Source organism: Vicugna pacos, unplaced genomic scaffold (genome assembly GCF_048564905.1).
Source record: "Vicugna pacos unplaced genomic scaffold, VicPac4 scaffold_115, whole genome shotgun sequence".
Taxonomy (NCBI): domain Eukaryota; kingdom Metazoa; phylum Chordata; class Mammalia; order Artiodactyla; family Camelidae; genus Vicugna; species Vicugna pacos.
The window spans coordinates 575864-647952 of NW_027328795.1; the positions used below are offsets into that span (position 1 = coordinate 575864).

At 42.2% G+C, this 72089-nt stretch overlaps 1 protein-coding gene across 1 annotated transcript; it reads left to right on the top strand.

Moving 5' to 3' along the window:
* Positions 1 to 6757: 6757 nt before the first annotated feature.
* On the top strand, positions 6758 to 37638 carry LOC140694973 (uncharacterized). The gene is made up of 10 exons (XM_072957969.1): positions 6758 to 7136; positions 7611 to 7891; positions 8417 to 8495; positions 29446 to 29472; positions 31283 to 31341; positions 31560 to 31691; positions 32228 to 32351; positions 36924 to 36983; positions 37082 to 37239; positions 37518 to 37638. The coding sequence occupies exons 1-6, from the start codon at positions 6944 to 6946 to the stop codon at positions 31632 to 31634; spliced, it is 714 nt and encodes a 237-aa protein (XP_072814070.1). The 5' UTR covers positions 6758 to 6943; the 3' UTR covers positions 31635 to 31691; positions 32228 to 32351; positions 36924 to 36983; positions 37082 to 37239; positions 37518 to 37638.
* Positions 37639 to 72089: the final 34451 nt, after the last annotated feature.

The following is a 72089-nucleotide window of genomic DNA, read 5'->3' on the forward strand; positions in this document are numbered from 1 at the left end:
ATGGATTCATGCAGTATCTACTCTATGTTGTCTGACTTCTTTCATTCAGTGTAATTATTTTGAGAATCATCTGTGTTGCTGTATTAATAGCTTGTTTGTCTTATAGTAGAGTATTGTTTAGTGCTGAGTTTTTACTGAAGAGTTTATTGTGAGCAGTGTTTGTATAGACCATCATTTCTTTCTGCATTTACTTCTTGATGGATGCATGGGTTATTTACAAGTTGTGCTATTATAAATAAAATAGCAGTGAATATTTGGTTACAAGTCTTTGTATGGACATATGTTTTTCCTTTCTAAAGCACCAGATGAGGAATGTCTGGATTATATGGTACACAGGTGTTTACCTTTTTAAAAGAATCTGTTAAAGACTTTTCCAAAATGGTTGTACTATTGTAAATTCCTCGTGGTGTGTATCAGTTCTGGTTGCTCTACTTCCTTGCCAGCACCTTGTAACGTCAGTCTTTCTAACTGTATTCATTCTAGTATGTATGTGAACTAGTATCTCACTGTGGTTTTTAAAAGTATTTCTCTAATGACTAATGACACCTTTAATCAGCATCTTTTCATATGCTTATTATCCATCTGGATATCTTTACTGAAGTGTGTTTTCTGGCCTCATTCATTCAGGTGTTTGAATTATTATTGAATTTTGAGACCTCTTTATTGTGGATCAGATACAAAGAGAGACCTTTATCAGATATATGATCTGCAAATAGCTTCTGTCTATGGCTTGTCTTTTCATTTGCTTAGCAGTGTTTAGAAGAGCATTGAAGAGTCTTCATGTTCATAAAGTTCACTCTATCAGTTTCTTTTTAAAATAGATGATACTTTTGGTGTCATAGCAAAGAAAAATTTGCCAAACCCAAGGCCATAAACCTTAAGCCTATGCTTGTTCTCCTAGCTGTTTTATAGTTTTAGATTTCCTATTAAGATCTATGATCCATTTTGAGGTAAATTTTGTATATTTTGTGAGGTGTGGATCAAAGTTCATTTTTTTTTTTTGTGTATCACGATCTAATTGTTCCAGCACTACATGCTGAAAAGATCCTTTCTCCACAGCATCCTTTTTGAGAATCAATTGTCTGTATAAGTCTTGGTTTAGTTCTAAACATTCTATTGTGTTCCATTATTCTATTTTCCTGTTTTACACCAACACGATAATTTCTGATTACTGTAGCTTTATAAAAAAAAGTTTGAAAATCAGATAGTGCAAGTCTTCCAACTTTGTTTTTCTTGTTCAAAGTTGTTTTGGATTTTTGGGATCCTTTGAATTTTTATATGAATTATAGAATAAGTTTTTAAATTCCTTACATCCTGTTCTGCCAAAATTCCACCCATGTCTTTGGCCGTCTCCAAAGCCACATTTTCTGAAGAAGTCTCTCTAGATCCCAGGTGAAAGGAATTTCTCTTTCGTCTGTGCTCAAATCACATTTGATATTATTTGATTACATTTAATCATATTTGCCTGTATGTACTTGTCTGATCTTTCCAGCCATTTAGTAAATCTCAAAAGATTAGGAATCTTGACTTGGTTCCCTCTGTGTGCTGAGAAACTAGTTCTATGCTTTGCAGGAGTGAGCCCTGCAGTAAGAGGTATCTGCAGCACACATCTAGCTCATTGCTTGAATATTGTCAAGGAATTCTGCAGATTTAGAATTGTTTATTAATTGTTGTCTCCAAGACGGCTCAGTCTTTTTTATTTCTATTGCTACTGCTGCAGTTTCAAAGAACAATGGGCTAGTTATTTTCCAAATATCAAATCATACTCTAATTGTGTTGTCACGCAAATTATGTGCTGCTGTGTCTTAACAACCTGCTTAGTGTTCACAGGCTCCTTCACTCACGGAAAATTTGGGAGAATGTCATATCCTTAGAGATAGCAATGCTGTCTTTGGCGACCTGAGCAGCAGTATCTGAATTCACTCCTGCTGTTTTTCCAGTGTCCCCTCTAGACCTCCTCCAGCCCTCCATGGGGGGCCCTGCAGTTCTGCCCTAGAAAAGCCTGTTGCTTCTCAGGAAGACTTCCCTATGAAACATAACCATGTCCTTCTTGTGGGGACATTCAGTCCAGAGACCTGAAAGCAGGGGAAAATATTTAGCCTGCTTTTGGTAGAACCTAAATTCTTCCATACTTGTTAGAAGCAATTTCAATGAGGAAACTGTTTTGGCATCTAACAAATCAGCATAAATGACTGATGAGGAAGATCAGCTTCCCCATCCCACTCAGTCGTCATGTTGATGTGACACACACATTGGCAAACATTTTCTCCTGTGAGCAACATAAAGTTCAAGACGTTATGAATGGCTTTTTGTTTTTATTTCTTAGTCTTTCCACATTCACTGTGTCTCGTGAGATTATATGAATCCTGCTTATTTTCAGCCCAGCAATAAACTTTTTAAAAGGATCACGTGTTTAAAAGGCTAGTGGACAATTTTTTAGAAGACAGAAATCCTTAGATTTTGGTCCCAGAGTTGAATCTTGGTTAGTGGTGAATGAAAATTCCCGTTAAAATTTTAAATTCAGTGATATAAAGTCTTAAAAATAGTTAAATATTAGTCAATTTCATTAAACACTATAAGAGTTATTTACCTTTAAGCCTGTTTCTGGGGCAATTTTGCAATGATTCCCTCCCTTTATCGATTCCCTCTTTATCAGAATCCTTGAGAGGCCCCTGTCATCATTGTCAGTATCATCATCATCATCATGGAACTGATTCTTCTGGAAGATTCTAGGAAAATAAAGAGATGGACGGGATTATGTGTAGGTCAGTGTGTGCATATACAATAAGAACAGCTGTCAGACATTAGATGCAAGATACCCATTTCATTTAGGGGAGAATGTGGTCATGAAATCCTGATGTGGTGAATGAAGGAAGCGGTGGGAACAGGATAGTCAATGGAAAGGAGGAGGAAGTGAGTGAATTGGAGAGCATAGATCCTTGGTTAGTTGATCAGCACATTGGTGAGAATGAGGGGAGTGTGATGGCAGAATCATGTCCCTCCCCGGCCACAGGGTAGCCACCTGTGACATGTTACTGTACATGGCAAAAGGGATGACAGATATTTTAGGATTAAAAATCTTAGAGGATTTCTGTCTCCTAAATTGTCTATTAGTTAGCCTTTAAACCCATGATACATTATTATAGATTAGTGCAGGGGCACAAATAAAAAGGATTCATATAATCTCACCAGACAAACTGAATGTAGAAAGGATAAGGAAGAAAAACAAAAAGTCACTTATAAGTGCCTTGAACCATAAATTGCTCATGAGGAAATGTTACACAAGGTGAATGTCACAGCCACATACATACTGCCTGAGTGGGATGGGACAAGGGGATCCTGAGATGAGACAATAGGGTGAGTAGTCTGGATTGTCCAGGTGGGCTGAATGTAATCACAGGGGTCCTTAAAATGGAGGATATTTCCCAGCTGAGTTTAAAATCAGAGGGAGGTGTAGCGATGGAGCAATGTTCAGAAAGGCTGCTGACCATGAAAATGGAGGAAGTTGAGGGGCACAAGCTAAGGAAGGTGGGTGACCTCTGTAAACTGGAAAAAAAAAGGAAACATTCTCTTCTAGACCCTCTAGAAGGAAGGAACCCTGCTGGTATCTTGAATTTATCCCAATGAGAACTGTGTTGGATCTCTGACATCCCATAAGCTAATAAGTCTGTGCTGGTTTAAGCTATTAAGCTTATGGGAATTTGTTACAGTGGTAATAGGAAAATAACATAGTGAGTGGTAGTGTAAGGGATTAAAGGTCTAGGATGGGGTGTGGAGAGAATTCTGACATTTACACCTAAAAAACAACCAGGTGAAGTGGGAAGGTGTTTTAAGGAAGACCTACCTGGCAGGGCTGTCAAGCAGACTGGAGTGAGCGAATCCTTGGAGTTAGAGGAATCAATTAAACCTCACAAGGAAAATAAGAAATAAAATGTAGCAGGGCTTCAGTGTTAGTAGATGTAGGAATGGAAATGGGCAGAGAGATATAAACATTATTTTGAAATTAGCTACAGGTTTGATGACTGCATGTTTGGGAGAGTTAGCCGATGTGTGGACTGAATGCATCCCCTCAAAATCCATATGTCGAAACCTCATCTCCCAGGGTGATGATATAGGGATGCGGGGCCTTTGGGAGGTGATTAGTAGGATAAAATGAGGTCATGAGAGTAGAGCCCTCATGAATGGTATTAGTGTTCTTATACAGGGCCCCAAAGTGCTTGCTTCTCTCTCCTCTCTGGGCCATGAAGATAGTGGGAAGACAGCCATCTTCGAGCTGGCAATCCTCTCCCAGATACATTGACCTTGAAAGCCTCAGCCTCCAAACCATAAGGAATATGCTGGTTGTTTAAGCCACCCGACACACGGTAATTTGTTACAGAATCCCAGACTGACGAAGACAGTGGAGAATGCCACTGTGTTTTGCACTGATTGCCTGGAGAATGCTGAAACCCAGGGAAGTGGGCAGCACAGACGTTTACTCATTTAATCCTGCCAACACTGTAGGGGATAGAGTCTACATTTTCCTCGCTATTTAAAAGGTAAGGAAAAAGAGGCACAAATAATAACAATGACAACGACAACAACAACAACAACAGCAACAATAATTTGTCCAAGATTCACACAGAACTCCCTGGAGGGAGAGTGAGAATTAATACTTATGCAGGCTGGCCCCAGAGCCCCTGCTCATAACTACTAAGTCAGATCACCTTGCTTATTTAATCAGTTTTTTTCAACTGTGATATGAGTGTACTGTGTCCAGTAACTTATAATTTCAAAATACCTCACTGTAAGGGAAACATTAGTCGCAGGCATTACAACCCACAGAAAGCTAGACATACAAAAATAACTTGTTAAGGCAAGATAACCAATAATGTTTTTAAATATTATACCTGCTGACCCTTTGCAATAAAGTGTTTATTTATAATTCTGTCTGGCTACAGAAAAACATCATAATCCTGCATGTGGCTGGTGGCTCCCGTGTTGGACAGCACGGGTCTAGAGAATTTAAATGACTTGCCCAGCCTTGCCCAGGAAGCTCGTGGTGGGATCAGAGCTATAGTCTGGGACTGTTCCTTCCTATCCAAGTCCCTCATGGAAGTTTAGAAGCTTCTCCTTTGGTGCCCAGCTGTCTATCCGTACTTATGACATCTTGTCAGGTGCCCCGGCCTGCTTCTGAACATCAGCCAGAACCCACTTCTGCTCTTTTTTGGCCAGGTAATACCTTCTAGCAACTTCCATTGCCTTCTTGGCATCAGTTTTTACATGGAAGGGTAGTGGCTAGAGAAGGAAATGTGTCCACATGACAGGTTTTTCATAAATAAAGTAGGAGTGGTCAAGAGAAGAAAACCTCAGGAATACGAGTGGAAGCAGGTCATTTAATATACCAAATGCGTACTTTCAATGTATGTTTGTGTTTCCGAGTCCACGCTTGTTCTACTCGTGCATTATAGGCCAACACATCAGGAGACAAGGATTTGGGGCAAGAAATAGCGGCTTTAATTTGTAAAGCCAGTGGAGAAGATGGTAGACCAATGTCCTGGAGAACCATCATCCCAAGTCAGAATTCAGGCTCTTCTTATATTAAAAAGGGGAAGCGGGAATGCTTGGTTGATGCAAACTTGGTGTATGAATTCTTTGTTTTTAGAATCCTTTGTTCTTGCAGCTCTTCACCTGGGTCAGATCCGTGTAAACCTCCAACAAGCAAATGTTATTTTCTATTCTGTATCTTGTTATCTTTATACGAATGGAAAAGTGATAATATCCTTCAAAGTCAGAGCCTTGAGAATAGGGTCTCCTGTATATTTCAGGATCTAGGCAACATTGTTTCACAAAAGGTGCAGAAACAGCAAGACTAAGCCTAGGAAACAGGGCACAGGTTTAAAGTCAAAGGAACAGATCTTATATGGAGTCAGATTTGTTCTTTCCTATTTCAGTAGTGCCATGGAGAAGGCACTGTGGGCAGCTTTCTGTAGGGTCCTGGAGGCTTTCTCTCTCAGCCTCTGTGCGCCTCTATTGAAAACCCGTCATCGCTATCTGGCCTGCTGGAAAACCAGTCCGCCTGTTTTGCCCTGAAGTTGTGTTCTGTTTATAACTCATCTCTACTCCTTGGAAAACAACTCAATAAAAACTCAGTTGGTTTCCCACCAGCCCTGAGCAGGGGTGAGGGATAGCATGTTATTATTTTATAAAAAAAATATATAAAAAAGTTTTAAAACAGCACTGGGCACATAGGAGAGAGACAATCAATGCTTCCTGGCTTAAATCGAAAATGATGACTCAGTGAGTCTATGGCTGCTGTATTTGCTGAACTAGTTACTCCTTTGCTCCATTACACATTTATTTTAACTGAAAAAGAAATATATGCATATGGTTAAAAAAATTCAAACAGAGCAAAAAATACTCAAGTGAAAGAAGTTTTCCCTCATCCTCTGTTCTTACACGCCTCCCTGGAGATGCCAATGTTTACAATCCTTTGTGTGCTTTTCCAGATATGCTATGCAAGTTCCCACCAATGTATGTAAATTCCTTTAAAGTTTTACTTATTTTTAACTTTAAGGGATTTAAATCCTCAAGTGGCTTCTGCCACAGTAATAGAAAAGAAGAAATCTGACTCCATATTAGACCTGTTCCTTTGACTTTAACCCTGTGCTCTGTCTCCTAGGCTTCTTCTTGCTTGTAAAACAATGTTGCCTAGAGCCTAAAATATACAGGAGAGCCTATTCTGAAGGCTCTGACCTTTAAGGGTATTTAACACTTTTCCAATCATATAAAGATAACACGTTGCAGAATAGAAAATAACGTTTGTTTTGTTGGAGGTTTACAGGGATCTGACCCAGGGAGATAGCTGCAAGAACAAAGGATTCTAACAAGAAGGAATTCCTACACCAAGAAGTTTGCAAAAACCAAGCACATAGGAAAGCAGCCTGAATTCTGACTTGGGGAGATGGTTTTCCAGGACATTAGTTTGCCATCTAGGTCTACAGAAACTTGCTATTCCATGCCCCAACACTTGGTCTCCCAACTTACTGGCCTGTCCTGCACTGAGGAGAATGAATTTGGACTCAATAACACTTCTACCTACCTAGCAAGTTGGACACTGGGACTGAGGGCAGCTCTCCCACACACAGGGGCCTACGGTGAGCCCTTGATTATTCCCCGAGGTTGGGGTGTGGTTTACCCAGGAGGGATGGGGACTCTACACCAACACTCAGGCAGTCTGCTCCTTCTGGGGCTCTGACATTTTACCTCCCGCTCCCTGCCAGCCCAACATTTGGGACAGTGGAGCTAAGGCAGAGATCGTGCCTGCCTGTTTCCCAGCGTGTAAAAGGGGAATATGTACTCTTCCCAAGGTAGTTCTGAGAAACAACACCTGCGGGTGCTTGGTTCCCTGAGCAACAGTAAACCTAGCTCCTTGTGGGGGCAACGGGTATGATACCCGTAGGGTTTCTGCAGAGACCTTAGCTGGAGGGCTGGGCCAGGGACGTAAAATATGAGCTGTGGGCAATGACGGGTAAGAGAAGGGTGTATAGGCAGGACTGCTGCCTCCTTCGGGGTGCCACAAGAGGTAAAACGCTTTCTCCCCATCTCTGTTACTCCCCTCCCAATTCCAGATAACTGCCTTCCCTCTGCTCCTCCTGTCCATGTGTCTCCCTCCACTTTTCCCCGCCTCCCCTCCTCCTCCCCTATTCTCCCTCCCTCGGTTCCCCTTCTCTCTCAGGACCCAGAGCGGATCGCTGGCCCTCCTGCGCATGCGCAGTTGCTGCCAGCTGGACCGCGGGTTGGAAGCTCCAGCTCCGAGCCGGGGATCGGCCCCAATGGCTTCTCAGCTCTGTCGCCCTGTAGGCCTTTGGCTACTGCCTGGGGCCGGGGCCTCTGGCTGTGGAAGTGCAAGGTGAGGGGATATCGGGAAAGGGGTGAGGCGGCTGCGGGAGGGCGGTCGGCGTGTCACAGCCCCCCAGGGCGCCAGTCAGCGTGTGTTCAGCTGGATTGCTCGGGCCAGACCCCTCTGCCCGCGCCACCTGCCCCGGCGCCCCGGCCACAGCTGTCCAGGGCCAGGTGTGCCCCTGCGCCTCTTGGCCCAGCCGGGCTCCCCTCAGTCCGCGGCTGGCGTCCGCTTCCCCTCTCCCGCCCGCGAGTCCTCCCCTCCCGGGCTTCCTCTCCTAGGCCGCCGACCCGTCCCCACCACTGGGCGGGCTGTGTCCCGGGCGGGCGGGGTCTGCACACCCGGACGGGGCGGGCGGCTTGGGCTGAGGCTGGGGCTGGCCTCCGAGCGGGGCTGCAGCCCGCGTCCCCCACCCCGCTCTCCCTGCCCCGCGACCCCCGGGCTGCCTTCCTCTCCCTTTCCCGATCCCTGAGGTCCAGATTAGCGGCGTGGGCGCTGCTCCCCAGGCTGAGAGCCCGCGGCTGTAACTCCCAGCTTCTCCTGGTGGAGTCGGGAAAAGGGAGCGGCAGTGCTGAGGGAGCTTCTGTCTCCTTGATCAGGATTTCTGCCCCAGGTAAGTACCTTGAACACTTTCAGGTGTTATGATGGCGGTGCTTGTTGATGTCACATGTTTTTATACTGAGAGGGATTACAGTGGTGAAAGCAGGGCTTGGTTCAGTTAAAAATGAGCTGAAGGCATGAGGCTGTCTCATCCTCCATCATTCACTCTCCCAGGGTGAAACGTGAGACCGTCGATCTTAAAAAGATACTTATAGTCCCTAACTAGTGCAGCCCAGCTATTGTGTGTTAACAGGAACAGCACAACCTGAGGCGTTGGAGACCCAGGGACATTGCACTCCTAAAGAGCTCCTGGCAAAATCTGGTTTGTTTTGTTTTTTTTGTTTGTTTGTTTTACTTAAATTGTGGGACAGACTAGTAGTATAGAGGGAAAAATAATTGGCAAGAAGGATTTTTTCATATAACAGCTTTATTGTGATATTGTTCACACACCATGAAGTCCACCCTCTTGAATGTTACAATTCAGCAGCTTTTAGCATATTCACATTTGTGCAACCATTATTATTCCAGAACGTTTTCATCACATCAGAAAGACCAGTTGAAATGCATGACCTATCCACCCCTTCCCAGTGGTGGTTCTAAAGAAGTTTCTTGGCTGTTCCTGACCATAAATTAACTTGTTACATTCCATGAAATATCTGGGAGGAATTCTAATCAGAATTGCAATGAATCTGTCTATCAAAGCAGGAAGAATTAATGTCTTTATGGCATAAACTTCTTCTACACATGAATATATCTGGGACCCTATCTTTTCATCTGTCCAGAGCCAGGCCTATGGGAAATCCTCATTAATTCTTGGGTTTGTGAATGATGAGATTCAATACATCATTAGATGCAACTGTAGCCTTTCACTGAAGAGAAAAGTAACCTCGTAGAAGCCAAGTGATTCTCTGATGGTTAGAATGAGTGACCGCCAGTGCTGGAGTATTCGAGTGGACTTGGTGCTTGCAGAGTTCTCCACCACCTACAGCTAAGGGGATTACCGTGTTCTTTTACTTTTTTTTTTATGGCGTTGCTTTTATTTTTACTTATTATATAAAATTATTTTTTATTGAAGTGTTGTAAATTTACCATGTTAGCTTCAGATGTACAGCAGAGATTCAGTTATAAGCTTATGCATATGTATATAAATGTTTTTCAGATTGTTTTTACTACAACTCATTACAAGAAATTGAAAATAGTACCCTGTGCTATATAGTAGGTCCTTGTCATTTATTTTATATTTATTAATGTGTATCTGTTAATCCTCCCTTTCCTGCCTGCTAACAACAGTTTGCTTTCTATGTCCATGAGTCTATTTCTAGCAGCACCGTTTTTGCTAGCAATATATGCTGGTTGGCTCTTTTCTGTTTCAGTAGTTCCATCTTATGTGTGGGCGTTTTTCTTCTGGTGGGCCTGTGTGTGGTTTGCACACGTGATAATAGAGATCTGTATTTGGGAGAACTCCAGGCCTCGTGTAGTCCCTCGTATGGAGCGCCCACTGAACTGATGCTTGAACTTGGGAAAAAACAGTAAATGTTGGAATTTCCACTATGGTTGAGACTTCCAGGTTTCTATAACCTCTTTAGCCCACCTAAATTTTGGCTGCACCCAATACTGGATAATTTGGTGGAACTTCATGGTATGGTGGTGTAGAGACAGGGCCTTGTATGCTTCTTCTCTTTCCTTTTTCTAACAATCATTTTCCTGGGCCTTCCAGGTACTCCCCCAGAAGGGCCCAGGGCTGGCTTGGTGCTGCACTGAGGCAATATTTGTTAATAAGTCCCTTTCCTCATCTCTTCTGAGCCTCCATTTCCTTCTCTGCACAATGAGGGCTTAGACTAGATAAGTGCTTTTCAGTTTCTTTTAAAGCCGTGTTTCCTTTGAGAAACAGAAAATTCAAATCTCTCCTCCCATCACAACCCTTTAGATTTTGACACGTCCTCCAAGGAGTCACATAGCTCTTTGTGGTAAATTGATGTGATTGTGATTCCACGTGGCACAGAAAAGACTCTTCAGAGATTTATTGCAGGGAGAGGGCAGGAAAGGGGCAGTATGTCACACTTTCTTGTGTGAGCACTGGAGCAAAGGCTTGGGTTTAAATACAGTGTCTGATGTGGCAACTCTCTAATCTTGCACAATGTGATAAACCTCTATCCCTAGTTTCTTAATGTGTCAAGTTGGGGTGGTAATGTTTTAAGGCTTTTGTGAAACATTATACACATAAGCCATTTGTGTCTCGGTAGATACAAGACCTGCTAGAGAGTCGGAATTTCTTTAAAAATACATATATATTGTCCACATCACTCTGTCTGTGTGTATTTTGAAGTTCCTGGAGGGTGAGGGTTGAGTGTAATGTCCATCGTGGGACAGGTGGCCCATGGGTCTGTGTGCCTCAGATTGCCCCCTCCTCCTCAGTCCTCTTCCTCTCAGTCCAGGATGAAGTTCCCTAGTAGATTTACACACAGGTCTTGTGGAAATGGCTTTTCATTTTATTGTTTCACCAAGGAGGGTTGCCATCATGATCTCTGTGGTCAGGTTTTGGTGACCTGAAGGCTATGCAATTGGGGATTTCTATTTTATAAAAAGAAAAAAAATTACAAATACAAAATTAGACCTAGGTTGGTGGCAGGGGCTTTTGAAAGTGGGGACCATTAGCTTTTTTAGCTTCAGGTGCAGTGGCCTCTGGCCATGAGGACACATCCTCATGCTCTGAATTTGGAGGGACCAGTGGGTTCAGTGGGAATATTTACTGAGTGCATCTCATGGGCTGCGCATTCTCTTATTTGTACTGTGTGTTCCTTATTTGAGACGGTGAGCTGATTTAAACTCAATAGCCTCTTTAAAATAATAGACTTTTTATTTTTAGATGTAATGTAGATTCCCATGTAGTTGTAAGAGATAATATGGAGAGGGCCTATGGACTCTTTGCCCAATTTTCTTTAATAGTTCCATCTTGCAAAGTTGGGGTACTATTCATTCGTGACTCACTAACCCTTTTAGGTTTGTGTTATTGCCCTCATTTCTATTTATGAATAAACTGGTGTTGAGAGAAGCACACAGGTCTGCCCAGGTCACCCACGTGGTTAGTGAAGATTTGGGTGGAACGTGGGCTTGGCATTTCCAAGCAGTACCATTATGATGGTCTGTGGCAGGGAGCAGCATTCACTTTGCTTGTTTATTCATTCATTCAACAAACATTTATTGAATAAACTCTGTGGGTCAGATGCTTTCATAGGGTTATCTGATTCTTCAGCAGTATGGAGAATCAGGTAATGTTTTCTTTTTCTTTTTTTTTTTAATATGAGAAAAATATCTCTGAGAGGTTATAATCTCCCCAAAGGAAAAATAGCTCATAAATGAGGGATAGTACATTTGTACAGTTCCTTCTTCTTATGCAGGTGGTACCCTAGGCATTTTACATTTGCAAACTTCCATAATCCAGATATATTCTTGTAAGGCAAGAAGTTTTTTTTTAATTGAAGTATAGTCAAGTTTACAATGTTGTGTCAATTGCAAGGTGGTTTTTTTTGAATTTTGAATGGAGAAAATATTTTTTGAGGGGGTTAATTAAGTTTATTTATTTGTTTCATTTTTCTAAAATGAGGTACTGAGGATTGAGCCTAGGTCCTTGAACATGCTAAGCACGTGCTCTACCACTGAACTGTACCCTCCTCCCCAAAGCAAGTTTTCTTACCCATTATTCTGCACCTTAGGAGTTCAAATAAATTGGCGTTGAAATCCAGATATTTTGATCCTACTATGGTTCTTTTCATTATATCCTGCTGAGGGGTGGGGAAGCAGTTCCTTTATTCATTCATTTATTCAGCAGTTTTGAGCACCGACTTTGCATCAGGGCCTGCCTAGGTGCTTGGAAACAGAAAACAAGAAATGATCCTTTTCTGCAGGGGATGGAAGCCTAGACCAAAAGCTGGGTAATGTGATCTGAGCTTCAGTAGCCATGTGCAGATGCTGAGGACAAAATTATCCCCGATTTGCTTGGACTTCCCTTGCCTTCTGGCTGGTGCACACCAGGTCGCCGCATCCCAGTGAGGCCCGCAGCCCACAGCACAGTATGTACATAGACTTACCCTCCCTTCTCGGCAGGGCCTGCAACATGAACGCCCCTGACTACGTGCAGTGCGCTGAGGACCACCAGACTCTCCCGATTGTGGTCCAACCCGTGGGGATCATCTTAGAGAATTTCTTTTGCATCTATAATGGAATCTCCTTGGTGAGCCAGATCAGACCGTGCGGCTCCCAGTGGGCACTCTGTATCTACTATAGGTATCTCTATGCGCCCGAGAATGGATGGAGTGACTTCCAGACCCACCGCAATGTCATGGGCCTTGTCACCATTACTGACTGCCTCTTGGCCAAGACCTTCTAGAAGCTCCACGCACAGAGGAGCTGTATGGCACCACGCTCTACGACTCTCAGCTCTTTGTCTTTGTGCTGTATGGGGAGGTGGCCGAGCAGCCGCACACCGATGTGGCCTTCAATCTACGAGGACTGCGGGTGGTGGAGAAGAGGATCGACGACTTCACTGAGTCACTCTTCATCTTGCCCAAGTCCAAGTGGCTGGATGGGGACCCCGAAAATTCTGGGGAGAAGACCCCCCTCCTCTACATCCTATTTGAGAAGGAGGACTTCGTGGGACTGGACACAGACAGCAGGCAAGTCAACCTGAAGGCCGGGCCACCCTGGCTGTGTGACAGATTGCTTCCCTACATCCAGAATGGGATCATCAAGGAGGAGGGCTTTCTTGTAGCCAAGGCGGGAAGGAGGTGTAGCCCGCCGGTTTTCAGACGTTTAAAACTAAATCCGCCTTTGTTTCAGAGAGATCCTTTTAGGGTTAGTGTGGACACTTACTCCCCCTTTTCAGCCAGGACACTTGGGGGGACCCCTGGAGTTGCTGTCCAATAGAGTAGCCACAGCTACTGATGTTAGTAGTGCTGGGGAGGAGGCCGGTCTGAGCTGAGATGTGCTGTAAGTCAAATGCACATCAGACGCTGAAACTTGTCTAGTAAAAAGAATATAAACTATCTTGTTACTTTCTATATTGATTACACGACAAAATGATAGTATTTTACATACAGTAGAATAAGTAAGGTCTGTTCTTAAAATCAGTTACTTGGTTTTTTTTTTTGTTACATTTTAAACGTGGCAACTGGGAAACGTTATTTACATGACTCTCATTTCATTCCTGTTGGACAGCCTGTCCTGGGACAGTTTCATCCCTTTGCTTATAAATGAGACTCTGAATCCCGAGACGCAGAACGAGGTGCTGGTTGAGCTCAGGGTGGAGCCGATGTCTCCTGCCTCCCAGGCCCAGCACCAGCACGGCTCAGGCCCTCTCCCCTGCCTGACAGCCACCATGCCAAGTTAGGACATCAGAAACACTGCCAGGGGCTTCCGAATTAGCTCCTTACGCAGGGAAAGGCTTGTCACGGTGTATGGGACACAGCAGGGAAAAATTCGTCCTCACTTTGTCCCTGTGATTAGGTCAAAGGCCCCACTCTGCCTTGGAAGTGCAGACGATCTCTTCTGGGCTGCCTAACCCCTCACCCTCTACTATGTTTCCCTGTGTATCTTTCAAGCTGTCCCTCGGGCAGAAGAGGGTGAGACGTCTTTGCCGAGAGGTGGTCCCCCTTTACTGGGGAGAGTGAGGTGAGCTGTGTCCCCCTGGCCTACGGCCTCGGGCCTTGAGTCTGGAGAGCGCTCATGGCGGTCCCACAGGTGACGGTCGGAGGACATGGCACGTGCTGCCGGGCCCGCTGTGCAGGAGGGGCTCTGTGATTCTCTGTGATTCTAAGGTCAGATTCTACTTTCTTGTTGTTGGTAAGATGGAGGAGAAGATGCCAGAGAATTGATAAAAAGAAAATCCACACCAGTCCTGTGAATGACAGACACAGGGGATCCGTGTCCCACCTGCGTGTGGTGCCTGGCGGGCTCTGGAATAATTTTCACTTCCTCCCCGGACATTCCTCTATGGCTTAAGGAAGGGGAGAGGCATGTCGTGGCCATGATCTGTACTTGTCCTCACAGGGCCCTGTGATCTACATGCCCACACTACACTTCTGCTCCTTGGAGATGAGGTGTCAGGTTTAGGAAACTGGGCACTGCTGAGGGCATAGCTGCCAGAACCGTGCTACACCAAGGCTGGCTCCGTTCACCTCACCTGTCACCTCCTGTTGAGTCCTAAGGCGTCATTCAAGGTAGGTGCATCGGTGCAATGAAAGCAGGGACCTCCTTCACCCCCTGGACAGACTGGTGGGTGATCAGTGGAAGCCTGGAGCCCTGCCCCAGCCCCACGCCAGTGCCTCCTATTTTGTCATAGGAGGCACTGATGACATTTTTGCTCAGCAACTGCTTGGCTCTGATTCTGCAGAGCCAACAGAGAATGCCAGCTTGTTTTTGCCTTTTGAAGTCTGCCCTTGGGATTTGGCAGAGTAGCTGGATGTGTGCTTAGCCCATAGTGGTTGACACTGTCACCATTGTTTACCCAGAACCTCGTGTACCAGGCATGGCTGCCGGCATCAAAATACAGCAGCACATTAAACCTCCCTCCTGGTGGGTCTGTCTGTTCTGGTACCATAAGGGCTCAGCCAGCATCTGAACGTCAGTGAGATAACGTGGCCAGTGAGCTCGGGTCAAGCACGTTCTCCTCCAGTGACTTTTACTCCATTGTTGCTTTTACTATTCCACAGTCATTAATTTTTTAAACAATGCTTTGGTTCAGGAGCAGAACCTAATTCTCCCCTGTTCCTCTTGGTGGGAGTGAGTAAAGTTGTCCAGCTTGAAATGCGACCACATTTTGTAGCTCAAAAGCTGTCTACACGCATCTAGGTGAAGTTTTGGTTTGGGGCGCTGACCACGTTGGGGTCCCCCGGCAGCATCGCTCCCCTCAGGCCCCTGCCTTCCCTGGATCAGGAGGTGAGGGTGGGTCTCACCGTCCCTGCGTCCCTGTCCTCATCACACTGACGTAATTTCTTGTAAATGCTGTCAAAGTCATTTTTGTTCTCGTGTGTTTCTAATTTTGGCTGTTCCTCTATTCCTTTTTCTATTTTCCTTTTTCCCTTATACCACCCCGTGAGCATGTTGTTGGGTCTGAAAATGTGGGCTGTGCACACCCTGCATTGGAATAGCCAGATCGCCCTCTGTGCCGTCTCCATCGCTATAAAAAGCAAAAACTTAACAGTTGCCATGATTCGTATATTATCCTAGTCATCTTATTTTCTACTTTTTTGGAATTTTTGCTATGTTAGCACATCACCCACTGGAGTTTGATATCTGTTAAAGTCCTTGCTTTGAGGAACCTGTTAGTTCGTCCTTATATTTGGTAACAAATGCTCTCTTACTAATTTTGTTTATTTGTTTTGAAGAAGTGAGATGCGAATTGATTTAGGCAGCTGCTGAGGGATTTTTTTCATGGAGTATTTAAACTTGGAAAGTCAAATTCTGCAGCACCTTGCTTGATTCTGGCTTTTACACAAACGTGCTCGGCACATGGTTCCTGGCTGTCGCTGTGTGACGTGCGTGACGGCGCTTTCTGGCCGGCGGTCACTGGTGAGGAAGTGGCCGGCTCGGGGGTGAGCAGCTGCAGGGGACGCTGTTGGAGGAAGCAGTCACCGGTTTTTTGTTTTTTGGTTTTTTTTTTTTGCATTCACCTTCCCAGTGCCATTTACTTTACTTTGCATTCATAGAGGGGCAGGAGCGGGCCTAAAACCATGCCACTCTTTTGTTCCCTTTATGAGGCTGGTTTTTCTAAGTATCAGGAAAACATTGCCTTGTCCTAAGTAACTGGTTCACTTGGATCTGGTGGACACAGGGACCGCTAAAGGGGACCGTAGCTTCCTCTCTGCTTCAGCCAGTGGGCATTCAGAGCCAGGTCTGTGGTTTGCCTCAGCAGCCGTGCAGGCCTCCCTGCACCGGCCTTTACTTTTACCCCTTTTTGGCAGTAAATAGCTGACTCTGTGTCTGTTGCAGCTGATGTCCACCACTGACGGCCGTGTGGTTATTTTGCGGTAGTGAGTCTCCAACACCCCTGTCAGCTGTGAAGGGACCTTGCATTCTCACCCCGACCCTGGTTCATCTCACCCAGGGAAAGGGCTTGGCCACCACCGTCATGCTGGACATGAGGCCTTGTTTCTCCTTTCATGCTCTGGTCCAAATGTGGACACTTCATCCTTCACTGACTTGGTCTCGCTTGAGACAGTCCAGACTTTCTGAAAGAGTCCATCACATTCTGGGGGGGAACAGAACAGAAGTAAGAGTCGCAAGTAGGAGTCTAGGCTGTCTGGGTTGGCAAATGCAGGCTGAGATCTGTGATGGCCGGTCTGTGCCCTGGAAACTGGCCTTTCCCGTGGCTCCCGAGAGAAAAGGGGTCGGAGCGAGAACAGACTTGCCTGGGTTCCTACCATCCTCATCTGCTCACTGACAGGAGTGTCAGCTAACTAGGAGCTCCCCCAGACCTCGGGCCCTTCAAACCTCAGATCACGGGAGATCCTTGAGTCCCTTCTTCTGGTCCTTCTTTGTGAGAATCCAGTGCCTTCTGAGGTGACTGGCAGCAGGAGATGCCTCCCCCTCCAGGGAACTCCCTTCGGAGGACTGTGACTCAGTGCACCTTGCTGTGAGCTTGTGGGTTTCCATCGTGCTCCCTGCAGAACCAGACTTGAGACTGGCTTAGCGACAGAAATAACAAGACTGATTCCAGGGCAGGGCCAGGTGGAGGGAACAGTGGAAATTGAATGTGACCTCAAACAACTAGGTGGGTGCTGGGGCTGTTACTAAAATGGGGAGCCTGGGAGGTACCTGCCAGGAATCGAAGTCTAGAGTAAATGGTGGACATAAGGCCTTTTTTTTTGACATATGGCATTTTTAAGATGCCATTTGTCATCCAAGTTAGGACTTCCAAGAGGCACTCGTGTCTATGAGCCTGGGGCTCAGGTGAAGGAGCCGGACTAGAGATACACATTGGGATTCGTCATTCTTAGCTGGTGTTCACAGCCGTGCAAGTGGATCAGCTCATCTCAAGAGGTGCAGACTGTGTCTGAGGGGGGGCAGGGCTGTGCCTGGTTTGGAGGAAAGCCCGGACCATGCAGCTTTGGTGTGTCAGTCAGCGGCGTTTGTGATTTTCAGAGCAATGGCATTTATCCTTAAGGTTCTGGGGGGTGGGCAGGGCCACACAGGAAGAAATCTGAAGAGAGGGTTTTGGCCACGTGTGCGCGTCTTGGGACGATCCAGAGGCTGCAGGGTCCAGAAGGGGAAACTCCTCAGAAGCTGGAGTCGGAGTGGGGAGTTGGGAGAATGTAGTCACACTCTCCTGTGATGAAGGGAGGGAGGCCTAGGGAGTCCGCACCCTAGCGGACTCTCTTTCCCACGAACAAAAGGCAATCAGACAGAAGATTTGAGGTAAGAAGGGATGGGCGTTGGGAGAGGAGCCAACCTGGAGAACGGTGGTTGAACAATTCTTGAATAGTCTCCCTGAAACATAGAGTTAAAAAAACCCAGACTCTTAAGAATATTGATAGTGACTGGGGAGGAGGCAGTTGTTTTTCTGACCTCCTAAGGGTAAGGTATGTATCCGGGGATATACAGAAGAATCGGGCAGTCTGTTCCTGGGGCTTCACCCTTACCAGGGGGAACAGTGCAAGTTTAAAGGGGGAGAAGGGCAGCGGAGGGAAACTAGCCAGGCCCCGTGTCACGTACCAGTCGGCCGCCCTACTTGCGTGTTGCATTCACATCCATGCCTCCCAAGTGGGCGGTGGCAGCCCCGTTTTGAAGATTGGGAAGCCTCCTCAGAGGTTTAAGGAATTGGTTCATTTAGCAGCTAGTAAATGCTGTAGCAGGATTCCAGCAGGGCCTTGTCAGACTTCAAGGGCATGTTCTCTCTACTAATTCCGGTTGTACCTGAAATGGTGAAGTGAGTCAGTTTCGGAGCCTTTCAGAGAAAGTACGCTTTAAGTGCCTCAGGACTGTTGCACAAAGCTCAGTGTTCTTTCATGGTTCGGAACCACCGCAGTGCTTTTTGCCCCACAGATATAAGGTCTTACTCCTTTGACGATGGCGTGGTTGTAAATGACATACAGGTGCAAAACCACACTTAGCAGCTTCTGAAGGGAAACTCTCCTGTTCTCCCTTGATCGGCTTTCTTCCACGGGATGTAACTGTGCTGCAGCTAAGGCCTGAGCTTTCCGTATGGAGTGAGGGTTTGATATCCAAATTTAGCATAAAACAGTCAGATGGAGAAAATCGAAGATGACAATATATTTTGGGGTTTCATTAGACAAGACATACTATCTGTTAATGGCTCATAAAGCTAATGAAATTGAGTACAGAACATTGCATTTCTTACTTTCTACTGAGAGCTGTCTTCCAACATAAGGTTCTCTGCTTTGGAACTTCAGCTCAGCCACTAGGGCGCCTGTCATTGTGTTGGTGTGATTGCATTTACACAGTGCATGTAATCTGGGCTTCCTTAGCCCCAAACACTCCAGTGCAGAATCATAGGCTGTAGCCATCACTTAGTTATACAAATACTTCTAAAACTATATGATACCAAAAAAAATAAATAAATAAATAAAAATAAAGAGAGAGAGGGAGATTGCCTTTATCAAAGTTCCTTTGGATTTTAACTGCAAAGTGTTGTTGAGCAGCTCTGGTTTCCTTTGGATATGAATATATACATTTCTTTGCATGTAACTTGGATTTCAGGCTTGAACACCAAGCTCTTGTTTTCCATGAGCCACAAAAATCATAGCCAAATGACACACATATGAAACAGTTTATTCTTTTTATCTGAGACAGAATCCTTGAATTTGGGACTTGAGCTGCGACTTTCCTGTTTGCTCTTCCCACCCCTCTTGTCACCTCACTCCTTTTTCCCACGTGGCCTCCAAGAGGTCATGGTCTCATAGGAGCAGGTGGACAAATACCAGTTGGTCGCCAAGCAGTGCTGCTGTAGATGGAGCCCAGCCAAGAGCTAAAGGACATCATCAGGGAGGACTTCCTGGAAGAAATTGGCTCTACATTCAGTTCTGGGGACAGAGTAAGAGTCAGCCAGGGGAAGGAATCAAGAGGGTGACTCAGGTGGCAGGAGCAGCCCGGGTAGAGGCCTGGAGGCTTGTGGGGTGGGGACTCGGGGAGACTGCCCTGTGTGGTCCAGGGTGGTGGGAGACCCTGCTTTGAAGGACACTGGAGAGGGCCTAGGGGTGGAGGGCTTTGGAGGAGCTTGGTTTTTACTAGAACTGACACAGAAGAGGCAGTGAAGGGTGTCAGCAGGAAGTGACCCTTAGGAGAGCAGCTCTGCCTGTCCTTTTGAGTCCCACCCCTTCATTCTTTTATTCACAACACACGCAATTCTGAGTGTCTAGGGGAGAGGGGGTGGACCCACAGTAGTAAGCAAAATGTACTTGCTTCTTGAGAGCTTAGCAGTGTCAGAAGTTGACTTAGATTAAAATGTTTTATTAACACAGCAGGGAACCTAATCCAAAGTGCGGAGGTTGGAGGGAAGGAAGACTTCCTTGACAAACAGTTAAAATGAGCCTGGAGGCTAGTGGGAAGTAGCAGCAGGTCACGGGGCCCCTGAGGTCACTGGGGACCTGGTACTGAGGTGAGGATGGACAAGCAGGGTCGGGGGTGGGGCTAGAACTCTACCAGGGAGCCTCTGATGGGTTTGAAGTGGGGGAGATGTAATCAAATTTGTGCTTTGGGAAGGCTGCCTTGGCTGTGTGTGTGTGTGTGTGTGTGTGTGTAGCGGGGAAGAGGGGGAGGGTGTCACCAACTGGGAGGGTCATTAGAAGACCATTCACAGGCTCGGAGGCCACCAGTGGGAGAGGGGCGTCGGGACTGCTTGGGGACCGCAGGGGCAGAGTGGATGCCGGGTTTCCTTGTGTGGAGGGCTTGTTAGCGGGGTCGCTCTAGCGACACCTTGTGGCTGGAAGTAAACAGATGGAGGCCGCCAGGTGGACTTACCTCTTCTCTCCTTCCCTGCCTTGTGTGATGATCTTAGCTCTGCCACCATATGGAACAGAAGAGCTAAGTTCCAGAGTAGCCCAGGACTTTGCTGGGCTCGTTCAAGTGAGAGCAGATAGGATTTAGGCTTGTGTTGAGATCTGTAAGTTAACTTAGCTAGAAACGTCCTGTCTTTTGGATTTTCATAGGGGTAGTAATTCTTGATAAAGATTGCTTTCTTGGTGAGAGGAAATTTAATACAACTGATGTCTTTCTCAAAAAATATCTTATCTTTTAAGAAATTTAATATTCAAAATAATAGGAATATTTTAAAATGATAAACTAAGGCTTTCGTGTAGTTTCTTTGGTTTCTGAGTTGATGTGTAGGTAGACCCTTTGCATTACATAATAGCACATCTTTGACAGTATTTAAAGAGCTGTGAGTGAGCGCCCCCAATTTGAAAGCATCATTAAAGCTTGCTCTGAAATAGTGAAGTCATATAGGTCTTGTTTGCAGAAGCCAGATATTTGGTTTATAATCTGCAGCATAGCTCCCTTTATAAAATAATAATAGATTCAAAATTAACAAAGTGGAAAATAATTGATTTTTTTTAAAAAATGAAACATAAACTTTCTTGTGCTATTGTTGCAACTGGAAATTTTGAAAAGAAAAATCCTATTGTAATATCATCTAAGTGAAATACATATATGTCTGTCACATTTGAATAGTAACTGCACAGTGGTTTTTGAAGTCAGGATCATTCCAGCTCAGATACTGGCAGTGATGGTTGCTGGTTTTCAATGGAAGAGCCTAAATTTGCTTTCTTAGCTTTATTCTTTTCTTTTCTTATATTTTCTTTTCTTTCCTTTTCTTCTCTTTTCTTTTCTTTTCTCTCTCTCTTTTCTTTTTTTTTTTTTTTTGGGTAGTGCGAGGGTTGAGTAGTGCTGTGCCAGCATGATTTGGGGCAATTTGTGGGCAGATGTCGTGCAGCAGCAGTGAGATATTTCCATGCATTTTACTTTCCGGACATCACCAGGGAACATGTGTGGTTTGTGCCTGCAGGATGGGATGCTGCAGGACTCCCTGGTCCATCAATGTTATGCCTTGGAGCTGCTCCGGTCAGTGAATGATTTTCTGTGGCTTGGAGCTAATGTGGTCTGATGCAGATGATCAGATGTGTAACTAAAGTACTGTTACTTGAAATAAGAGAAAAGCTAGCAAAAATGTCTCTAAAATACAGGATGAGGGAGGAGAATTGGCTGAGCTGCTTGCAGTGGGGAATATTCTCAGGTGACTCCCTCACTGTGTCTCCTGTCACTATCCCCCACAGCCCTGCATGGCAGTCCTACTGAAGCAACCATGCACTTTCTCAGAAACGCGCTGAATTTCCTTGTGCCTCTGATTGTTCACTTTTTTTTTTGAAAGCACATCTTGCCCTTTGCTTAAATGCCATCCCTGCTAGCCACCACTTACACTCATTCTTCTGGACCTCGTCCATATATAGCTGCTGAATGAAAGAACAAAATGTAGTATCTCCATTTAGTGGAATATTATTCAGACATAAGAGTGAATAAAAAAGAAAAAATAAATAAAGGGGAATATGAAAAAAGCCATCTGCTCTGGGTAGTCCACCCTGACTGCTCAACCCGGCCTTTTCCCTTTGAAACCCCACCCCTTATACCCCACTCTACTATTTTTGATAGTATTTACCACCTTCTAATAAAGTTTAACATTTTCAAAAAAAGAGAGACATGCTGATACCACTTCAACATGGGAAAGCCTTGATAACAGCACGTTAACTGAAAGGAACCAGACACAAACGGCCACATATTGTTGATTTCAGTGATCTTAGAAATGCCCAGAATTGGCTCATGCAGTGGCAGAGAGCAGATGATGGTTGCAAGGGGCTGGGTGGAGGGGGGTTGTGGAGTGACTGCTAGTGACAGGGGTGTTCTATTGGGGTGATGAAGTGTTCTGGAAATAGATGGTGGTGAGGGCTGCACAACCGTGAGTGTGCAGAAGACTGCTGAGCGCTGTCTCTGGGAGTGCTTGTTGTTGGGGCGGCTTTATTTTGTTCTCATCCTGTAATGTGAAGGGTCATCTTGTGCTGAGACCATTTAACTCCTGTGAGTGGTAAGGCTAAGAGACTTTGCAGAATCATGTTTCTTTTTTCCCCCTTGCTGAGTGTAGGCAAAAATGGTTTAAGCCTGAGAAAGTGCTCCATATGCAGAAATGTCTTTCAGTTTTGGCTGGTGTAAAAATCTTGTGAGCTTTTTAATCATTTAGGACAGTCTGTAGGGGGAAACAGCCTGTGAAGCCTGGGTGAGACTTGGAAGAGCCGCGCTACCCTCCCAGACACGGGTGGGGATTTCACCCCCATTCAGGCAGTGAAGGGCCAAGACCCGTGAGAGGAGTTGACAGTCATGAATATTTATGTGTATCCGCTGCTTCATCTTGGATATTAATTTCTAGCTGAGTCATTTTGTGGCGGCAGCCTCATCCTACATCAGGAATTTATAGTATCTGCTCTTTGAGGTGAAGAGCTGACAGACTTGATTATTTAACAGTCTATCTTGTATTGATATCTCAGATTCCTTTGTCAATCGCAAAACAGCAGAAATACAGACGTCCTTTAATGCCGATGTGACCTGGAGCAGGTTTAGTTTCTGTACCTCAGTGACCTTATCTGCGTGTGGGGAAGATGATAACAGTGCTTCCCTCAGAGGGGCTGGTGAGAGGAGACTGAGAAGCACAAATGGAAGACTTACACGAGATGCTCATGAATGACAAAATTTAGTGCTCTCAGCCTGGTGAGGCCTCAGGGGCAGAGATGTCAGAACAGAGCAGTCCTAGCCGGAGTTCGATCCGCATTGGCAGGTTTTATGATCACTATCACCACTGTGGGTTATCAGGTAGTTTTAAGACTTGGTAATATGAATTCATGAATAATGTTAAAGACTAGACAACTCAGATCCGGTTTACATAGTTCTCAAGATTTCCTGTGAGAAATGGATATTTTTTCCCCATCTTAAATCTGAGTGGATTCTCTAAAAAAATTCTGTAGTCCTCCATCTTTTTCCTTTAATTCTCCTTTTTTTTAAATAAAAGTTTTTAAATGGAGTTACTGGGGACTGAACTGAGGGCCTCATGCGTGCTGAGCACATACTCTCTCAACTGAGGTATACTCTCCCCCATAATTTTTTTAAACTTTACTTTCTTAGTATTCAGAGGTTAGAGGCCTCTAATTCTTTTTTTGGAGACTTGTCCATAAACCGGTAAATCTAAAATTAATGGACAAAATTTGGTTTATTAAAAAAATCATTAGAACTTTTATCAATCCATTCAAAAGGAAATGCTTATTGAGTTAAAATGTTTCTCCTTTATGGTGATTTCTAATTTTTGGTCTAGCTTAACTTATTAAAAGTAATCCTCATCATCATAATGACCAAGCTTGCTGTGAGTGGACACCTACCAAAGGCTAAACTGTTTTTCTCATGTTTTACTTCAAAGCAGGTGTTTGACGGTAGGTATCAATGTCTCCTTTTTGCAGCTGAGGGATTGAGAGGTGGGCAGCTTGTCCCAAATCAAACGCAGCTGGCGGTGCCTAGCTCGGTGCTGGAACCCAGGCTGCACAGGATGCATTCTCAATTTCTCCTCTGATCAGCCTCCCGTTGAGTGGTTTCCCGAACTCCTGTGAGTCCATAAATGACCGATTTTGGCGATCTCAGCCTGATGAGGCCTTCAAAGGAGAGACACCAGTGAGAATGTGAGACAGAGTGGCATAAATTAAAATTGTACATTTTCACAAATGTTGCATTCTCAGGTAATGACTTAAATAGTTTATGTTTTCTTTATATTAGTGCTATGTAAGCACTAAAAACAAAACATTAAAAATGATTATAGTGCAAAATAGGAGTGGGCTTTGAAAGTCCAATCATTGCTAATGATGTTGCTTGTTTTTCTCTAGTGGTGCTTATTGACAGAATAATTTACAATGACTGAATTTGTTTTATGTATGTAGTCTTAGTATGGAGGAAAAGTTTGTCAGTGCATATTGAAAGTAAAATCTTTACTCTTTTCTTTCCTGATGATAAATATGTACGTTGTTTCCATGGCTTAAGTATATTTCCTCATTTGTGAAATTTGAGTGATGCCGTTTACCATGTCTGACTGTGAGAGGTAGACGCCTTGTATACAAAGCATCCAAGAGCTGCTTAGTAAAAATGTGCTGTCACAATGACAGATAGTTTAGAAGGATCAACTGTGAATACTAAAGAGGGTGGCTTGTTTCTGATGCATATTCAATATGGATATATATGAATATGGCTTAAAGTAACAAGGATTCAGGGTTTTGTGTGTGTGTGTGCGTGCAGTATGAAGTTTTAATGAAATCTGTATCATTCTATTGAGACAGGGACTAGTTAAATTGACTTAAGCAGACGACCTTGAAGATTATTTACACAGAATGTGTATTGTTACAACTCAGTGTTCATGCTGCCGTGTAACTATACACTCAGACATTTAAATTCATAGGACTCTGACCAGAAGCATTAAGTTTAGAAAAATCCACATTGATCATTTTCAGGGAATAAGCTTCTCTCTTTTGTGATTAAAGAAAATTTTGATTTATTTTTCTGCACTCTTAATAGGTTTTAAAATATCAAAACATTGATTTGACATGTCAGCTTTTTTAATAGAAAAAAGCTCATGCTGTTTTAATATGTAAATAAATGTTTTTGTATTTCAATACACTTCTATGATTTCCTGGCTCTTTGAGAAGTATTTTGCAAGATACTTAGATTACCTCCTGTTGGAAAAATACAGACATGACTTTTATGAATATAGGCCTAGTACAGGTCTGTTGGTTTTTGCTACAGTGCAAGACATGAGGACTAGGAGAGCAGTATGTGCTACATAAGCTTTTAGTTATCTGATTCTTGTTTCTGATCCACAGGCAATTTTTGTGTTGCACCTTTCCAGGCAACCAGGAAGGCCTTTTAAGCCATAGGTGGCGCTGTTACACCTTCTTACAGTCTTAACTTTCCTGTTTGTAAAGGAAGTCTTAAACAACGTTTTTTTTTTTTTTTTTGATTCCTTTGCTTAGTGCTTCAGGGTAGCACAATGTCCATTATGTCTGACTACCTGGAACTATTATTCTGCTTATGTCTTAGTTTTATTCTATCATCTCGCTGTGAACATTTCAGACTTCCTGTGCAAACAGTTGCAACATCAGACTTTTCTTGCAGTGTTAGAAACCAGTGAGCCGGGATTTTATAAAAGAGCTAGAAGCGGCCTCTGGAGCACCTTAAAGCTGAAAAGTGTACTGAGTTCCCTAAGTATTATCCCCACCGCTGTGTGTCAATGGGTGGTAGGAGATTTGGTACATATACAAAGGGGTGTGGTGTTTTGACTTGGGTTTGCGTGCACGCGCTGCCACTGAGCTACGTGATCCTGAGTCAGTTCTTTCTGAGTTTTTCCCTCGTCTGTGAGATGGGGACACTCATTTCTGCTTTGTAGAATTGTGAGAATTAGAAATTATGTAAAGTGTTTAGCACAGTGTGTATGACAAGAGGGCTCATAATCTTAACTGCTGTTTGGTGTGAAGCCATCATTTGATAGTCTTTGGCAATTACTGAGAAACAGGAAAATAAGAAAAGCTGGTTTTATGATGAAAGATATTTGAGGAGGTTCCATAGTTCCTATACACATAATTTAGCATCAGCAGAGTCAGGACAGTTAGACAGTCGCCCTGAACCAATGTTAAGCCACAGAATTTTTGTTACTTCATATATGTTGGGGCTTAAGGGGACCCAATACTTATACACATGTTGTGTCCAGCAGCCAACTGAGAGATGACAAAGAAGAACAGGCAGGCGATAAATGTCTCCTTTATTACTGATGAAGCCACGTTCTCCATGAAATTCAGGGCTGTGGGAGAGTGAGTGTCATGACACTATGTCCCAGAATTAGAGACTTACGCAGTCCCAGGTAACTCTGGTCCACAGCGAGCATTCCCTTGAGAGATTCTGACCCATAATGCACAGGACTGTCTTGCCATGGAACTGAGCATCCCGGCTGCTTCCTAAGGGTGGCCAACACTGGAGGGGAAGGAAAGCTTTCATATGCCCTGCTTGTCTCCCCGGACTCACACCTCAATCTGTTAGTGTGAGGAGGGCTAGCCGTGGGCCAGTGGTCAGGGGTGTGAAGGGAGAAGCAGTCTCCCATGGACCAGAGGAGTGGGGAGGAGGGAATCCCCCCTCAGATTAAACAGGTGGTGGCTTGAAACAGAAGGGTGCTCCTCAAGAGTTTATAAGAGGGGAAATAAGGATTTCCTTTGGGACTCAGAATAGTCATGAAACACAGAAGATGATTAGATGGGAGACTTGTAAATCACTTTCTTATTAAATTGAAATTTGTTGGGCACCAAAAATGTGCTACATTCTTTTCTGAGAGTTTTACAGAAATGAATCCTCCAATTTTCACAACAAGTGAGTAAGAAAGATTTGATTGTTATCCCAGGTTTACAGTGTGGAAATTGAGTCACACAGAGGGTAAGTAATTTGGCCAAGGTAACAGAGCTAGTGGCAGAGCTGGGATTTAAATCCTGGCTATCTGGTTTCCAGGCTCCCAGGGATGGGCTTTGGGTGTTTACAGGTATCTGCATCCCTGGATCTCTGTACCTCTGCATCAGTTAGACCAGAAAGGACAGGGAAAGTGGAGTTATACAGGTACTCACAGTCGTGTTTCAGCCACTGTCCATGGAGTGTGCCCCGTGATTGGCATTAATTGTTTTCCAGGCAGTAGATCTGTTCTTATAACAGAAATTTAGTCCATTGAGTTAATCTAGAAACCCTTCCTGCTCTGCTTCTGTCCACGCTTGCCATGTGACTGCCTGCCCGAGATTGGGCCGTGGAGGAGAATCTGTACTCATGGTTGAACTCTGATATTTCAATCTGGTTTGTAGTTTCACATCTCCTGTTACATTAATAAATTAAATTTCTGGTTTTTTTGCATCAGTGTGTCATAAGTTTGCTTAATGTGAAACCAGTCCATGGGAGCCGAGGGGTGCTGACGGTATAATTTCTGAGCATGTGGCATTTCTACCCGTGCAGAAATGGCTGGAGGATGTCCACCTTCCTCACTGATTTCTCCCAGCAGCAGGGTCCTCTCCCACTCCCGGATGTGAGGATGGGATCTCTCTGAGTAGGCCATTCAGAGGCCGAGTCCACCAATCAGATGAAGTACCTGGAAGTGGGTTTAATAGAAGAAAAGGGCTTCCAGGTAGTCCGATGGGCTGTTTGAGTCCGTTTGGTGAAAAGATGTCCACTGTCTGTGGTTGAGCTGCTTCTTTGCCGTTTAAAAGTCTGTATTACATGAAGGGATTTTAAAAAGCAGAAAGGTGTGATTTCAGGTGGTACATCCGCACCGGTGAGTAGTGCTGGATGACCGCCTGTGTGAGGAATAGACAGAGTCTTACAAACTTCATAAAACAGCTTTTAAAGCTCTTCCATCTGAGTGCACTTCGTATGGGGTCCAGTTCATGACTGGTCGCGCTGAGAGGGCACGTAACTGATGATGGCAGAAAGGACACGGAGGCATCAAAAAGGTCCCAGACATGTTCTGTGTTTAGAGGATGGGGCACAGAGTAACATATTTGAGCTGGTTTTTCATTGAACACTTTTGAGTATTTTCTAGGACTCCCCAATCCCCCATGGTTCCATGCAGCTGGGTGTCCCCTCAGTGCAGCTCTGTCAGCGCTTGCCCTGGGCTGACGCGGTGTCACGGGGAGCAGGACGGTCAGTGTCCCCGGCTCCTCCGAGCTCCGTCTCCTCATCCGCAGAGCCGGGTTTCTCATCCGTGTCTACTTAGTAGGATTGCTGAGAATCACACGTGATGGTTGTCAGGTGTGATTTGTGGTTGTCTCTGTGATTGGCGTATAGTCAATATTTGATAGAAACACTTGTTTTTTATTATAATTGTGGCTCCTAGATTGCAGTGGTTTTTAGTCTGCATTTATTTTTTTATATAAATTTATTCTTATTTTTAAGTAAGCACTTGTATTTATTTATTTTCATGAAGGTACAGGGGATTGAAGCCAGGAACATGTGCGTGCACAACAGGTGCTCTACAATGGAGTAATACCCACCCTCCTTGTCTGCACTTAAAAATAAATATTTCAATACACAAAATATTTCTTAAACACCATCATGGGTCCTATTTTCTGCATAGACAATTGAAAACATATGCCATCTCAATAAGAATAAATGTCATAGGGACATACCTTTCTAAATCTGTTTACGTGTTTTAAAACGATCATAGCTAGTGAAAAACACGAGTCTTGGATCCACTACTTCTTAGGGTCTGCTTTGCCATCATGGGGAATTACATTCTACAGAGAAGGCTAATTGGATCTCATTGATATTTGGATGATTTTGCAATGTTCAAGGCTTTCAAAAGCTGACCGTTTTGTATTTTAAACTAACTACAAAGTTATCTTCTAGAAGTTGTAAGTCCTTAGCTTGTGAAGTGCCCAGTAATTCAGTTTGTATATGTCTGTGTCTCTGTGAACGTGTATGTGTGTGATTTCAGGAATGTAGCAATAAGTTCCATATAGCCTTCTGAAATCTTTCTCCTCCAGTTCAAGGTGTAGGTATATATTTACACAAATAAATTGATACTCTTTTGTGATTTGGCATATTGGTGGGAATAAGAGGTTCTCATAATTGTTTCAGAAGGGTTGGGGAGCATGAGCTTAGAAAATGGGAGGAGATAGAGGCAGGGAGGTTCTTTAAACTTTGTGCAAGATGAGAAACAGTAGCTTTTCTTTTTTCTTCTAAAGCAAACTGGCACTGAATTGTAACATACTAATACTCAGAATTGCTTTTCTGATCAGAGACAAGTGCCTCAGATTTTTCAAGGCAACATGAATGATGAAATGTGTTTTAGCAGTTATCTTTAAAAGTAGTTTTATTTTTCAAGTATAAGTCTATAGACTGTTCTTTTTTTCCAGCTGTACAAGAATTTCTCATTGATCCAGGTACGTGATCAATGTGTTTAGTTTCTTTGGGTTATTTATTTTTTTTAAGTGCTTGAGTCATTCTGGTGTGAATGAATGTTTAAAATTTCTGGATTTTGATCTTTAAAACTTGCTGATTTATCAGAACTGCAAAAAACCTGATGTTTGTTCCTTGTTTGGTGGGGCAACCTATTGATTTATGTTGTCTGTTATAGAGGGAAATTCTTCCTCTAGCCTGTAGATAATTAAGTGAATGGTTTGCAGTGTGCCTTAAAAATTATTTGAATGCATTGAGCATGTTTGTCCAGTGAATTTTGGATTGAGTCATAATAATGACTTTGCTTTGATTCTGTGGCTTTTGTCCTCTCCACAAGAATTTGAATTCTCTGTTGCATTTTGTATTCGTGTTCTTAACAGGGGAAGGAATTTTGCATTTTTTACAGAGGTGGGTTTTCCTATCCCCTCTGAATTCCTTCTGTAATTGATATAGCGAAAATCTGTTATTGCAGTGCTTAATTATTTCATAAAAATTTTTTTGGCTTAATCAGAAACAATGACCAAGAATGATAATAAAAAATACGAAAACCTTCCTTCCTTTGAAGAATAGAAATGAGGTGGTCAGGCTCACGCATGCTTTGTACCTGACACACTTACTCTCATGTCATTGTGTATCATGAGTCGGAGATGGAGTTGCTTCAGGTTTATAGATTTTTGTTTTAACATTTGTGTTGAATTCATTCTCTAGGCATGATGATTCCTGTTGCCTTTGTGGAAAGTGTAGATGAAGGGAAACAAATGCTTTGTTTTGTTTTCAGGAGGCCTGAGATGCTGATGAGAAAAGAGTAGAGGGTGGGCTGAGGAAAATAGTGATAGACCCTCACCTCCAGGCTGAAATTGATGAACAAAGAAATCAATTAAGTGTATTGGTATTTGACTAATAGAAGTCAGACAGCCCAGACTGTCTAGTTATGCCCAAAGGAAAGTACTGAATTCACCTGCAGAATTAGGTGCTTTACCATGTAGAAGCAGCTTAGAGCAATCAGAAAAATCAGTCTTATGATGAGATATAAAAAGAATATAATATCTTTTATTTCTGAAACTTTTCTACATTAAGTTGTGTAGAGCTAAAATTAAGTTTCAAGCACCAGGAGTTAAGAGTTTAGGTGGTTCTGTGGGATCGTTATTCAGGGATGTGTCTAGACCCTGCTGGAGTGGCCGAAGCTGGCAGGAAAAGATCCAGAGCCAGGATTTTTCATCCTAGGATGTCCTCCATAATGGTTCCATGTGGGAGCCCATGATTGAGTTAACAAGTTGTAACACATCCCAGCCGCCTGTCAACTTTAAGAAGAAAAAATGTGCTTATTAACTGCTTTAAAGCAAACACCTGTGCATCCTCACTCCTGTCTCCTTGCCATAAAAAGCAGAGACAATGCCTTGCTTGCATATTTGAGGTTATAGATAGCACACTGCTTATTGCACAGCAATGACCCAGGCCCTCAGCTATAAACGCCAGGCCTGCGTGGTGTTAGATAGTCTATTATCCCCAAAACAGGGACCAGGCTGGTCTGGTGGTCTGCTTTGTAATGAACATGTCTAAAAAATGTATCTTGTTCCCCTCAGCCCATGACTTCCCTAAAGGTAAACTAAGCCTTAGTACTCATGGTGGAGTCTACAATCTCTGTCTCATCCCTTCTTTCCCCAAGTTCCTGCCTACTATCTCACAACTGTTATTGACTTTTTACTTTGATTATACACAATAAATATGGGAGCATTTGAGAGACTCGTGGATTTGGCTCCCTAATCCCTCTCGCTTTCTTTCCTTTTTCCGCAGTCTTGAGAAATTCATTCCGTGTCGGTAAGACTTCCGCCAGCCAGAACCCACAGTTCCAGGTGAGAAGGATGCAGGCTTTATCCCTCCTACCCGAGGGAGAGAGAGGAGATAATTGAGATATGCTCCCCTGTGGTCCCTTCCTGCCCCAGGGCCACTCCAGTTCACCTGCAGCCTTCTGGCCTCTGCTCACAGGGCCTCTGTCCCAGGATTGACCGCAGCCTTTTATTCCCTTGTCAACATTCCCTGTGCCTTTCAGAGGTTGCTCTCTTCTCTGCAGTTCAACCCTGGCAGATGTGATGGTGGTCAGCGTGCTGATGGGCAGTTACTTGGGGACTCCCAGGAGCCATGCTGATTCTCCTGAGTCATTCGGGGTTACAGAACTGTCAAGCACTGCAGGAAGCCCATTCACGTGAGTTCAACACAGCATTACATCACTTTCATTTTATTTTTGAATTTTCAGTGGAGAAATTATTTGTAGCACACTGTTCCAGATTTTAGGCCGCCTGCTTTCCTCACCACCATTTCCTTGTTGGCTCTGGTGCTTGTTTTAAGAACCAGGTTTCTTCTCTGGTCATTTGTAGCAGCTGGGCTTGCCGAATCCTTGATTTGCATTTGAAGCAGAATGCTTCTTCGTGATGTCAAACTGATTTTCCTTGTCATGTCTGAATATTTCTTGTACACTCAGCAACAGTTTCAAGTGAAATGCTCTTGTCCAATTTCGGTTAACTAATATTTGCTGATCTCCTGCTTTCATGCTGAGGGCAGTTTCTTCTTCCTGTAATAAATGTTAGCAATTTGCATTTACTATGGAAGGTACTAATCCGAGGTGCTTTTGTTCTTAACAGTTTTAATACAAATCACCCATTAAAATGTACAGCGGATTTTACTCTATGCCCAGAAATGTGCATCCCAGTCAATCTTAGAATATTTTATTCCCCCCAACAGGAAACCCAGTACGCATAAGCAGACATTATCAACTTCCCCATCCTCCCCAAGCCCCAGGGAGCCACTCTTCTGTCTCTGTGGATTTGCCTGTGCTGAACATTTCATGCAAATCGAGTCACTTCATGTAAGTGGAACCGTCTATTTTGACTGACTTCTTTCACACTGAGTAACGTTTTCAATGTTTGTCCACGTTGTGGCCTGGGTCAGTACTCTATGCTTTGCCATTGCTGAATAATATTTCACTGTATGGCTGGACCCCTTTGTTTACCCATTCATCACGTGATAGACATTTGGGTTGTTTCTGTTTTTTGGCTCTGAAAATTAATGGCGAAAAGTAATGGTGAATATTCCTGTAGGAGTTTTTATGTTAACATTTGTTTTCAGTTCTCTTACTTGTGTGCCCAGGAAGCAGAATTGCTGGATCATTCAGAAGCCAAATGTTCAACTCTCTGAGGACGTGCCAGGATGTTTTCCAAAGTGGTCACGCTGTGTTACATCCTCACCAGCAATGGCTGCGGGCTCCGCTTCCTCTGTGTCCTCATTAGTGCTTGTTAATCTTTTTTTGATTTTAACCTATTGTAGTGAATGTGAAGCGGTTTCTCCTAGTTGTTTTGACTTGATTTCCTTTAGAGCTAATGTTATTGAACACCGTTTCATTGTGCTTATTGGCCATTTGTATATTTTCCTTGAAAAATATCTTTTCAGATTCTTTTTTCATTTTTTAATTGAGTTGCCTTTTTATTGTTGAGCTGTGGAATTTTTTTTTTTTGATACACAAATTCCTTATCAGATAAATGATTTGAAAAAATTTTCTCCTGAGTGTTGTTTTTTCACTTTCTGGATGGTGTTTTTTGAAGCAAAGTTTTAAAGTTTAATGAACTCGAATTTATCTCTGTTTTCATTTTTCCTTGTGCTTTTGGGGTAATATTTAATATCTGATGTATTTTATTAAAACTTGTATATATAAAATAACTTAATTCTTAGGACCGTTCTAGGAGATGGGTGCGGTTGTTGTCCCCAGTCTATGCATCGGAGACTGAGATGCACAGAATTTGACTGACATATTAGTGTCAAAGCTACCCGGTGCTGTGGGAATTCAGACCCTCATGTTTTTCCCTAGCATCTGAGCTCAACACCACCATGCTCCAATCTTTCCAGGAAACGTTAATGAAAAAATCTTTACTTTTTTGATTTCTTGTTAGATTTTTTTCTTATTGGGGACCTCAAATTCTCATTTTCTTTTCGGATATCAGTGTCGATTTATTTTAGGTCTCATGTAGGGAGAAGCATTGCTATCAGTTAACTTCTTTATTACTCACTCTCCAGTGATGATTGTTGCTAGTTGATCTAATCAAGTCATGCTTAAGTCTTTCCTGCTCATGACACTAACAGCAGAGTCATGACTTATAGAATGCTCAAAGAAGAAAGTACTTGATTGATTTTATTTTGCCAACCAATCAAACCAATCAAATAAAACCCTGGTGTTGACACAGACTATAAGCCCTCCAAAATAGGGTCACTGTCTTCATTGTGTTTCATTTGTTGGGTCACAGTGTCTGGATAGTGCCTTGCTGTCCAGCAGTTTTGTGAGGATACGGTGCTCGTGAATCATTGTAAGGACAGAATTTTGACAACAGACTGTGTTGTTCATTTCACGACGGAAAAGGTAATATAGAATTACTGTTCAGATCTGTTTTAAAATTAAGCTTTGAATTTTGAGAATAGTTCAAGAAGCCATACAAAGCTCTTTTTCACTAATTTTAGATCTATCTTAGACACATTATGTTTACATAGCAGAGTAACTTATCAAGTAGATTTGACAAAGGAGTGTTATATTGATTATTTGTTTTAGTTGAAATATTCTACCAGGGATAAAGTCATAAGTGCCCATAAATGAACAAATATATTTGTATTTCTATGCAACATGGGAGCAGACTACATATGTTTCTATATAATATATATGACTGTGTGTTTTAATCTTTCTGTCAGTGTTTTAATAGTTTTTCAGCAATTTTGTAACTTTAGAATTCTTCTAAAAAAATCACCCCCAATTCTAGTGCAGTTTGTACTGTGTATCCTGTCTTATGCATGGGATTCCACTGTCCCCTCAGTGAGGAATTTCCTCTCCTATTGTGTTAGGAGCAGAGTTAAAGGAACTGTGATTTCTAGGCCTTTGCTCTCCATGTGTTTGCAGTTGGCTCTCAGTCACGATTTTCCCTTTCCAGAGTTTTCATTGTTAAATTAGAATTTCTGAAAATAACTATTAATATGTTGCATTGGTCTCCCTAGAAACTTGACGTCTTTGTGCTTTTCAGTTTTCAATTTATGAAAAATGCAAATGCACTCTTGTTTTTAAGTTGTCCTTTTTCAATAGATATTTATCTCTTAATTGATAGAATAACTTTTCCCAATGAATGAATTGGTGTGCATGTTTTAAAGGATAACTTACTTTTTATTTTTCTTATTGTAACAGTAATATTCATTGTAGAGAATTTAGTAAATAAGGATTAACACAGTAATAACTTCACAATGGCCTCTAATCTCACCTGGAGATACAGTTGTAAGGTTTGAAATTGAGAATTATAAGTCCTCTCAAATTTTTCTTTTTCAAATACGTATAGGTTACTGAGATCCTCGAATTCCCATATGAATTGTAGCAGCAGATAGTCAGTTTCTGCAGAGGAGCCCGCTGGGATTGTGATCGAGACCACGTTGAATATACGGATCGCTCTGGGGAGCACTGCCATTCCAAGAGCACTTTCTTTTGATAGGGGAATGTGTGTGGAGTGTCTGTCCTGGTATTTAGGTCTTCTTTAACTTTTTTTTTCAACAATGCTTTGAGTTTACAGAGTATTATTTTACTTTAATTATCTTTGCCTTTATATTGAGGACAAGTGTGCAAGGTACTGGGATCAGAAGTGTATTTGAGCCCCGCAACTTGCTGCCACCATGGACGCTGCGCTCTTGCTTCACCCGCTGTACAATCTTGCACAGAATACGACCTCAGTAACTCTCTCTTGAATGAATGATTATATGATTGTTGGATGATGCTTGAGAGTCCTTGTGATGATTTTTTTCCCCAGCCTTTCCCCAGTTCTTAACTATGCCCTTTCTCTTCCTAAACTCCAGCCTGGGTTTCAGCCTGCCTGTGGCATTGATTTTCCTTGTCTGTGGACTCTTCCTTTCACTGGTTCCCGATAATGTTACATGTGGGCTGTGGAAACTTGCTAGATGTCAAGAAAGAGCTAATCCATTGTAGGCCAGTATTTTTAGAGTTTGTTATAGTTTTATTGATTGAAATTAAATGAGGCTGCCCCCTGAGCCCTCCCATGAGCACTTTTGACCTTCCTACAGCTGATACTGCTCTAGTTGCTGCATGTGCCCTTTCCCCAGCCTTGATTTTGTAATTGAATAAGTCACCATCACTGGAGCCCTCTCTTTAAAAGATAAAGAGAACATTTGCTCCTTTTCCCTGTTTGGGGACTTCAATGAGATGAGATCCCAGATAAAGAATGGAGCCCCACCTCTTTCTGACCCCCGCTGTTTCTGTTCCTTTCTTCAGGGGAAAAGAGTACAATTCAACAGTATAAAGATTGATTGTGAGCTAATGAGATAGACAAGACAACCGATCATTTATTAAATAACCTTTCATGATAGAAACAAATGTATTATACACACAAACAGCACACAAAGCACTGTAGTACCATGGTTACAATCGTGGGTCCGAGTTCGTGTCCTGCTCTGGAGAGACCAGTCCTGTGAGATGGAGAACTGGTAAGTTGGCTTAGCCTCTCCAGAACTGGTTTTCTGTCCTGCAGAGACGGGGCTCGCTAGGCGTCCCCCCCGTAGAGGTGCTGTGGGGTGTAAATGACGCGCGTGGGCAGCCTGAGCACAGCTGCTCATTCCTCGTAAGTGCAGGGTAGCATAGCTTTTGCGGTGATGGCTTTATGACCGCCCCATGTAGACTGTCAGTGCTCTGAAGGGATGCCTTGTGGTTTGGAGATGGGATTCTCACTTCTGTAAATACCCAAGTATAGTGTTATTGGGTCCTGCTGATTTCAGTCTATTCTTTAGAAAGTACATATTGTAGATATATTTTTCAAGCATGCGTGCTTTTTTTCTTTTACTATTTAAAGTTCTACCCTCTCATCTCTTGGTGTTACTTTTCATGGAATCCAGGAAACAGTCCTAAGCTACCTGCCTCTTCACACTTTTCCGTGGTGGTTTCCTTCCCTGATTAGAAGAGGGTTTTGCATAGGAAATTTTATTTGTTCCCCTTTTCTTGGAGTCTCTCTCTCTGTCTGCCCATCTCTCACCTCTCAATCTGTCCATTTCTCAACCCACTGCTTCTTCTGACATGTTCCAAAACGCATTTCAGATAGCTTACAGAAGAACAGATACCAAATAAACAGGTGAGAAAATGGGGCCCAGTTCAGACAGTGAGGCTAGGAGGCGAGCCTGTGTGAGGGTTGCAGGCGTGAGACACATGCCTCTGCCATGTGACTTATAAGATCGACAGCAGCAGTGTGCTTCAAGCTCCCAGCAGACACAGGGAAGCAGGATTTGAGGGAGATGCTTACTGGCTGTGAAATAAATAAGTGACTTAGGAGAAGCCCAGCCTTTCCAGCTACTAAGGCTTAGGAGAATATTTTGAGTGTCTTCCAAAATCAGAGTATGGCATCTTTTCTTTTTTCAGAGTTCTATGTATAGTTGGTTACATTCTATACCTGGAAATTTCTCCAAAACTGCTTCCCACGTGAGTCCCATGGCTCGGGGATTGGGTGGTTCTGCTCATTGATGGGGGTTGGCCAGAAACAGAAAATGAGAGCCTCAAAGGGGCCTGGGATTTGTCAGTTATGTTTTGTCAGTGCTGTAGGGTTCAAGAAATGCTTTCACCGTTTCTCTCCATCTGAGGCGGCAGCGTAATCTCTTACCAGCATCAGGAGCTCAGGGCCACGGGATGGTGGGGGCTGACTGCACTGCCGTCAAGACAGCTGAGCTAGTCACTGCAGGTGTGGTTCTTTTACATACTGCATTTCATGTTCTTTACTAGAATGTTTCAACAGGGAGTTAATTAACTGAGTTAATTAACATTTAATAAATAAGATCTTTGTTGAAATGACAGTTATAGGCAGAATATAAGCTGTGAAGTCTTTAAAAACGGTTTCATTACTGAAATTTCATTTGGGGAGATACACGGTTTATCTTATATATGGCTCTCTTTTAAAGTAACAAAGAAACAAGACAGAAAAGGCAGAGGATGATTTCTGTTCTTCCTCTCGGCTTGCAGGTGCCCTCACCCCCAGTAGCATCAATCAAGACACCAGCACTGACACTGGCCGTGCTCAGAACTGCCTCAGCCCTGAAGACACTGCTGACAAATAGAAGGGGGCCACGCCCTGTTACAGCAGGTGCTCTCACTTTATGGGTCCTTATGTAACTTCGTGGTGTTAATCAGGATCGCCCGTCCTACATTGTGTGATGCTGCTGCTTTGTCTCCTAGTTACTTGTTTCTCTAAGTATTCTTGTATTATTCTCCAATGCATAGTACTACACACCTAAAAATGCTTTTTTTCAGATGAAAAAGAATGTGCATTTAAAATAATAACTCTGAAAAAGGGGGCAAAAAAGGCTATCCTTGTCCCGCTATTCAAAGATAATAATTAACACGTTAACGTATATTTTCATCAGTGTGGATCACCTCTGTCATAAAAAACCAGAGAGCACTCTGTGACTGTTTACTGTGTGGACACCTCCATTTTCCATTCGGCTTTTTATATGTTTTTCTACAATATTCTATCTCCTCTGGCATGATTTTTGATGACCAGTATAGCATTCTGTCTTGTGGAGGCATTGTCCATTTTACTTCGGACTTAAATAAACTTTTAAATTCCAAGTATACTTAACTGAAATACTGAAAAGAGAACTGTGGTGGTAGAGGAAGGCCCTACCTCCCTTCCCCTTATTTCCGAAGAGTAAAAACTGTTGAAAATTTGATATATATGTTTCATGACCTTTATGCCTATGACATACATATATACACACATATGAGAATTCCATGTATACGTGTGTGTATATATGCTTTATTTAAAAATGAGACCATACTATATGTTTTTCTGCAGCTCGCTTTAATCACTCAGGTGTATATCATAGACGTCCTCCCACTCCAGACTCACAAGGTCCTTTCAGATAGAGTGGAGGGGTCTCCTGATTTGCGGGTGTGGTCTCTTTCCCACGCACACCTTTGGTGAGAGAATGCTGTGGACAAGGCCCTGGACCACGGCAAAACGCCGGCTCCCTCATTGCTCGCAGCTCGTCGTGATTTAACGCATCATTGTCTTGATGGTGGACAGTTAAGTTTTCTCCATTTTCCACTGTCAGAAAGGATATTTGACTGGCATCCTTCTTGTACAGACATTCCTGTGATCTTTTATGAGTATTCCTTTAGTTAAGGCTTCTGGAAATTTAGTCCCTGGATGTGACATTTACATTCATCACAGACTCCATTCAAGTAACTCTAGAAATTCCTTCCATAGGGGAATGAAAAGATGCACAATTACTTATGTAACCAATTCTCTATTGCTGGATATGATTTCACTTCAGTTTTTCTTCCCACCATTGTAAACAGTGCTGTGTAAATGCCCTGATGGGTACATCTTTTTGGACTAAATTTGTTTTTTCCTAGAGGAAACGATTCGTAGAAGTGGTGTTGAGTCAGTGTGTACGTACGTTTTTCAGAGTTTACATATCCATTGACATGTCGTCCTCTGAAAATGTCGCTCATGGTTTCTTCTCCCACAGATGGACACTAGATAGAATATCTTTTAAAAATATTTGCCAATATGATGAGCAAAAGTGCTTTTTCATTGTTTTAGTTTGCATTTGATGACCAGTGAGGTATTGAGCATTTTTCACTCATTAGCCATTTGACTTTTTTAAAATGAATGATTCCTTTTATCCTTTGCACACATTTAAGTGGGGGAGCTTCTTGTTGCTTTGTGACAGCTCTTTGTATGTTATGAACATTAACTTCTTGTCTTCAACAACATGTATCACAGAGCTTTTTCTTGTCATTTCTTGCCTTTCATTTTGTTTAGGAGGATTTTAATTTTGGTAGTGTCTCAAAATATTCTTATGATAATAAATGTATTCCTTATGTATTTTATCTCTGAAATTATTCTTAAAAATAATTTCTTATACTGGAATAAATCTCCTCTGTAGGTTTTTTTTAATCTCTAAGATGGAGATGATAATAGTACTTGTTAATGTAAGGGTAAGTTGAGTTAATAAGAACAAAGTGTTGTATTTGCTGTTATTAGTACTTTTTTATATTTACATCACTGTCTGTAAATTATCTTGTGGTCCTTATGAGAGGAATAGTATTTATTCTTTCTAGGTGATTGTCTGATTGTCTCAGGACAATTACTGAAGTCATACTTTTCTCTTTGATTTGAAATCCCACCTTTACAAAATACTTATGTACACTAGAGTCTCTTTTTGAGCTCATGGTTCCCTTCTGTCAATCTGCCTTTCTTACTCCAGCACCATAACTTACATATTGTAAAAATTTATTTAACAATTGGCAGTCTGAATTTTTTTTCATTCTTTTCTTCCATCCCAAATTTTCTTGTCTAGTATTATGATTTTATTATTCCTGAAGAATTCCAAAATATTTTGTTCAAGTTAAAAAAAAATCAGATTGGAGTTGTCATGGGAGTTTTCAGTAAGTTTTGAATTATTCTGATGAGAACTTACATCTTTACAAAACTGCTTTCCTCCATGCAATTTGTTGATGTCTCTACATTCTCACCTCTTACTTTACCCCTCAGTACAGCCCTGAAGTTTCTCCATTTAGAACATGGGCATTATTTTTTAACTTATTCCAGATTATAGTTTATGTTTTTGTCAATTTTGTAAGTGAAAATTTTTTGCTATTATATTTTTAAATGCTTAAAACTGAAATTTAGAAAGGAAGATTCGGTTTGTAAATACTCACTTTGTAATTTGTCATTTAAAATTGTAAGTATTAAGTAGTTGTTCCAGAATCCTTTCTTTTTTGTTTTTAAAAATTTGTGTCGAAGATTCTCAAAATGTTCATAGCTAAGTAGTATAGGTGGGGAGACAGATGGAGAGAGGTAGTGTGGCTCATGTACAAACTGTGAGCAGTTTCATGGCTGCCTTTAGGCTGGAGAAACCACAGAAGAGCCCAGGTTAGACAAGGAATGGCTTTGTATGCACTTGAAAGCCAGCTTTCCTGCCTGTATGGTGAAGCCTGGTGGGCGTGGCAGGTAGATGATCAAGGTCTGATCAAGGTCATTTGCTGCACAGAGCGCTGTGTCTGTGAGAAATGGTGACCATTGCCATGGCAAATGCTTGGTGCCAGGAACAATGCAGGGGAGCTGGGGAGCCTGTGTTAAGGATTTTCCAGTCCTGGGAGTGGGAAGATCAGACTCTGCATTCAGATCTGAGTTTGAATTAATCCTCTTTAGTTTACTGGACCTCTGACTTTTGTCAAGTTATGCATCCTGTTTGAACTCCTGCTTTGTTGTCTCTCAAAAGAGAAGAATTACAGCCTGCTGCTAGAGTGTTTGATCAGGGTAAATGATTTGTGTCTATAAGATGCCACGTACAGTCACAAGCTCAGTGAGCAATGAGCTGTCCCCTCTTCTCCTGCAACTCAGTGCTCGATAAGTCATCAGCAGAAAGCGAGTCCCTAATTTGTATGTGGTGCAAGGAAGAACAAAACTAACGTCTTGCCTTTCCCTGGCAGTATTCTTACTTCTTTGCTTCATGTACCTCTTTCCTCCTTCACTCTCCCCTTTCACCTCCTCCACCAAGAGCCCGAGACTCTCTCAGAACACTAGATTCAAATTATTTAAATGTTGGCTCATTCCCATGAAATGACAGTGACTTAAAAAAACTGTACACATCCCAGAATTCATTGTATTTGATTTACACACACACACACGTGCACACACACACACACACACATCAGGCTACCTCCCATTTACTGAGGGAGAAGGGCCACTTTTTCTGAGTTTTCATTTACTCAGCGTGAGAGCAGTCTCTTAAGCAGAATTTCACCTGGCTTCGTGCATGGTTTTTTAAATTGGATTTCTGCTTTTTGTCCATAAAAATATTCTCCTATTAGAAGACAGGAAGTGGAGACATAGATATTCTGCTGAGATATTGGTGTTATCATATTTGAGTTTTAATGGACATAAGGCGGCATAGAGTCATACATTATTATGGATGAGAATCCATGATGATGTAACTTGGACAAGAATCTGGGTCTCCTGCCATCGTGTCCATGCGGGTGAAGAGGCAACTGGGTGGGGGATGGCAGGGAACCTTCTTGCTTGAGTTCCAGGTTCTTGTTAGTTTTCATTGCTCAGCTGCCTTTAGTTTATGTCCATGAGGCCTCTCATGGGAAGGTCACTATGTCCTGAGAGACTGAGTTACTAATCAGCAGAAAGCTCTGGACCCACTCATATTTTCCAGAGTTTTTCTGCTGACCTGCTGACACTTTATATAAATGAGACCTAACAAACCACTGGATATAAAATCCTTATTGTTATCATTTGCCCTCGAGTTCCATAGGAATGGGGTGCTGTCTCAGGCTGTCTAAGGCTAGATCTGAACAAAGATAGGGTGATAGGCTCTGCTGCTGGACCCTCCCCAGTCGAATGGGATTTCCACCTTAGTTTTTAGAATCAGGCAGATGAGTTCAAATCTTGTCTTTACCAGTTATTAGCTTTGTGACCTTGGGGAAATAACTACTTTTTTGGTTCCAATTTTCTTTATCTGTAAATAAGTTCAGTATTTATTTTAGGGTTTTTGTTTTAGAATTGAATGTGCTAATTCCCAAATTTATTCCTAAAATACTGATCACATGGTTCTATGCTGGTGCCTTAGTAGTTGATTGCTAAGGGACTCAACAGTGAGAATGGGGATGGGGCCCCCTGGATCATACAGCTTATATTCCAGGATATGCTTGTAAAAGACAAGATTGCAGTGGATTTTTAGTAAATGTCCATTCCTTTCCTAATCCCCATTGATTGTGTATATATCTTTATACTAATATATGAACAATTTTTTTTGCAGTTTAAATCTCTTTGTAGTATTTAAAGAATGTAGCTATAACAAAAATACGTGAAATAAAATGACTTGACTTTTATTTTCCTTTCAATAAGCAAAACAAAATAAAATAGAAAAGAAAAGAAAAAGTATTGAAGGAGTAGAAATAATTTTATTTCCGTGGAATCAACTCCCTATGTTAGGTTTTTCTATTGTGTTGTTCAACATCATATAAAATTGACAGGTTGTGACTTCAGTGTTGATAGCTAGGTGAGTATAGTTTCTTTTTGTGGTTGTCTTTGATGAATTATTTGCACTAGATCATAAATGATGTGCATGTTACATATTGGAAACGAGGAAACATTGGAGACATACTACCTCCAATGCAGTCATTTTGTTACCGAGTCCAAACTCGTTCTGCTCGCCGCATGACAGGCCAATAAACCGGGAGATGAGGTGTTGGAGCAAGGAATAGTGACTTCACTTGCAATGCTGGCAGACCCAGAAGACGGCAGACTGATGTCCTGGAGAACTATCTTCCCCAAGTAAGAATTCAGTCTCCTTTTATACTAAAAAGGGGGGGGGGGTTGTGGTTGGTTGTTGCATACTTCTTGCTTTATGAATTGTTTGTCCTTTGAATCCGCTGTTCTTACAGCTGTCCATGTGGATCAAATCATGGTACCCCTGTAAAACCTCCAAAAAAACAAAGGCTATTCTCTATTATGCAACTTGCCATCTCTACAGAAGTGCAGATGAGCTAACATTTTTAAAGATCAGAGCCAGGAGAATAGGCTTTCCTGCAGATTTCAGGCTAAAGGCAACTTTCTTTTTCAAATGGTGCAGAGCTACCAAGTCTGAGCCTAGGAAACAGGGCACAGGTTTAAACTCAAAGGAACAGATTTAACATAGGGTAAAAACTGTTACATTTTATTACAATTCCGTTTCCAGCTTCATAGATAATATTAGTAAGAAATATGAGCAATTTTGTAATTTTGCTTCTTAATAACCGATAAGTGTACCAACTATATTTTGTGAGCAGGGATGCTGTGCAGGCATTGGGGTGACAGCAAACTCTTGTAGGGGGTGGCCGACCCTGCAACATCTCTGATGCCCCGTGAGTGTTGGTGAGGGTCCCCGTAGCCAGGGGCTCTCTTCAGGAACCAGCATATGGGCATTGACCTCTGAAGACCTCTTTTTCGGCTGCAGGAATTTTTTCAGATATTGAGATTGAAAAATCACTCCAGCTGGGAATAATTAGGGAAAAAAAAGAAAAGGAAAAGGGTTTGGAGTAGAGTAGAAGAGTAGGACTTAAGATCACGGAGCCTGAGTGCTTGGCAGCGGGGCCTCGGGAGAGAGGGGAGCAGAGGTGGGGAGGGGCCTGGCTCCGGAACCAGCTCCTGTAATTGTCCCTGCACGCAAGCCACATAGCTTTAAATTGGCCTGGGCCACCTCTCTGGGCTGGATATCACCCTGGGCAGAACCGTGGTATCTGTAAAGTAAAATGACTTCACAACTATTGCACAGAGCTGCAGGTGTAAGAGAGCCTAAGCCTGTCTCAGAGTGCAGGGGACAAGCGGAAAGGAATGGCAAAATTTCCACTGACAATTGAAATTTTGTTAAATAGCCTGCTACAGTTGTTTGCATCACTTGAATGAATGCAGGCATATTTCTGTGGGCATTTATAGGTTCACTGAACCCCACCAGCCCCTCTTGCCCCCATCGGAGATGGGCTTTCTCAAGCACAGTGCCCCTCCTGCTTGGGTGGAAAACGCTGCTGGTCCTTGCCTGGGGCCGGGCTGCTGCAGGGCACTGAATCCCCGAGGCACGGCCTGTGAGACATGACAGGAACATCTCTGCTCTTGACTGGGTGCCTCCGTTTCCCCTGCAGTGTAAAAATGCCGGTGACTGAGTTAGAAGCATGCTTCCAAGCTGTCCATGTCCTTGGCATCCAGAAGCGGAGCCTGGAAGCTTTCGAATTTATCCAGAATGCGGTTTACATTCACCTTCAGCAGGTGAGTGTATGTCCTTACACAAGTGGAGGAATTACTGCAGTTTTCCTGGAACTTTCTCACTACAAGTCCATTTGATTTTTCTGTGCTAGGATTCAGTATGGCCTGCTAAAAACTCTGGAGTGAGATCTTGAAACCCTGATGAAGAGCATTATTTATTTCATTTCTCTATATGATACTCTTTTACTTTTAAAATTCAGAATTTTTGGTTGTTTCAAAAATTTTTTGGGGGGGTTGGAGAATCATGTTTACTCTTACCATCTTTGCAACCCGTTGCTTTGTGCCTCTCACCTGTCTTCTGTCACTTGTGAGGCGGTTCCATTTGTGACCCTGTCCGGGTTGTTCATGTTATAAAACATAAAGCCTGTAAAAGTACAGTCCCTTTTCCTCCGAAGACATTCCACAAATACTCCTTTAACCTGGGTGTGGTTTTAAGAAGACAGAATCTTTAGAACATGTCCTTGCAGGTTGCTAGTGCAAAATCCCAAAATCAATAGTCTAGCTCAACATCTAAAATCTTTCTAATTTACCTTGGAATTGTATGGATAAGTGAAGCAGTTTGCTAAGAACTCAGACCAGGTTTAGAATACAGGTTGGTGTAGCTCAGCAGGTCCTCCCAAGCTGATGCTCTGCCAGAGGGCGGGGCCGAGGGGAGAGGGCGGGTCCTGCCCTCCCTGAGGTGACAATTTCATGGCAAAGACTTTCACCTGGTGAAGAACTTGGAGTTTCTTCTAAGAAGAGTGGGTCTTAAAAGAGTCCAAAAAGCGCGGGAGTGGCACAGTCCCATTTGTCTCAAGTAGGGGAGAGCGGCTGTGGGGCCACTTAGGAGACTCGTGAGTCCAGGTGGGCAGTGTTGGTGGCTTCCACTTGAGCGGTGGGACGGTCAGTGTTTAAAAGCGAACATATTGAAGGCATGTTTAGATGGTAAAAAGGAAAGGATGAAGGCTGGCTGTGAATGCAGGATGGAGTAAGGCCCAGGTTTCTGGGTGGATTAATGAGGTAAATGATGGTCCTTCTGTGCTCTGAGGAGGGAAAGCTGCAGAGGGAGTTCTGCGGAAAACTGATGAGTTCAGCTGTGGGTAAAGTGAAAGGTTGTTAGATGTGTGGTCTGGGAGCTCAGGTGAGAGCCAGTAGTGAGTAGAGGGAGGTGAGAGGGACTTTCAAATAATTTTGTATTGTGAACATACAAATAAGTATGAGTAATGACACATTTAACACCTCTATGTTCTGGATTTAAAGCCCAGTAACATTTTGCTATACTGACTGCAGAGGTTCTTAATATTTTTTAATAGAAATAAGTAGAAACAAAATAGTGGAGTTAGTGAGCATCTTAGAGTAGATGTGTGTCTTTGTATGTATTTTTATACCTCATCTGTTTATAACCATAATCTACAAAAAGTTATCTTGCTTAGCATAAGTGTTAAACACAGGGACGTGACACACATTGTTGGGGGTTGAAGCTGATCTTCTCGGGCAAATTATGGACCCTGTCTTTGCCTTAGTTGCATCGTCTGTGACTGCCCCAGGGCCCCTCATCACAGCTGATTTCCTAGAGTAGATGTTGGGAGGGAGGCTGCTGAAGGGAGTAAGAGGTGGCAACTGCTAGGGATATTGAAGAGAGACAAAAACAGATTAAAGCCGATAAACTGAGTACAAATACCCTCTAAATAGAAGGAATCCCGCAGTGTTTTGAGCCGCTTATCATAAGGGAAAGAAAATCACGTGGATCCAAAGCTCTTGAGCATATGAGTATTGTGGGTGGGAGGGTGTCATTATAAAAGTGTTGAGAAAAGGCCTCTTTGTTTTCCTTGACATTACCAGTAAGGATGGGAAGCAGAAGCGAAACCCTCTGCTTCACAGTTGAAGGTGCTGTTTTGTGCGAAACTGACCAAAGTTTGGAAACCAGTCATCAGCAATGCTGGCAAATGAAGAGGCTTCTGGATTGGGTGGGGCACTTGCTGTGACTTCCAGGTGACCTGCTGGCTGGGGGCTGTGTGGCGGGCAGTAGTTTTGCAGGGTAGCCCGGGCATAATCCCTAGCTCTGATGCTGCTGGTCTGATTAACAGACCTGGGCGCACACTGTCCTAATGGGGCAGCTTGGGATGTGGCCCTGCCGTGCTGAGAGCGAGAAGAGGGCTCCCCTGAGGAGGTGTCCCTGCGGAGAGTGGAAACGTACTCCTGCAGGGGAGGAAGAGCCTCTGAGCAGCGGGCCGGATGCACAGGCAAGACCAGCATGAGCACTGATGTTTCCGGGAGCCGGAAGTCATACAGTGGCCCAAACGGCCTTGTTCCTGAGAGACTGGAGGAAATAGATGCTGAAAAGGCAGGCTAGGGTCAGACCCTGTGGTGGGTTATGAGTGACAGGAGAGGATTGTTCAGGCAAGCATGAGACAACCCTGTGGGCGTCCCAGCTGGGGCGTCACGCCGAAGGGAAGAGCAGAGTTATAGACTTTGCCACTTATTAGCTGTGTGACTTTGAGCAATATCACCCCACCTCTCTCTATATATATCTTCATCTGTAAAGTGACACAGTGACAAGGTCGTGTCATCAGAAGTATTAGCTTAGCTCTGATCCTCTTTGTCGACTCCTGTCAGTGCTTCCCTGCAAGGTTCTGCAACGGCTGATTTTACCCTGAGACGGGAGGGCATAGAGGGACACTGTAATACCCGAGGGCAGGAAGGGGTTGCTTTAAAAGCAGACATGTAACAGCCTGCAGCTGCAGACCTGCAGGCAGTTTGGTTGACGGTCCTTGAGAGGACTTTGGAGGCCTTAGCGTCGTCTTAAGTCTTGTTTCCCCTTGGGGACCGGATTTGCCTTTGGGGATTGATGTTGAAGATTTGAGCTTCTGCAAAGCTGTTTTCAGAGATGTGTATATACGTAAAATATCATATAAAATAAAATGATTTATTTAACGTGTGCGAATTTGTAGCTGTTAGGAACAACTCTGTTGGCCTGGTCTCCACGGAGGACACCAAGGGTCAGCAGAGCGTGCAGGAGGGCAGGCAGCCTGCAGTGCTTCTGCGGGGTGTTCTCCCCAGCAGGGCTCTCTGCTGAGTTGAGTCTTCTACGAGTTTTGTTGCCAGAGGAGCAGACAGCAAATTAATGAGTTCTAGAGGGATTGTATAATGACAGGAAGAAATAGGAACCCGGAGATTTTCCGGACTAAAACACGCTTTGGTTCCTGATTCAGTGTGTTCCATTACAGAATTGATGAGTTGTGTCTATTCTGGAACGTCATTGAAATAAACGTTCAGCCTATATGTTAAGGGCTTTGTTTTATTTGGCTGGAGGACTCGAGCCGGGATGACAGCCTCTCAGATCACTCTGAGGGACTGCTCCCAAGAGGTAGGGGAGGAGCTAGGATATATAGAAGCTTACAACAAAGACCAGGTAATTGGAACAATAAAATATTGCTTGTTATCTAAAGAAAACCAGATATCTCAAGTTCAAGTATTTACTGCTTTTCTATGTATGGTGAGAAGCAAACATTTGGGTCATTGAATTCATTCCTTTGGCAAGCCCCTGGCTATCTAGGGCCAGTATCCTGTCCTTTCTTACTCTGAGTCTGCTCAGAGGGCACCACTGTGAGTGGCTGAGAGGCCGGGCTGTAGGCATGTACTCGCTGGGGGTTGGCAGCAGCCGCTGATGACTCGGATTCAGCATTCTTTGTTTACTGTCATGGTTGCAGTATTTTCATGCACATTGTAGTATTTTCATTCACAGTGCTCCCACTTGGTCCTAAATTTGACCAATATTTTGAGAGAAATTTCATGACCAATTTTGTCCCACGGTGCTAGGATGGCTCATTCCTAGTTCAGGTGAAGAATCTTCTAAGTTGCCATTCAAGGTGTAAGTTTTTTTTTGTCAGGCCCTGTTGATACTAAAAGTTCTCTGGATCACCTGTCTTACTAGTCTATTATGATACAGAAAGTGTTTACCCATCTTTGCTCATTCCCATACCTAGAATCACACTATTATATTTATTTTATTCAGGGTTATAAATTTTATCTGTTTCTTCAAGATGTTTAGCCATCATCAATCTTGTGGGCCTAGTTACACATTGGGAAATGTAACAGACAACAATTTTATAAAATAGACAGGATATAAGTAATACAGCTAGTAACGTTAATAAAGTCACGAGTAAGAATTTAATAGTCGAGAAGTTGTATTTTTGGGTTAAAATTTTGCTTGTGTTTCTGAGTTTGATCCTATGAGAAAGTTCATATTTATGGTCAGGGTCAGAGCAGGTATTAATTGGCCAGTTGAAATCTCCCACCTTGTAAGATCAACAGTGGCCTAAACAGAACTATAAATTCTTTTTAGAATAACGTTTCTGAGGGCTATCTAATTAGAGCCTTGGAGTAGGGAAACCCACCAAGGTAACACAGAAGTACTAGACATAGGTAATTTATCATAAACTTAACAAGTGGAGTAGATCATAATCAAAGGTTGGAGAAATTATCAAAGTAATTGGTATACAGTCCTGGTCCGGTGTCTTGGGTCAGCTGTCTAGCTCAGATGTCGTCTTCTTCTCATCCTGGTCTGGTAGCTTTTTCTCCATTTGGGCATTGTTTTAAGGTGAGCAGCACTCGATAGGCCAGTGCACTGCAGGGGATGTTTCAGATAGGAAATGTATCCGAGACTCCGTTTCCTTCAGCTTTGGTGTGTATGGTCTGGTAAAGAGTACCTGAAAAAGGGTCCTTCCATTCAGGTTGGAGACAGTTCTTTAAGTCATGCCTGTTGCAGTATGTATAATCCCCTGGCTGCAGGTCATGGGGCATTGGAACTTTACCCAAGGATAGATTTCTGAGCTTCAGAAACAAACCTAGAGTATCCTTTTCATAATTCAATTAAACTGTACAGTAATGTGACATAACAGCAAGGAATGATCTGGGAAGTGTCTTAGTAAATATGGACCTGAATTAACAAAACTAGAATTTAATATCCACTAAAATATAATTTATTTTCTCTCTTAAGTTACCCTCAGTTTTCTCAAATATAGCCAAATCAAGATTAATTTTTTACAAGTTAAGTCTGATTATTTGATCATATAGGCTTTTTTAAATTGGCTGTGTTGGAAGTTTTAATACGGAGTCTCAGGGTAGAATGTTAAGGTTTGCTAAGGCCAAGAAAGACACGTCAAGGCTTTTCATGGGTTTCTGCCTTACAGATTTAGGTAAATTCTTTTCTCTTTAAAATCCTTAAAATATCTTTATACTCCTATATCTGTTAGGAGATGATCTCCCTAATTTGTTTGATAGAGCCACTGGGGACCTAAGTGTTTTTAGTCTCTTGAGGGATCAGATAGAGAGAAAAGATAAGTGTTCCAAGTGTGATTACATAGGTATAATTTATCAAATTGCTGTGAACCATAACTAGCTTAAGGAGAAGAGATTCTTTACGTCTGGGAAACAGGTTAAAAGCCAGTAGTATTTCAAACAATATCAAAAATTATAACCATATTCAGCAGGTTAATCAGTCCCATGTAACTAATTCTTTTAATGAGAGTTTTCATTAGAACTTTAAAATGTCTTACCCAGTTTAGTTCAGTGCTATAGTGTGAAATTTATTAGGAATCAGTAAATCTCCTTGAAGAGAAAGCATTTTGCAAAACCATCAGAAGAAAACAATTAACTGTCTATAAATGACAAAAGATTTAAAAGCATGGTTAAACACCGTTACACTATAATCAATAAAGAAATCTGTTCACTATACCCATAATTATCACTGGTAACATTTCAGATATACCAGAATTTTAGGGAGTCCATATAATTTCTACAATATCTATATTAATAATATTGTCTCATTCAATATAACCTTAGAAGTTTTATGATTCATTTGACAATTCCATGTTATTTAAAATGCCAAATGAAACTTTATAGTTAAAAATCTCTCTTTGGGATGTTTCAGGGGCCTTCTGTAGCATCCCAAACTTAACTGGAGATTAAAAGAATTTTAATTAATTAAATTAATTTTTATTTAATTAATTAGAATTTTATATTTGGGGAGCTTTTTGAAAGATTTCAGAACACTTGATCAGATAAACATATAGATCACTGTAAAGTAGTACTAATTCATTAACAAGAAAATACGTCAAAGGTAAAGGCAGAACAGATCAGCTAAGTGGTATAAGAAGTTTTACAATCTGTTACTGAAGGAGGATTAACATTTTAAGAAATTTTTTTCCTCTTAACAGAGAGAAAAACAATTCTAATCTTGTACCAGCTTACTTCTAAGATTCATTTACGTTGCCCAAATTGTTTCTAAACTTAGCCAATTCTGACCATGTACAAAACTCTTCCCTCAGGGTTCCTTTTCCACAAGCCTTCCACAGCTTTCTATACTTATATTAGTGTGTCCCTTATTTTTCTTCTATTCAGAAGTAACCAGGTTCAGGAGAAAGTCACTATTTTTCATTAACAAAATATAATTCCATTCTTATATCTTCCTTTACGCATTTATATTACTTTCCTAGGATACTGAGATCATTCCCTTACTAATAGAGACTATTTCAGTGTGGCACCAACCATTTATTAATATTTCTATATACCTTTAGTTTCACTGTAAGAGGAAGTTAAATGTTAAGTAATTCGTATTTCAATGTTATTTTATCTGAAAATGGCATAGCTATTTAATAAAATCTTGTCATTTTACTTAATTTAGCACAACACTAGAATTTAAAGATACCAAACACTTAGAGATTATCTTAAACATACATTTTAAAAATATATTTTAAATATTTACCCAAAGCTCTCATCTCATTTGCATTTAATTTACTTAAAATTTTACCACAGCACATTACTTTTATTTTTTTTTTGACAAATCTGCAACAGATATAACAGGATCTTATTTGACTTTCATTAAACCTAGGTACAGTAAAGGTATTATACATAATATTGATGACTTTAAAGATGTCTATATTAATTAGAACATACTTAAACTAAACAATATCAAATATTATCTTAATATTGAATATTTTCCATTTCACATGACGCTGAAAGTCAATTTGTTCAGTTGTTATTTTAAAAATACTTAATGTTTAAGCTCTTATATTTTTACGTCAATTAAGCAGAGCTCTATGACTTTGAATTTTTTTTCTTTAGCAGTAGAAATATCTCACTTCTATAATGTGTACACAGGCTTATAATCAGAAAAAAGCTAGAGATCTCATAGCTTCACTTTAAAACTTACTTATAAGATAGGTATAATAATAGTTGGAGTAAGCTGAATTTGCTTGCTCAAATCATTAAGGCTTACTATTTATGAAACAGACAGTTAAAATTTCTTCACAATGTCTGAAGGACCCTTCAGAGTTCTGAGTTCTAATATGCCAAAAATTTCTTGGCCTTAAGGTTTATTTCGTTGAGCTAATTAGACTCAGTCCTAGGTCACTGTTTGTTGTATTTATATTTCTGATGTGCAAGACAAAGACACTGTCTTCCAGGTCCCCAGAGAACTGCTCTCTCACCCAGGCCGTATTTTATCTCCTTAAATGGCATTTTTGTATCAGTGAGAAGAGCTGTAAACAAAGAATTCCATGTTTTAAAACTTTAAGGCTTACTTAAATATGTCTTCCAAAACTTGCATAAGGCATTTAGTAAGATCTCTTTTCCTTGTGTTATAAGTTAAACCCAGGGTAAACCTGTATTTTTTTATTAGCCACTCAAATTAGTTTTTAGTTTTACATTATATTGGACGGCTTATGTAACTATATTGGTTTATTTTAATTTGTTCAATTAATATTTTCAGAGGGACAGATATGTGCCTAGCCTTATAATACCAAGAAGGGGAAGTGTTTTTCCTCTTAAACATATGTATCCCACAACACAAGCAAAAGTTTTGTATAAAGACCATTTAAATATACCAATTTCACAAACTTTTATCTCAATTTTATTAAATCTTATACCTTTAATTTTTATATTTATTAAGTTTAATCAATAATTCTTATTTCTAGAAGGAGTGCCAGAAACCTTTTTTTGTGTGTGTGTGCATTGTATATAATTTTATAGAAGTCTCTAGGATGCCCAAGATTCAGCCAAAGAGCTTAGGCACTTGTCAGTTTTTAATTTCATTAATTGGTCTGTTATCCCAATTATTGATCAAGTATTTCAGTCTATATATACATATATTTCAAACTGTGGTAAGTAAAATGGGCTTGTTTGAACTTTAATCTTGGGGGGGAGTAGGTGAACTCTTTGGCCCTTTTTTTTTTAACTTTACGTTGTGTAGTATCAAAACCCTGTATGTAAATCCAAAAATGTCCATTTTATTTATTTGATTCAAAATAACCATATAAAAATATTTATCCTTTTGGGATAAGCCACTTATTTTTTTTTTCGACATTTTTACAATCATTTTTCCAGTTATTCAACCTAATTAACATTAATTATTCTAAGTTTTTATTAGCATATCTAGAAACATTTATCAGAAAGGAAAACACAAACGTAGCTTTTCAAACCAGTTTTATTTTTTTAACTAAGTTCTTAGGTTAACCATTAGATATATTTTTCTACATTTAAACTTGATTTTAATAGAAACCATAAAACAACTGTTTATAATGAGATCTCTTTAAACTTTCACCAATTAAAAAGTTTTTCCAAATTAAAAAATCCATCATATGGCCGTCAATTTATATACAAATATAATATATATATAGTGATTTTAAACCAATAAGATGAAGAGGCCCTTCCACATGAGAGTCGGGGTGTTGCCTAAATAAAATTCAAAGGTTTACTCTCCAAAAGCTAAAAGCCTTTGTGGTCCAGGCTGATGCAGCAAAGTTTAAGATGGCAAAATATCTGAAAATTGGTACAATCAAAGAATTGCTTAGAATCCCAATTTATTTGCGTGGCCACCATATGTACACAATACTTGAAACTTTTGTATGGTGGAGTCCAAGGTTTCCTTTAAAAAATAAACTAAACATACATATACATACATACACACTTAAAACACCCAGAGAAAGATAAAACATTTACATTTCAAGGACACAGGAAGAGAAATCCAAGTTACCCCTAAAGGGGATTTTGTTTTTATAAGTTCAGAATTCCAAAAAATGTTTTTATCAGGCCTGGTTAGTTATTTTCAGAGTGAGTTTTTTTTTTTTTCTTATTCCCGATTAATGTTGTAAATTTTGTATGTACATAAACCTGGCTGGGGTAATAGTTGGAGACTGGCAATCTGTCATTTCTTTTTCTTTTCTTTTCTGTTCTTTATTTTTTTTTTGAAAGTTCTATTCCCCATTGTAAGGTCGGGTTCTCAGAATAAATTTGCTAGTAAGATTTCCCACAGGGACAACTCTGTGTCATGAAGTCTTTGTGTCTACCACTCCTGGAAGATTCTCTGTCACCCGAGAAAGCTGTTACCAGCCCGGAGGATGGTCCGAATTTTGGAGTTGAAAGTTTCCTCATAAGAGTTTTACTTTTATCCTGAAAAATTCAATGGAGGTAACCAAATTGAGGAAAATATTAGACCAGACTCTTACCTAACCACTCAGTCCTGAACCCAGTGTCTTTCAACTTGGACTCACTCAGGATGTCTCCACTGGGTGAGTATTTTCCTCATATGTTTCCACCAGCCCCACTTTGGACATATCCTCAAGGTGGATATTTCCTGTTATCTTTCAACCAGGCCCCACTCAATATGTCTCCACTGGGTGGGTAATTCACCTCAGTTTCTTTCAACTGGAGGGCCACGTACCTGGATACACCGCCAGATAAAACTTAGGATCATCAACCAATATGTGAGATCCGAGAACCTAGAGAGACTCACCCAAATTCATCTGGACTCCCCGAGGAGGTGGATGGGCACAAAGGGCCACTGCTGGTACCAAGGCTCCGGTTACTTGGAGAGTTCAGGTGGAGAGAAATCTGCTGTGGTGCTTCATGGTGTCCAAAACTGTTGACTGAAATACATGTGCAGCCTAAAAGTTAAGAGTTATGTTTCATTTGGCGGGAGGACTCGAGCCGGGATGACAGCCTGTCAGAACTCTCTGAGGGACTGCTCCCAAGAGGTTGAGGAAGAGCTAGGATATATAGGAGCTTTACAACAAAGACCAGGTTGTTGGAACAATAAAAGATTGCTTGTTATCTAAAGAAAGCCAGGTATCTCAAGTTCAAGAATTTAGTACTTTTGTATGTGTGAGAGGAAGCAAATATTTGGACTCACTGAATTCATTTTTTAGACAAGCACCTAGCTATCTCGGGCCAGTAGCCTGTCCTTTCTTATTCTGAGTCTGCTCAGATGACACCATTGTGAGTTGCTGTAGCAGCTGAGCTGCAGGCCTGTCCTAGCTGGGGGGTGGCGGCAGCCTTTAATGACTTGGTTTCAGTATTCTTTGTTTACTGTCATGGTTGCAGTATTCTCATTCACATTGTAGTATTTTCGTTCACAGACTGATTATGGATAATCTGCAACCTTGGAAAGCAACCGAGATGGAATTACTGCAGGTACCTTCTGCTTTAATAAGCCGTGTGCAAACATAAACAGGGAGGAAGCATACACTTGGATTTGGAGGTGTAGGAAAGGGATCCTGCACATTGCAGGAGAACGCAATGCAGAATTCCTTAAGTCCACCTTTCTTTACTGTAGTGGTTTCTGAGAACAGTTTATGGTAATTAAACAACATTGACAAACTGCACAAATTGCATTTAAGAGCTGGCCGGCTGAAACTTGTGTATTGGAGAGGTGGAATTCAAAGGCAAGTGGTCAGGTGGATTGGAGAGAGATGGAGCCAAGGCCTGGGCCCAGATTCCGGTTTAAATTGCCATTTCTTCACCATAGGGCCTTGGAATAGAATTCAAAATCTCTTAACCTGTTGGTGAATCTGTGAAATGGGCATAATATTCGTTTCACCCTGGGATTGTTGTAAGATCTAAAGAGTATTATAGCACACATGAAGCACTTAACCCACTGGCACTTAGCAGTGTTCACTGTGTGGGGCTGCCCCGCTCAGCATGTGTCAGAGCCGTAAAGGCAGCATTTGTCTGTTGAGGATGCACTTGCAGCCCCTTGGCTAGGTTATGAATTTGGTGATTTCCTATAATCCTTGTAATTCTATGTGCCATGGACAGTTATTTTCATGGACAGATGAGGAATCTCATGGTAAAAAGACTGTATAATTTGCCCAAAATCAGACCATAATTTTGGGTGCAGAGGCCTCGGTTCAGCATGGGCCCCTGGGCCTTCTGCCCTCTCTGTTCAGCACCAGAGCCAGATATGGAGTCGGCTGTTTCCCTGCCCAGAATATCCGGCAGGCCGCAAGACACATCTGGCCCTGTGCTGCTTGAGCAAAAACTCCGAAGGAGAGACAGTTACAAAAGGGATAAACATAAAAACAGACGACAGCAAATTGTGATCAGCTCTGAGAAGGAAAGGAACATGTCTCGCCGTGCAGAGCTGGGAGCTTTCCCGTCTGGGCTTCTCTGGGGGTGTTCATCTCAGCTAAAGAAGTTCTGCTGCTGCACCAAGGCAGGAAGGCAGGGCGCGTGTGGCCAGGTAGACAGGGCCTCGTTGATCTTACTCATTCCCCATTAAGCGACAGTTGTCTCGGGCACTTTACTAATAAACAGATGTTGGCCATAATCATCACGCACTTTGCTTGGTAGTTTTATTGGCCCCAGCATTGAGATGAGGTCATTGAAGCTGGGGAGTTTGCTGCATGCCCGTGATTACCTTGCAAATACCCCGACTGTTCTTTCAATCTAGACTGGTGTGGCTGTCATGTCCCAGCCCTGTGAATGGCATCGTGTAGCTTCTCCCAAGTGGCCCAAATGACTGACATTGATATGCTTAATTCGTTGGAAATAGTATGTGACAATAATAGAAAAAGGTAGTAAGAAATTGTTTGGAAAACTGGAAAAAACCTTTTCTTCCCCAGCTGGGGGAGCGTAACCTGTATCACTCACCCTACTCACTGCCTGTCACCTCCTCCCCGCCGACTCCGTGTTCATAAGCCACACTGAGTCTTGGGAGAACATTTTGCCTCATGACACTTTTGACTAGGACCTGCAACTTCTTTGTCCCTGGTTAACTCTCTCTTCAAAGCCATTCAACTTTTTTGCAGGCTCCTCCACTCAGATGTAAGAATAGCCTCTTTAAACTTCTTGATGCAGCTCCTTAATGAAGATCTTGTGATGGAAACCTAGCCAAAACTGGGATGTATGCATATAGTGACTGCAAACTCAGCACTTTTTCAGTTCAGAATCAGAGGGGTGAGTGACTCAGGAAATGCTTTTTTAAGGTAACAAGGGGAAAGTGAAAGGACGCTTGCTGTGTGAGAAAGAAACATCTCAATCACAGCCAGTAAGGCACCTGTGTTCAGGATGGGGTGTGGCGAGTGCAGAGTTCTCACAAAGAAAATAGTGGTGTGATGGGAGCGAGGACAGTTGGGTACTTTATTGGGGAGGAAAAAAAGTGGGTTGACATTTCCTTGTTGAACAAGAGGATTGTGACATGATGTGCTTGTATTTTGGGGAGAAGGGTTTTGTGGGGACAAGCCTAGGAGTACGCTGTATGTCTGGGGAGTCAGCACAACAGAGAAACACAGAGAACCGGGCAGACCCCAAGACCCATGCTGGGGGAGAGACTGCCCACCAATTGGAGCCCTGGAGGCTGCTTCTGTCCCTTAGCTGGGGCCTCAGACCTCCCTTCACAGTCCAGTCCTGTTGATACAAGAATAAAAAACGTTGGGCATGAGAAGGGCTGTGTCCCAGGCTTTCATTGAGCCCCTGGGATGTGCCCCACCAGATTTTGTTCCTTAACTTCATGCAGTAAAGAATTCAAGAGCAAGCCAGTGTTGAGTAAAGGTAGATTTATTCAGAGAGATACATTGATAGGCAAGAGAAACTTCACGAGGTGTGGGGGTTTGATGCTCATATTAGAAGTAGGTACACACTCCACACATTGTGGGCCTTCCCCAAAGAGGGAGAGAGAGTGGTGACCGCGAGGTGGCGCTGTGTTGCTTGTTTTCTTGGGCTTGGTGGTTTCATATGCTAATAAGTAGAAGGATCAGCCTTAGGGCAAGGGGCTAGGATTCCCAGGGAGTTGGCCATTTCCCACCCTTTGACCTTTTGTGGCTAGCATTGGGACTGCCATGTTGCCTGGGGCATGTTATTCACCAAGTTACTATTACAATGGATGTTTACTGAAGCTCAAGATCTGCTAGAAGTTAAATCTCTTCATCCTGAGCCTCAAGGCCTATTGGGGTTTGAATCCTTTAACATTTTGATGTTAATTGTTGTGGCCTTCCTTGAATGGCTGTGCTCTTCCCCCTTCCATCCTGTCTCACTGTGATGACACAGAGACAGCAAAGGTCGGGCCCTACCTGTGCTCCTGCATTTAAAGGTGGGAGGTGTGAGGTGGGCTTATGATGACCCTGAATGGTAAGAAAAATGTTTCAGATTTTCCTACGTGAGACATGGGGACCTGACAGCAACCTCCGCAGATTTATCTCACGGGCATTATCGCTTGTGTTGTTATAGAAACAACAGGCAAGCCAAGAAACAAGTATAACTCACAAGGTTGTAGTACTGAGATTTATTTCGCTGGCACGCTCAGAGGGGCTTCATTTCCAAAGCCCTGAGCACCTCCAAGACGTGCACATGAGGTTTTATAGGGTTAATTACAAGTATGGGGCTATTAGCCAATAAGGCTCAAACAACAAAAAGCAAGGAATCAGTACACTGAAGCTTATCAATTTGGAACAGATCCCGTTACTGACAATTGTTGTCCTTGGATTTACGTGTTAGCTTATTAGCCCATTAAACTGACACTAAACTTCAGGTTTACCAGGTAGCTCAGCAAAACTTAGATCAGTAAACCGACACTTATCACACTTAGATTTGTGACTTAGCTTGTTAGCCCAGCTGGGGTTTTCCTTCACAGTGTCACTTATATTTTTTATTTTTCTTTTTATCTTTTTTTAAGTATTTAACCCAAATTTAATATCAGGGTTTTTTGGGAAAGAAATTTCTCTTTATCTTTTCTTTGGGGTTCTTTTGGGGGGGAGGTAATTAGATGTATTTATCTGTTAGTGGAGGCCCTGGGGCTTGAACCCAGGACCCCGTGCACGCTAAGCACATGCTCTACCACCCGCCCCTTCATCATTTTCTTTTTGCTTTAGCTGCCAAGAATCTTACAGCTGAATTTGTAGTCGGCCTTTAACACTTGCCCTGACTTCATGGAATCCATTTTTATGAGTTTATCTCCCCCTGGTTTCATTTAAGTATTGAATCTCCATTTTCTCTTCACTCTCCATTTTGCATTTTTGTTGTTATGGTTGTTAAGCTGTGTTTAACAGAATTGTTTAAATTCTCTTTTAGCAAGAGGCTGAATGTAAATAAATATGTAAGCAAACAGCACAATTAAATGCTTTTATACATTCTGAGCTGTTTAGTAGTAACTTAAAAACCGAATTGAATATTAAAGTGATAGCATTTTAAAAATATTTTTTAATTTTTCATAAAAATATAGCTGATTTAAAATATGATATTAGTTTCAGGTGTACAATAGATGCTCCATTTATAGTTACTGTAAAACATTGTCTGTATTCCCTGTGTTGTAAGATACATCCCTCTAGCGTGTTTACATTACATGTTGCAGTTTGTATAAGAAAGTTGGGTAACGCAGAGTCTGGAACGTGGCTGTGTATGACTCAGGTTCACGCTCACCCTGCCTGTCAGAGCTCAGGCCTTCACTCCTTTCTGCAGGGGAGCGAGTGGAGGCAGCTCTCATCAGCGCTGTCACCACCCTCTGAGTGGCAGTGACAGCAGTGACTGTGTGTGGACGTGCAAATTGTTTTTCCAAGAGCTTTATATGCGTTTCTGCATTTAATAATTAAAGCCCTCCTGTGAGGAAGCGTTTTTAATGCATAATACATTTTATTTTGATATTGATAGATTTCAAACCACTGGAAAATTTACAGTAGTACAATAAACGCTTAGATACAGTTCACCTTATAGGGCACTATTTGGCTTTCTGTGTCTGGCTTATTTTAGCATAAAATTTCAAGGTTCATCCATATTGTAGCCTGAATCAGTACTTTATTCTTTTTGTTTGATAATATCCTTTTCCATTTTTTTTGGTTTTAGTCTATTTAAAAATATTTTCATTGAAGTCTAGTCAGTTTATAATGTTGTGTCAGTTTCTTGTCTACAGCACAAGACTTCAGTTAAAAAGGAACATACCTGCATTCATTTTCATACTGTTTTTAAACATAAGTTACTATAAGATATTAAATATATTCTCCTGTGCTATACAGTATAAACTTGCTGTTTATTCTTTACATACTCAGTAACTGCAAATCTTGAACTCCCAATTTATTCCTTCCCACACCCTCCCCCCTCTGGTAACCACAGTTTGTTTTCTGTGACTCTGTGTCTGTTTCTGTTCTGTAGATAAGTTTATTTTTTTGTTTCTTTCTTTTTTTTTTTTTTTTAGATTCCACATGTCAGCAATCTCATGTGGTATTTTCCTTTCTCTTTCTGGCTTACTTCACTTAGAATGACATTCTCCATGTCCATTGATGTTGCTGCAAATGGCATTATTTTATTATTATTTTATGGCTGAATAGTAGTCTATTGGACAAATATGCTACAACCTCTTTATCCAGCCATCTGTCAGTGGACATTTCGGTTGTTTCCATGTCTTGCTATTGTAAATAGTGCTGCTGTGAACATTGGGGTGTAGGTGTCTTTTTTAATTAGGGTTCCTTCTGGATATATGCCCAGGAGTGGGATTGCTGGGTCATCTGGGAGGTCAAGGTTTTGTCTTTTGATGAACCTCTATACATTTTTCCACAATGGCTCCACCAAACTGCATTCCCACCACAGTGTAGGAGGGTTCCCAATTCTCCGCAGCCTCTCCAGTATTTATTGTCTGTGAACTTCTCAATGATGGCTATTCTGACTGGTGAGAGGTGATATTTGATTGCAGTTTTGATTTGCATTTCTCTGATAATGATATTGAACATTTTTTCATGTGCCTACTGGCCATTTGTGCGTCTTCATTGGAGAAATGTTTCTTTAGGACTTCTGCCATTTTTTGAATTGAATTGTTTGTTTTTCTTTCTTATTAAGTGTAAAAGCTGTTTACATATTCTGGGAATTAAGCCCCTAGCAGTTTCATTTATTGCAAATATTTTCTCCCATTCCATAGGTTGGTTGTCTTTTTGTTTTGCTTACTGTTTCCTTAGCTGTGCAAAAGTTTGTAAGTTTAATTAGATCCCTCTTGTATATTTTTGGTTGTTTTTCTATTGCTTGAGTAGACTGCTCTAGGAAAACATTGCTGAGATGTATGTCACATGTTTTGCCTATGGTTGCTTCTAAGAGGTTTATAGTGTCTTGTCTATATGTTTAATTCTTTAACACATTTTGAATTCATTTTTGTGTATGCTGTGAGGGAGTAGTCTAACTTCATTGATTTACATGCAGCTGTGCAGTTTTCCCTGCACCATTTGCTGAAGAGGCTGTCTTTACTCCATTGTATGTTGTCACCTCCTTTGTCAAAGTTTCAATGACCAAAAGTTTGTGGGCCTATTCTTGGTAAATGTGTTTATCCGTTCATTGATGGATGGATATTGTTAGTAACTTTTGGCTATTCTGAATGATACTGCTATGAATATTGATGTGAAATTTTTATGAGAATATGTTTTCATTCTGTTGGCTGTACAGTTGGCCCTCCATATCTGTAGTTTCCACTACATGGATCCAGATGGCTGATTGTAAAGGGACTTGAACATCCTTGGATTATGGTATCCAGGGTGTGGGGTTCCTGAAACCAACCCCCCAAGGGTATTGAGGGATGACTCTACATATAGGAGTGGAATTGCTGAGCCATATAACTCTAAGCTTTTGAGGAAATACCAGGCTTCTCCAAAGAAGTTGCACAATTGTCCCTTTCCCCTGGCCGCATATGAGGTTTCTCTGCCTCCTGAACGACATTTGTTATTGTCCGTGATTTGGTAATAACCATCCTAGTGGGTGTAAAATGAGATCTCATTTTGATTTTGATTTGTCTAGTGATGTTGAGCATCTTTTCATATGCTTATTGGCCATTTGCATATGTATCTAAATTCTTGGTAAATTTAAAAATTGGGTCTGTTTTATTGTATTGTTCAGTTGTAAGAATTCGTTATATATCCTGGATGCTACTCTCTTATTAGATACATGTTTTGCAAAATTGTTCTTCTATTCTGCACATTGTCTTTCACTATATTTTTTTAAACATTAAAACAATTTCTTTACAGGGGAGGTAGTTAGATGTAATGATTTATTTTATTTTTCTTGCTAAGCAAGCACTCTCTGACTTGAGATACCCATTTCCCCTGTCATTTCACTTTCTTGATGATGTCCTTTGTAAGAAAAGGGTTTAAATTTTGATGAAGTCCAGTTTATCTGCTTTTTTCTTCTATCACTTGTGCTCTTGGTATTGTATCCAGGAAACCAAAGCCTATCCTAGGACCACAAAGATTTATACTGTGTCTTCTTTTAGAAAGTTTATAGGTTTAATTTTTACATTTCTGTCTGTGATCTACTTTGTTTTAATTTTTATTTGTTATATAAAATATGGGTGTTCAGATTCCAGATTGATTCTTTTGCCTGCAGACACCCAGCTGTCCCTGCACAATTTGTTGAATAGACTATTCTTTCAATGGGGTGTTTTTGGCCCCCTAGTGGAAAACTGTCTGTAAATGTAAGTATTTCCCCGTGGGTTTTTATTGTGTCTTTTAGATTTATTTATCCAAACTTATGCCAGCAACATACTGACTTATTACTATAGCATTTTAGTACCTTTTAAAGTGAGTCCTCCAACTTTACTCTTCTTTTGCAAGGTTGTTTTGGCTATCCTGGGCCCCTTGCACGTCCATATTAATTTTGGGATCAGTTTTTCAATTTTTGCAAAGAAGTCAGCTGGAATTTTGATAGGGATTCCACTGTATATGTAGATCATTTTGAGGAGTCTTAATATTTTTAATAATACTGTCTATCACTCCATGGAAATGGGATGTCTTCCATATATGTAGATCTTTTAAAATTTATTTTGGTGATACTTCAAAAAGTTCAATGTACAAATCTTGTAAATTTTTGTTAAATGTATCTCTCATTTTATTTTTAATGCTGCTGTAATTGGAAATGCTGAGTTTCTTATGGGTGGGACTATATATCAATCTTCTTATTTCAAGAATTCCTTAACAGCAATTACCCTAGTTATATATTTGCTACTTAAATCTATCCACAACAATTCCCCACCCCGTGTTATAAGAAACCAAGACCCAAGTTAAGCTACCTGAACACCTATGTGGAAATGTGAAATGAGACCCTTGGGTGGGGCTTTGTGCAGATGATACTGGAGCTTATTCAGGATGGCTTCATCGTAATTTCTTTTAAACAACCCTTTCAGTGTATTTAGTCAGATACATTAAGAACATGCCCTTTTGATGTGCGGAGTAGCTAAGACTATGATTTTCAAATAATTTCTAATGAGAGTGTTGTTCTTGAAACCTAATTTGCATCAATCTTTGAAGATTTATGTTTCAGGGGCTTTGACTAAAGAACAACTGTCTTTAATCAATAACGACAACTAAATGCTCAAGCAACATGTAAGAGCTTGAGCAAACTGCCCCTACCCCATAGTGCTGGGTGGCTGCAGCTGCAACTGGAGTCAGCGCTTACCTATCCCAGTACGCTTGTGCTGATCTGCTCAAAGTGGTTCGTCCAACAGTTTGTCAGTAGTCTGTTGGACAAAGTCATTAAAAATTGATTGAAGGATGCTGGAATGCAATATATTCTTATTAATATTAATTAAGCACATATTGAGTGCTTATTGTATGATGGAATTGTCCCTCAGCCTCACATGAATATTATTTCTCATAAAACCTCACATATTTCCTTGTTAATCTCACTTTACAGATAAGGAGACAGACAATTAGGTCTTCTCTCTTTTGGGGGAGCTCATTATCAATGATGGGAAGTTATAAGGAAAAAGATATTGATTCATCATGAGAAAACATTTTTCTGAGGGTCAGCAAAGAAGAAGATGAACACTGAAGAAGGTGATCATTGTTCAAGTGAGACAAGCCCTGGGTTGTGCGGAGTCAGCATCCCTGTCCTAGAGAAGGCACGTGTAGAGCTGCGTACTGGGTGAGGAGGCGCGGCCGCGCAGGGAACGCGGATGCTGGGCCGTTGGGCTGTGCTCAGGCCCGGTGGGGCTTTCTCCTAAGGGCAGTGGACCATCATAGACAGATTTTATGTTGGAGAGTGGGGTGCTCTCGTAGTTCACTTTTGTCTTGTAGAATGCTTGGAAACATTTAGAAGGCTTGGCAGGAGGTGATGTGATGAGTCAGAGTAGGGTGGCTGCGAGGTGTAGCAGTGTTCAGTTTTCAAGTTGTTTTCAGGCCCAGGCTTGTGGCTCAGTAGCCGTGTCAGTTTGAATGACGCACTCAAGGAAGTGAAACAATTTATCTAATCAATTGAAGCAGCGATGTACCCAATTCCCAGGACTGTTGTGGAGATCCAGTGAGATAACGTTTGCAGTGTGCAGCACGGTCCCAGCACAGAGTCAGTGCTGAGTGAGTGACAGTGAGTATCTGGTAGGTCAGGTGTGGGTGGTGGGACACGGTGTCTGAGGATATCTGGGCCCTGAAGGAGGGGTCCATTCACATCTGTGAGTGATGGGTCTGAGTTGGGTGAGGCACGGAGAACTTAGCCCCCGACCAGAGGCCCTGGGCAGGACGGCTATTGGAGGAACACCGTGAAGTCAGCACTTTGCAGGTGGAGTTGGAGGTGCCTTTGAGACAACTAACTGCAGTGTCACGAGCTTAAAGAGGAGGTCTGGGCCCAGGCTGTGCATTTTCGAATAATGTCAACTCCTGAGGACACCGAAGTATTGATCACTGAACGGGAAGTCATACTTTACAGGACAAATGAATAGTAGTATCACCTCTGTCATCAAAGCTCACGTCTATTTATTCATCACTCAGTTTGCTAATTGGGTACTTACAGAGCTCACTTCACCGTCCTCCCGTGGGCTCAGGCTCCACAGAAAAGAGCTGGTGTGTCTTCCTCTTTTCCAGAAGAAGACACATTTAGCTTGTAGCCTTCTGTACCTCGTCAGACTTAGGATATTAGTTTGTTGGTTTAATTGTATTTTCTGTTGGCCATGTCCTGACAGGAGAGAAATTTTACCTCATGGTCATGTTTCAATTAGCTGTTACTGAGAATTGCTGATCTGATACATAGTGTATGTATTATATTAACTTTGTAGAGTAGTTATCATTTTTCTGTCTTTGCCCTTTAATTTTGATTGCCCCTTCAGTGTTCTATCTTTTTTGGGGCCTTATTTTTTTTTAATTAAAAAATGTCTGTTAACAGTTAAGAAAAAAAAACAAAGAAAAAATGCACATGGGAGCTAAATTTAGAAAATGTCTAGTGTGTTTTCTATCTCGGCAATGGAGGGTTCTAGAAACTCGTGAAAACTTTCTTTACACAAGTTCCTTAAAATGCTGATTAAGAAATAAAACCTTCCTTCCTCATCTTTCAAGCTGCACAACTAATTGTCAAGAAAGTGAGGGGAAATTCTCAGAAGCCAAGACAAATGAGAAAGCAGGGTTTCTGGGAGATATGCGAGCCTTAGAATCCCTGGGGTGCTGGTTCGATCCTGAACTGATTTTCAGTTGCCTTGACAGGAGGGCAGGATGTGAGCCCCAGGCCTCTGACACTAGGAGTTGGATGGGGGATCATATAATGGGCCAAGCCCATCCTGAGAATCTTGCTTTACTAAAGGGTGAAATAGGAAAAAAAATTCCTCAAGACAAGAAAGTAAGAAAAGTCAATTTTGTTGGAAGAGGGGAAAAATAACAAATCCAAAGTAAGGATATAGTTTAAAGCTGTTCTGGCATGAGAGTGACCACAAACTCCTGGCAGAAAAGCACAGCTACTCCTTGATTGATAAGTTGTGTTTTGAATGAATCAGTGAAGAGCTATTCCGAAAAAGGCCTCCAGAGTCTTGTGGATCAAGATACTGGACAGCAAACACCTCTCTTCCAAGGTCTCATTCAAATAACCAGAAAGGTTTTAAAGGAAAGTAGCAATAATCTGAGTTCTATTTATTGACATTACTATATGCTAAGAATTCAGAGGTGACTATGGAGTTGTCTCCTCTTTTATGGACCTTATTTTCTCTTTGGGGAGAAAAATGACATAGTTGGGTATCTTGGTGGAGGGAGGTGTTAGTCTGTTGCAATTAGCCAGGAGAGGAGATTAAGAAAACAGTGAAAGATGGGTGAACTTTTTAGCTGAGGACAGTCTTGTTCACTTGGCTTTTAATTGCAGGCTCAATGAGCTGTCACTGGAGGGACTAGATCTTACGGAGGATGGACTTAGCTCAGGCCTCTTTTGAATGGACAAGTGAGCCTGGAAAAAGACAGTCAAATCTGTGCAGACATTAAAGTTCACTTGAACGTTCTGCATCCCTGAGCCAAAGATAGGACAAATATGCAGCAATTCTTGAGGACAGAAGAGTGGTTTTTAAGGTTCTCCAAGAATGAATCCCATGGAACCGAGATGGCCAGTTGTCAAACTGAGACTTTGTTCTTTGGATGGTGTACCCAGCAAGGGTATTGGCCTTTTATATGTTTCCATTTGTCTTTAATACATGTCTGTTGATGAGGACATGGGCACAAATGTTTGACACCTTGTCGAGGTGATTTTGGATACCTGCCTAGAAGCACGGGCACAGTTGCGGCTGCTTCATACATCTTGCAGCCCATCCCTGTCCCCGGCTCCGTGATCACGGCAGAGTGGTTCCTTGTTGACCTGTCCGTTTCCTCTGTGACATCATAACCCATGAAAAGACCGGAGCATATTAACTTGGCTTTGTTAAAGTCAAAGGTACAGATCAAATATGGAGTCAGATTTGTTCTTTCCTATTTCAGTAGTACCATGGAGATGGCAGTTTGGGCAGCTTTTTGTAGTGTCCTGGAGGCTTTCTCTCTCAGCTTCTGGGTGCCTCTATTGAAAACCCTTCATTGCTGTCTGGCCTGCTGGTAATGCACACTGCCTGTTTTGCCCTGAAGATGTGTTCTGTTTATAAACTCATCTCTACTCCTTGGAAAAAAACTCAAGAAAAACTCAGTTGGTTTTCCACCAGCCATGGGCAGGGGTGAGGTAAACCGTGTTATTATTTCATAAAATAATAGTAATAATAGTAATAGTCATAGTAGTAGTACTTGTAGTAATAGTAATAATAATAATAATAATAATAATAATAATAATAATAATAATAATAATATTAATAGAAGTCTTAAAACAGGACAGAGCCCATTGGAGAGAGTCAAAAAATGCTTTCTGGCTTAAATCAAAAGTGATGTCTAGTGATTCCATGGCTGCTGTATTTGCTAAGCTAATTACTCCTTTGCTCCATTACACATTTCTTTTATCTGAAAAAGAAATACAAGGAAATGGTTTAAAAAAAACTCAAACAGAGCACAAAAATACACAAGTGAAAGAAGTTTTCCCTCATCCTCTGTTCTTTCAGCCCTCTCTGGAGATGCCTCTGTTTACTATCCTTTGGGTGCTTTTCCAGATATGCTTTGCACATTCCCACCTATGTATGTAAATTCCTTTAAAATTTTAGTTATTTTTAACTTAAAGGGATTTAAATCCTCAAGTGGCTTCTGGCCGGGTAATATAACAGAACAAATCTGACTCCATATTAGATTTGTTCCTTTGAATTTAACCCTGTGCTCTGTCACCTAGGCTTCATCTTGCTTGTAAAACAATGTTGCCTAGAGCCTGAAATAAACAGGAGACCCTATTCTGAAGGCTCTGACCTTTAAGGATATTTAACACTTTTTCATTCATTAAAAGATATAGCAAATTGCAGAATAGAAAATAACGTTTCTTTTGTTGGAGGTTTACAGGGATCTGACCCACGCAGATAGCTGCAAGAACAAAGGATTCTAACAAGAAGGAATTCCTACACTAAGAAGTTTGCACTAACCAAACACATAGGAAAGGAGCCTGAATTGTGACTTGGGGAGATGGTTTTCCAGGACATTAGTTTGCCATCTAGGTCTACAGAAACTTGCTATTCCATGCCCCAACATCTGGTCTCCCAAGTTATTGGCCTGTCCTGCACTGAGGAGAATGAATTTGGACTTGGTAACACTCCTATCTACCTAGAAAGCTGGGCACTGGAGCTGAGTGTTATGGAAACAGGCCAGCCAAGAAAAAAGCACCAATCGGAGTGTTGGAGTACTCAGAATTATTATGCCGGTGGGCTCAGAGGGGCTTCGGCTCCGAAGTTTTGAGTACCTCCAAGACGTGCACATGAGGTTTTAAAGGCTTAATTACAAGTAAGGGGGGATTAGCCAATAAGGCTCAAAGAACAAAAAGCAAGGAATAAGTACACTGGAGCTTATCAATTTGTAACAGATCACATTACTGACACTTGTTGAGCTTGGAATTACGAGTTAGGTTGTTAGGCCAATAAACTGACACTAAACTTCAGATTTACGAGATAGCCCAGCAGAATTTAGATCAGTAAACTGACACTTATCACACTTAGATTTGTGACTTAGCTTGTTAGCCCAGCTGGACTTTTCCTTCACATGAGGACAGCTCTCCCACACCCAGGGAACCACTGTGAGCCCTTGATGTTTCCACTAGGGTGGGTATGGTTTACCCAGGAGGGATGGGGACTATGCACCAACACTCAGGCAGTCTGCTCTGTCTGGGGCTCTGATCTTGTACCATCCCGCTCCCCGCCAGCCCAACACCTGGGACAGTGGAGCTAAGGCAGAGATCCTGCCTGCCTGTTTCCCAGCGTGTAAAAGGGGAATATGTGCTCTTCCCAAGGTAGTTCTGAGCGACAACACCTGCGGGTGCTTGGTTCTCAGAGCAACAGAAAACCCAGCTCCGCGTGGGGGCAACGGGTGTGATCTCCCTAGGGTTTCTGCAGAAGCATCGGACGGAGGGTTGGATCACGGTGGTAAAATTGAGCTGCGGGGCTTGAAGGGTAACAGAAGGGTACAGAGGCAGGTCTGCCGCCTAGGGGTGCCCCAGAGGTAAAGCTTTTTTTTCTCCAACTCCGCTAAGACCCTCCCTTCTCCAGAGCCCTTCCTTCTCTCTGCTCATCCTGTCCATCTGTATCCCTCCAATTTTCCCGTCCTCTCCACCCGCTCCCATCTTCTCCCTCCCTCGCTGTCCCACCTTCTCTCACAGAACCCAGAGAGGATCGCTGGCCCTCCTGCGCATGCGCAGTCAGTGCCAAGTGGTCCGCTGGTTGGGAGCTCCATATCCGAGCCGGGGATCGGGCCCAAAGGCTTCTCAACTACGTCGCCCGGTAGGCCTTTGGTTCCTGCCTGGGGCCGGGGCCTCTGACTGTGGAAGTGCAAGGTGGGGGGCTCCCAGGAAAGGGGTCAGGCGGCTGCGGGAGGGCGGTCCGCCTGTCACAGACCCCAAGGGCGCTAGTCAGCCCGTGTTCAGATGAATTGCTCAGGCCAGACCCCTCTGCCAGCGCCACCTGCCCCGGCGCCCCGGCCACAGTGTCCAGGGCCTGGTGTGCACCTGCCACCTCTCACCCAGCCGGGATCCCCTCAGTCCGCGGCTGGCGTCCCATTCCCCTCTCCCTCCCGCTAGTCCTCTCCTCCCGGGCTTCCTCTCCTCGTCCGCCGGCCCGTCCCCGCCCCTGGGCGGGCTGTGTCCCGGGCGGGCGGGGTCTGCGGACCCGGACGGGGGCGGGCGCCTGGGACTGGGGCTGGGGCTGTCCTCCGAGCGAGGCTGCAGCCCGCGTCCCCCTCCCCGCTTTCCCTGCCCCGCGACCCCGGGGCTGCCCTGCTCTCCCTTTCCCGCTCCCTGAGGACCAGCTCTGTGGCGTGGGCGCTGCTACCTGGGCTGAAAGCCTCCGGCTCTAACGCCCAGCTTCTCCTGGTGGAGTTGGGAAAAGGGAGCGTCACTGCTAAGCGAGGTTCTGTCTCCCCCCTCCATGTTTCTGCAGCAGGTAAGTACCTTGAACGCTTTCAGGTGTTATGATGGAGGTGCTTGTTGATGTCACGTGTTTTTATAGTGAGAGGGATTGCAGTGGTGAAAGCAGGGCTTGGTTCTGTTAAAAATGTGCTGAAGGCATGAGGCTGTGACATCCTCCTTCCTTCCCTCTCCCAGGGTGAAAGGAGTGATCCTCGATTTTCAAAAGATAGTTACAGTCCCTAACTAGCCCAGCCCAGCTAGTGTGTGTTAAGAGGAACAGCACCACCAGAGGCCTTGGAGACCCAGGGATATTGCAGTCCTAAAGTGCTCCTGGCATAGTTTGGCTTGTTTAGGTTTTTTGTTTTTCTTAAATTGTGGGACAGACTAGTGTATAAACTGAAAAATAATTGTCAAGAAATAATTTTCATAGGACAGTTTTATTGTGATATAGTTCACACACCATGAATTCTATCCATTTAAATGGTACAATTCAGCGGCTTTTTGCATATTCACAGTGGTGCATGCATTATTATTCCAGAACGTTTTCATCACTTCAGAAAGAGCAGTGGAAATGAATGACCTATCCACCCCTCCCAAGTGGTGGTTCTAAAGAAATTTCTTGGCTATTCCTGACCATAAATTAACTTGTTATATTCCAAGAAAAATCTGGTAGGAATTCTAACCAGAATTGAAATGAATCTGTCTATCAAAACAGGAAGAATTTATACCTTTATGGCATAAACTTCTTCTGCCCATGAATATATCTGGGACCCTATCTTTTCATCTGACCAGAGCCTGGCCCATGTGAAGTCCTCACTACTTTTTGGGCTTGTGAATGATGAGATTCTATACATCGTTAGTTGCAACTGTAGCCTTTCACAGAAGAGAAAAGTAACCTCAGTGAAGCAAGTGACTCTCTGATGGTCAGAAAGAGTGTCAGCCAGTGCTGGAGTGATCCAGTGGACTTGGTGTTTGCAGCTAGATTTCTCGACCACCTACAGTTAAGGGGATTAGAGAGTTCTTTTATTTTTTCTTAATGGCATTGCATTTATTTTTACTTATTTTTTAAAATTATTTTTTATTTAAGTGTAGTCAATTTACAATGTTAGTTTCAAGTGTACAGCAGAGATTCAGTTATAAACATATGCATATGTATATATATATATGTTTTAGATTGTTTTTAGTATAAATCACTACAAGAAATTGAATATAGTTCCCTGTGTTATGTAGCAGGTCCTTGTCATTTATTTTATATTTACTAATTTGTATCTGTTAATCCCCCCTTTCCTGCCTGCTAAACACAGTTTGCTTTCTATGTCCATGAGTCCATTACTAGGAGCACCATTTTTCCTAGTAATATATGCTCTTTTGCTGCTTTCAGTTTCAGTAATTCCATCTTATCTGTGGGCGCTTTTCTTCTGGTGGCCTTAATGTGGTTTGCACACGTGGTAATAGAGATCTGTATTTGGGAGAACCCCAGGCCTCGTGTAGTCCCTGGTACAGAGTGCCCACTGAATTGATGCTTGAACTGGGAAAAAAGCACAGTAAATGTTGGAATTTCCACTATGGTTGAGAATTCTATAACCTCTTTTGACAAACTTAATATTGGCTGCACCCATTCTGGGTAATTTGGTGGAAATTCATGTTATGGTGGTGAAGAGACGGGGCCTTGTATGCTTCTTCTCTTTCTGTTTTCTAACACTCATTCTCCTGGGCCTTCCAGATCCTCCCCTAGAAGTGCCAGGTCTGGCTTGGTGCTGCGCTGAGGCAATATTTGTTAATAAGGCCCTTTCCTCATCTCTTCTGAGCCTCCGGTTCTTTCTCTGCACAATGAGGGCTTAGACTAGATAACTACTTTTCAGTTTCTTTTAAAGCCATGTTTCCTTTGAGAAACAGAAAATGCAAATCTCTCCTCTCAAACCAACCCTTTAGATTTTGAAAAGTCCTCCAAGGAGTGACATAGCTCTTTGTGGAAAATGAATGTGATTGTGATTCCAGGTGACACAGAAAAGACTATTCAGAGATTGATTGCAGGGAGAGGGCAGGAAAGGGGCAGTATGTCACACTTTCTAGTGTGAGCACTGGAGCAGGGGCGTGGATTTAAATACGGTGTCTGACGTGGCCTCTCTCTAATCTTGTAGAATGTGATAAACTACTCTACCTCAGTTTCTTGATGTGTCAAGTTGGGGTGATAATATTTTAAGGCTTTTGTGAAACATTATGCACATAAGCCATTTGTGTATGGGTAGAAACAAGACCTGCTAGGGATTCAGGGATTTGTTTAAAAAAAAAAATCTTGTCCATAGCACTCTGTCTGTGTGTATTTAGTAGTTCCTGAAGGGTGAGGGTGAGTCTAAAGTCCATCGTGGGACAGGTGGCCCATGATTCTCTGTGCCCCTGAATGCCCCCTCCTCCCCAGTCCTCTTCCTCAGTCCAGGATGAAGTTCCCTAGTAGATTTACTCAGAGGTCTTGTGAAAATGGCTATTCATTTTATTGTTTCACCAAGAAGGGCTGCCATCATGATCTCTGTGGTCAGGTTTTGAAGGGCTGCCATCATGATATCTGGTAAGAATTCTATGGAATTGGGTGTTTCTATTTAATGAAAAGAAAAAAATTAGACATAGAAAATTAGAACAAGGATGGTCACATGGGCTCTTGGAAGTGGACACCATTAGAAGTTGGAGGGACTAGTGGGCTCAGTGGGAATGTTAACTGAGTGTATCTCATGGGCTGGGCATTGTCCTATTTGTACTGTGTGTTCCTTATTTGAGACAGTGAGCTCACCTAACCTCGAAAACCTCTTTAAAAA

What these genes read in the sequence shown, in the direction of transcription:
- LOC140694973 (XM_072957969.1), top strand. Translation starts at nt 6,944, where the DNA reads ATGGTTTTCCAGGACATTAGTTTGCCATCTAGGTCTACAGAAACTTGC. An exon ending in CCCACACACAGGGGCCTACG is followed by an intron (nt 7,137 to 7,610) that starts GTGAGCCCTTGA and finishes TCCCAATTCCAG; the next exon opens with ATAACTGCCTTCCCTCTGCT. An exon ending in GATCAGGATTTCTGCCCCAG is followed by an intron (nt 8,496 to 29,445) that starts GTAAGTACCTTG and finishes CTTTTTTTCCAG; the next exon opens with CTGTACAAGAATTTCTCATT.